A 72089-nucleotide genomic window follows, 5' to 3' on the forward strand; every position below is an offset into this window, starting at 1 on the left:
TGCTTCGGTGGCAATGGGCTGTTTATCGGGCACACTGTCTGCAAGCTGGGTGCTGCCCGGTGCAGGGGATGGAGTACTCCTCTCAGCTTTCTCCGGTTTAGGCTGAGGTTTATGTGGTTGCTGCCTGATGACTTGAATTGGGATATACGCTGGAGGACGCTCTGATCCAGAGGAGACCGCCTTGCTCTCTTGTTGCATTCTGGGTGGCTCTTGATGCTGTACCCGTTGCTGGGCAACCTGCGATGGGGGAAATGGGAAGGAGAGGAGGGCAATGTAATATGTACAGGTAATTAGCTCAACAATGTAAACAATCTTACATACTTATTCTTCTATTCAATTGTTTTCATTTAAGATAGGGCTGGACCCTTTTTGAGGGGACACTGATTAAATGAATGTATATATCAGGGGTTCCCAACCTGGGATCCATGGACCCCTCAGTTAATTGTAGAGGTCCATGGCATAAAAAAGGTTAGGTCCCCTGCTATACATTATTACGGCCTTGTGTGCCTTAAGTTTTGAATTTCTGTACTTGCTATTTATATGAATACACTCTGTTTAAGTGCATTGGGTAAAATATCTTGGTGATTCTTAATGCTTTTATTGGAGTATCTGCAGGTAAGAAGTGATTATCCATACTCAGTCCATCTCTGGAATAATTTCAATTTGCTTCAGTTGACTAGCCTGCTAAATTTTACAAATCCATTACATCCTACCTGAAACACTTTTGACTGTCTCTGTCGTTGTTTCTAACTTGGAACCGAATACCATCGCTGGCACAAGCAGAGCAGACAATCTTAAGAATGGCAAGACTCATTCTCGGAGCCCTTCCACTTTAAGAAACTTTACAAGCTTCGCCTTGATGTGACACAAATTTATATTTGTACTTTACTATTCTTGTCTTAATGGTGTAAACTTGCGGTTTTACCTGCCTCTCTATATATCACCGGCAGAACAAGGTGCAGCCAGTACAGTGTGTCCGTGCTCAAAAAGTTCATTCCAAAATGGCTTCATTGACTGTTCTAGTGAGTCTGCAGTTACACTTTCCTAATCAAATTGATTCAGTAACGCTTTCCAGCTTACTCTGAAGTCTATGCTTGTAAGTAGCATGTTCATCATTTTCCAGTTGGATAATCTCCCATTTAAAAGGTAAATTATGCTCAAAATACTTTGATATTTGTCTGAAACATGCTGGTGTACCTGTGGTCTCTCCATAGGTGATTGTGATCGACCCTGTGTCGACATCCGAGCTGGAGAACTCTCACGACTTGATGGTTCCTTTCGAGTCATTCTTAATGGTGACTGTGCCCTAGCTCTGGTTGTCCCCCAGTCATCAGGGGAAATCTTGTAGGCGGCTGGGTGTGGTTGCTGGACTGTGTACTGTGTTGGCTGGGAAGGGTACTGTGCAGCCTGGCTGGGATGATACACCTGCTGGGTGGGGTACTGCACTTGCTGCACAGGCTGAGGCACTTGTTGGATTGGGTACTCGGCCTGGTGTGGAGGGTGCTGTGCCTGTTGCGCTGGGTGCTGTGCCTGTTGCGCTGGGTACTGACCCTGTTGTGCTGGGTACTGAGCCTGTTGCGCTGGGTACTGACCCTGTTGTGCTGGGTACTGAGCCTGTTGTGCTGGGTACTGAGCCTGTTGCGCTGGGTACTGAGCCTGTTGCGCTGGGTACTGAGCCTGATGAGAAGGGGGATACATTTGCTGAGTTAGCTTTGCTCCAACACCTTCATGAATCACGGGTATAGAAATATAACCTGAAGACCGCGGGGAATTTCCTAATTTTGATCGATTTTGCTGCGGTGATGAAAATGTCTGGGGGCTAGTTTGGAACAGTGAACTCTGAAATAAATGAAAATAGACAATATTATTAAAGGTACCAGCGTACAAGAGATCACAGATGCTGGAATGTGGAGCAACACACAAAACACTAGATCCAAATCTGTGGAGGGAAATGGAAAGTTGATGTTTCAGGTCAAGACCTCCAGGGGTTCCCAACCTGGGGTCCATGGTCCATATAGATCCATGGTGTGAAAAAAGGTCGGGAACACCTGACTGGAAGATAGGGAGGGGATAACATGCATAAAAGGGGAGGGCTGGAGCAAAACAACAAAAATTGATTCTGGGAAATAAAGGCTTATCATATGGGGAGTGTTTGATGGCTCTGGGCCTGTACTTACCTGAACTTAGAAGAATTGAGGGGGGGGGGGGGGGAAGTCTCATTGAAATCTATCGATTGTTTAAAGACCTTGATGGAGTGGATGTGGAGAAGGTGTTTCCTATGGTGGGGGAGTCTCAGAATAGAAGGATGACCATTTAGAACAGAGATGAGGAGGAATTTCTTCAGCTGGAGGGTGGTGAATCTGTGAAATTCATTGCCCCAGCCGGTTCTGGAGGCCAGGTCAATGAGTGTCTTTAAAGTGGAGGTTAATAGATTCTTGGTAAGTCAGGGCGTGAAAGGTTACAGGGAGAAAGCAGTAGATTGGGGCTGAAAGGAAAATGAATCAGCCGTGATGAAATGGTGGAGCAGACTCAATGAGCCAAACGACCTAATTCTGCTCTGTTGTCTTACGGTCTTACAATCTGGCATGTGATAGGGGGATTCAGGTGAACAGGTTGATGTGGATAGGGGAGGGGGGAGTTGGTAGATGGAGACAACAAAGGGCTGAAGAAGACCACCTTCAATCCCTTTGTCAGCTCCAACTATCAACACCCAGCTTCTGACACCATTGCCACTCCCCCGTATCTGCCAATCCCCCCCTCCACCTAATCCACCTCACACCTTCTCTTTACCTTTTTATACTGACTATATCCCTCTCTCTTTCAGTCCAGATGAAGCATGTCAACCCAAAACATCTACTATCTATCTCCCTCCATAATGCTGCCTGAGCTGCTGAGATCTTCCAGGATTTTGTGCTTTGCTCCAAGGGTTTTTAGTTCATTAAATACTACAGTCATAATGTGAATGGAACTGATAAGAGAAATTATCAAAATCATACTATCATTACAAAGACTTCTGATGCTTATAATTCAAAATATAATTTCCAAAGTTCAAAAGGCAAATGTAAAACTTTTAATGGAACATGATGTGCCACTGAGAAGTAGGAGATAGACAAGAATATCCCATCATGAGTTAGTTATTTTTAGAGCCTCAAACATGACAGTCTAAAAATAGATCTACAATTAGATTTCTGGAAGGAACAGGTGACGTCTTTATAATTTGCCTTGTATTGGTGTCAGAGGGAACCTTAGTTCAGAGTTTAAAGTAAAATATTATTGGAAATTAGTAGCATGTATTTGTATCAATTTGCAAACAGTGGTTTTGAGAAACTGACAACTTAATTTAACTTTAATTTCTGATAGAACGTTACTTGGCCCTTTCTGGTATGTGAACACAACCCAAATATCATGGGTGCCACGGTAGCGTAGCGATTAGCGCGACACCATTACACGTCATGGCATTGGAGTTCGGAATTCAATTCTAACGTAATCTGTATGTCCTCTTTGCGAAATGCACAGGTTTTCTCAGGGCCCTCCAGTTTCCTCTCACAGTCCAATGATGTACCAGTTAGTAGGCTAATTGGGCATTGTAAATTGTCCTGTAATTAGGCTAGGGTTAAATCAGGGGTTGCTGGGCAGTGCAACTTGAAGGGCCAGAAGGGCCTATTCTCTGCTATTTCTCTAAATAAAAAAACTCTTAAGACATATAAGACAAATTACCTCCAGCCCTTGAGGCTGAGTAGAGGCAGCTGCTGTTGTTTGTCCACTCTGTTTATCTGCTTGTGTAGCTTCTAATGGAGACCCAGCAGGTGACTCAGCTCTTGCAGACAGCCTGGATGGAGACTGTGCCCGTAATAGGGAGGGTGCTCTTCCTTCACTTTTAAGTCTCTGCAGGTCAGGCTGCTGGGGCGAGTAGTGTACTTTCTGTAAATAATGTTCAGGAACTCCTTCGTGGATCACTGGGATGGGAATGTAGCCTGGACGAAGTTGAGGCCTAGAAGACCCAGATTCCTTGCCATGCCACAGTTTCGAGTGATCCTGTGAGGGTTGTGGATATCCTGATGGATGAGGGCCATTGTGAACACCTTGTCTTTCCTAGAAGAAGAATATACGCAACACAAGGCTAATAATTAATCATTAATCTTTGGATTAAATTTACAGGAATGCAATAGTATTTTGAAAGTGGAAGTAAGCAACCGCCCAACCAACTATGAAAAAATACAAATAACCCAAGTACTGAGACTCTAATAAAATCTATACAAAAATATATGAGAATCACTTTGCAAAACCAATTAATATTAATTATGCTTTCTTTACTGATGAAACCTTACCAGCAGGCTTGCTGGCCTATTTTAAAAACAATTTACCATTATGAAGTGCATAGGTAAATGCAGCAGTTGGGAACCCTTAAATGAAAACAGAAAATTATGCCTGTTATCAATAGCAAATGAGCTGAAAAGTTAGCTGTGTTTCTCTGTCATAGATGACAGTTCGCCTGCTGAATCCTCCCACGCCTTTCTGTTCCAAATTAAAATAGTGGTAGCTTTCATCAGAAATAACTTGTTGACAGAACTACATCCAAAGCTTATGGGTAAAAGATGGTTCAATGGTTCACTGATTTCATTTAGTATCAGAAAATGCATACAATATACAACCTGAAATTCTTATGCTCCCCAGACACCCACAAAACAGATTATAAATCCCCAGAGAATTAATGACAGAAGAAAATGTCAGAACCCCAAAGCCTCCCTCCACACACAAGCAGCAGCAAAAACATTAACCCTCCCCCTTCCCCAACTTATTCCAGCAAAGAGTATCAACTCCCGCCACTCAGTGAGCAAGCAAACAGCAAAGCCCCCAAAGGGACCATGATCTACAGTTCAACAACAACTATTGTTCACCTGACAATTCGACATGCCACAGGGTCTCTCTCTCAGCACTTCCTATGAAACTATGAAACTTACAGTATTTTAAGGTGTACAGTTTAGGTTAATAAGCTTAATAGATGATTACCTCTGTCCATTATTCTTTAAAACAAATTTATATGTCTTGATAAATAGTAATAACTCTTTGTATTTTAATCTGCTTTGTTTAGACGATGTCCACTGAGAAGTTTACTTGTCTTTTCATTGTAAGTTAGCAAAATGAGTGTTGTTAGACAGCCCACAGCTAAGACTTTGCATTAGAATATGAAGGCATGCTACTGGAAACTGGCAAAGCAAGTCAACATTTCTGAAGCATCACATCATGCACCTCTAAAGATTCTCATTGCTGCTCCGATGTTGAATGTTAATGACAAGAGCATGGATGTCCTAAATGAAATTCTTTCTTTAAGATTCAGTCATTCCTCAGAAGTGATGTCAATGTTTAGTTCAATTTTAAGAATTATCTCAAAGTGTGGCTCAGTGTACAAATAGTTGTAAGATGGGTGGGAATTGCAGCTGCAGAACTCCTTGGGTAGATCAATCTGTGGTGCTCCACCTTGTTTTGGATGGGTTACAGATATTCCAATAAATCAAAACCAAATCAAATTCAAGTTTAATTATCATTCAACCATACATGAATACAACCAAATGAAACAGTGGATTGGGGGGGGGGGGGGGGAAGAATCTAATCTATGAACTCAAAAAAGTAGATAAAGGCGATGATATTTCTTCATATGTGAGAATCTATGATGAGAGAAACAATCTAATAATTAAATATAGGAGATTTAGGAAAGAATCAGGTAGTGTTCTGGGAGTTTACACATAGGGGGTGGAACATCTGCAGTTATTACCTACAAAATCTTCACTCCTACTGTGCAAATGTCTTAGGCACCACAGATTTTTTTTATATGTTTTCAGATGGTACGGCCTCCACAGAGCCCTGATATCAACATCACCAGGGCTGTCCGGGATTACCTGGAGAGACAGAAGCAAGTGAGACAGCCAAGGTCTGCAGGAGAACTGTGGTAAGTTCTCCAAGATGCTGGGAACAACCTACCAGCTGATCTTCTTATAAGACTGCACAACAGTATACCTAAGAGAATTGATTCAGTTTTAAAGGCAAAGGGTGGTCACACTGAATATTAACTTGGTTTAGTTTTATTATGCTTACTGCTCTTTATAGTATTTCTGATAATTAAAACTTTTCAATTCATTATTTTTGAAAGCGCCTTTGCTTTACTAATTCTGTTTACATGTGCCCAAGACTTTTGCACATTACTGTATGTCAAATGAAATTTGCCTTGGAAAGGGAGTTAAACGAGACCAATCATGCAATTAGACATGATGTGCAGTTCAGGCAAAACCAAATGGCAGAATGCACCAGCGTGTCAGAATGGTCTACTCTCATTCCTGCTGCTTTCATCCAATCTCATTGTTACAATCTCTGCAAGTTCAAACATCTCTTCTACAACTCTCTGGTCCTCAAATTAAAAGCTAGTGATACCCCTCTCCCAGATCTCACCAATACGTTACAAAGAGTGGTGGAGATCAAAAGGTTCAAAGATCAAGGATCAAAATTATTCGCCACATACATTTATTAGGAATTTGCCATGGGGTATGGCACTATATGCAACAAAAAACAACATTCAACAATTATAAAGAATAAAGAATTATATAAAAATGAAGTTTCCTTCTGAAGCATTTATATGTTACACCGGCAGTATACACAGAACCAAAGTTTGTTTTCTCCAAGAGGACCACAGCTTTGTCATGGTTCAGAGGCTTGCGTGCCTCAGTGACCGAGAGAGCTATGTTGGCTGGAGTCAGGGCCTTATGCTTTGGCTCTTGGTAGGGTCACCCATGCCAAACAGGTCAAAGGGTAGAGGCCAGACTGAGAGTGGTCCACTGGTCCTCCAGGTTTTGGGAGCGCTAAAATCCTCGACTGGTAAAACAAAATTGTTATGGAAACAGCAATGGAGAATCCTACATCTGAGTGTGGTGGTATTATCTCCACCTGGGACTTGCATGATTAAGAGTAGCGAAAACAGTGGAAGCTACTGACATGATGAAGGAAGCCATGAACACCACCAGAGATGGAGGACCTTCACTGCTGCTCTAAATGCCAAAGGTGTAATGGGCAGTAAGTGCCAAAGATTTATGGCCCAACCTCTCCAACTTATGCATTTATAGTTCATGATCTCCTTTGATCTACTGGATGAAACCCAATGAAACACTTTTATATGTTCAAGGAGCCATATGATTGTATTTTGTTGTGAGCAATTTTAATTGCACACATTCCTGTGCATTATATAAGTCAAAAATTAATATTGCAAATACATATTGCAAAACAGGAAAAGTGAGGTAGTGTTTATGGGTTCAAGGACTGGATGTGATTATGACATAGCTATTATAATTTCATGGGTAACAGGGTGGAGGTACTTCTCTACCAAAGGAAGTGTAAGGCAGTCCTTCCCTTTGCTAGCCAGCAGGTCACCCTTGGGCAAGGTGTAGCACCTGCTTAGCCCTATATCCCCAATCAGGGTCATGTGAAACCATGGGAGCAGGTGGTGGATGGTCATATGAGCAATTGGTGTATATCACAAGTCCTGACGCCAGGCGGGCAATCTCTGTAAAAGTATTGACAATGCCTGGGGTCACCCGTCTTGTAAAGGCACTGTCCAGAAGAAGGCAATGGCAAACTACTTCTGTAGAAAAATTTGTCAAGAACATTTATGGTTATGGATAAGACCGTAATCGCCCTTGTCAATACGTCATGGCACATAATGATGATCATTATAATTTTAGAGGCCTCTATTAAGTTACTAGGTTTGCATTTTTAATGGGTTCATTAAAATTCCCTTTGAATTTCTCATTAATTTAAAGAGCAGTGACTCAGACTTTTTGGAACATGGTGAGATTTTCTCCTCCAACATTTTGTAAGGGGTCAAGTTGCTGTCCCAGCACAGGCATTCACATAGTTGTCTAACAGATTTTCATATCCTTGAATCTCCAAATCCATGAAATTACTGGAAGCAAAAAAGAATTTGTCATGTTTTCACCCAATTAGTTGTCAAGAGTATGAACTTCCATCACTACCACAAGAGACAATTGAATCCAAGTCAATGAGAATGTTTAGAAGTGATTAGATTTGAAAAAAAATATTTAAGGGTGGGGTTTTAAAGAAAATATGATTCAAGCAGATTGCTTCTAAGCAGAAAATAACAACTTCAGTGGATTTGGAAGCTAAGGGAAATTTAACCAATATAAAATTTCCAGTAAACACAAAGTACACTGCAGATGCTGTGGTCAAATCAAGATGTACAAAAAAGTTGGATGAACTCAGCAGGTCGGGCAGCATCCATTGAAAGAAGCAGTCATCGTTTTGGGTCAAGACGAAGTCCTGACGAAGGGTCGCGACCCGAAACGTTGACTGCTTCTTTCAACGGATGCTGCCCGACCTGCTGAGTTCATCCAGCTTTTTTGTACGTCTTGATAAAATTTCCAGTGTGGTTTTCAGATAAGTTTAATACCTGAAAGTCTATCAAAGTTTAATAATTGTTTTCTCATGAAGCATAATTTTCCAAAAACCCAAGTTAAATGTTTTAGTGCATGCAGGTCAAAGTTGAAATCTCAGGCACACGCAACCATTGTTCCTTCGAATCTGCACAGGTGCATGGCCACACAGTAACTGAACTGCTCTCACGCACATAGCCCTCAGTGCCTTGCAGCTGGAATTTCCTTTATATAACGTGCTGCGCTGTTTTCGGGCGATGTAAAAATTTCCTGATCAGAGCAATGGTTGGTCCATGTAGCTGTAAAAAATAATTAGAGGGAACATTGCACCCAACACTAAAACTTGCTAGTCTTCAATTCACTCAGGGCCAATAGTGTGTTGCATTGAAACAATTTCTTCCACGTTGAAAGTAGCTGGCTTGCTAAGTGTTTGAATATTGCCTCCCACCTGCTGAACTCAATAAAGTATTTAGGGCCCAGAGTTTCCCAGCCTTCTGGTCGTCACAGGGTATAGAATCACTGAGTGATACAGCAAAAAGAAGTCCTTTCCACAAATCAAGGCTGTCAGTATTTCCAGAGAGGATTTAGTCATCCCCTTTCCCCTACTCTTTCCAGACATTGTCAAGTTTTAGGAATCAACTTATAATCTGCTTTCTGAAATCCCAACAGAATTTTGTAATCTGCATTGTGTTTGCGTGTAAACCACTCTTCAATGGGAAAAAAGAACAACTGCCTCTCAAAAGATTATTCACAATTAATTAGTTTTAGAATGTTATGAAAGGTCATGCAGAATAAAATGAGAAACTATTTTCTACAAACTATTTGTGTCATTTCCCATGTATTTTCATTTTAAACAGTAATATAAAAATCGAGAAAAATTTACATAAATGGCATAAAAGAATTCATAAGTAACAATTAATCAACAATATCTACCTCCAGGCTATTCAGGCACTACGGCAGTATGTCCTAATATTATCTATAATCTGCAAACTCTTTATTTTCCCCAATTTGGTTTTATCTCCCACTGAATCTCTCTGGACGTGTTTCTTTCATTCAGCACGTGGGTTCAAAAGCTGGGGCACTCGCCTCGTCTGTTTGAAACACTTGAGATTTATGAGCGCGCCTCTGGAAAAAAACAATCAGTTTCTGGTGGCTGACTTCACACGGCAGAAACTTCACTACATGCCTCTGAGCTGTGCCGGATGCCACCGCCAGCATAGCACTACTTTTAACATCTGACAGCTGTGAAGCTCTACAAGATCCTCAATGTCTCTAAACTTTCTCCTGACAACTGGCTCGGTCAGTTAAACAAGGTGTCAGCTGCCAGACTCCATTGAGTCTACCGGATTCCTGGCGAATCCAACCTAATCTCCAATGTCCCCGCTTAATCTCATTTTTAAGGGGTTTTTTTATTTCGACATTGGAATTCTATTTTGTGATTATATATATTAACGGGGTCAACTTCCCTCAAAACACATGCTGCCTATTTAACAACGTAACAGTAATAGCTTTAAATAACCCTCTCTAAAGGGTGAAAGTAAAAGGTTACTCAGTTGACGCTTCATCAGATTGGACTGCAGTGCGTCATCTGAAGCACAGTCTTAATCTCTGAAACTATAGCGATGCCATCTTATTTCTGAGTAACTTTAAAAGACTTGTTAATGCTATGTCATTTTCATTCCCGCGCAGTGGAGGGAGGGTCGGGAAAGACGATGCCTGGCCATCGTTATCCCCAGATGGAAACTGGATTATTGTTACAGTGATTGAGAATGTGCAATAACAGTCAGGAGCGAACCCCCTCCCTTGTGCGGTGCTCTGCCGAAGGCTGCACAGAGGTAGGTTACTGTTAATAACAGGCCACTGCAGTCTCTGCGCACCGAGGGTCCAACCGCGCAGTACACACCACACGCGCTTAAATAGAACATCACATCACCCAATAAAAACACTTTTAAAATGCGCCAAGAAACAGAGCTGTGGCAGATTAAAAGGTGGAAACTCTTTTTGCCTGCCGCTTGGACTGTGAAGCTGTAGGACACGGCACTGACCTTCTGTGACTCTAGTCGCGGGTCGCTCCATGTTGTCGTCCTGGTGTTGTGGTCGACGAAGAAAGGCCAGCCGGTCTGGGGGTCAATCTTAACCTCCCAGCCTGGTGGAAGAGCGTCGGCGTCCGCCTTCGTATTGGGAGAAACCTTCATCGCAAAGCTCGGGACGGTGAACTGAGCCATTCTGCGCTCTTGCTTCCCTCTCGGTAATTTATAGACTGACGAGGGAGGCTACGGCTGGGTTGGAAAGGGACTGGAATACGATCTGAGAACAGTGAGCAATAAGAGTCTCCAAGAGCTGGAATATTCTGGCTGTTTCTCCGCTCTTCTGAAAATGTCTGGGTTAGATGATTAACCAACGCGCATAAACTATTACAGTGCGTCCGCCAGTAACCCTGGAATAGGTGCTGAGAAAGTGGCTCGTATTTACTGTACTGGCTTTCGGTACAAACAGGGAGGAGCTTTACCGTCAGAATCTATTGACAGAGAGCAGTCTTTCTGCCCCCACCCCCACCCAGCTCCAAGTCATTATTCTTCATCCCTTTAAATTTACCAAGTAAATATTTATTTGTAATATTGAAGAAGCCATCTATAAATGTCGCCGTATGGCCAAATATGGTAAAAGTTTCACCAAGGGATTTAAGGATAAGCAATGATAAAAGGGCTTGACTAGATGTCATTTTATTTGAATGGTATTCCATATAAGGTGGATTTCCAAAAACATGTCTTGGACCCATTTTCATAAATACCAATCACAGTGCAACCGAACTTCAAGTGATTTCTGTTTAAAATGTCTGTGGAGGGGCAATTAAAGATAAATATGCAATGCTGATTTGAAGTTTGCAATGAGAACTGTGATTTATAACAATCAAAAATCACTGGTACAGTGGAGGCCATCTAACTGGAGTACACAATTAACTACTGAAATCCAGAGCTACTTCTAGTGTTACTCTTCGCGCTCAGGGAAGTGCTGTTGCAAACTTTGCCAGGGCAATCAACATGGAAGTAGTTATTTAAGGTAATCGTCAATCCTTCCCTTAAAATAAAAAGAACAATTAAAACCTTGCAGATTGTGTAACTGAGCTTTTAATTTTCATCGGAAGTGTAATGAGTGCTGATCAATTTTTCCAGTCCATAAAGAAAATTCATTAAAATATTTAAATATTTTAAACAAAATTTAAAATATTTCTGTTTGTAAGTTAGTTCAAAGAAGTTCAAAGTAAATGTGTTATTAAACTACATATATGCCACTATAAACTACTCTAAGCTTCATTTTTTGCAGGGATTCACAGTAAATATAAAAAATACAATAGAATCAATGAAAGATTACACACAAATACAGATAAACAAATCAATGTGCAAAAGACGACAAATCAAAGTTCAAACTAAATATATATCACCATATACAACACTGATTCATTTTATTGCAGGCATACCCAGTAAGTCCAATAACCACAATAGAAAGAGATAATGAGAGGCATTGATCATGTGGATAGTCAGAGGCTTTTTCCCAGGGATGAAATGGCTAACGTGAGAGGGCACTGGTTTAAGGTGCTTGGAAGCAGGTACAGAGGAGATGTCAGGGGTAGGTTTTTTACGCAGAGAGTGTTGAGTGTGCGGAATGGGCTGCCGGCGGCGGCGGTGGAGGAGGATACGATAGGGTCTTTTAAGAGACTCCTGGATGGCTACATGGAGCTTAGAAAAATAGGGACTATGGGTAAGCCTAGGTAGTTCTAAGGTAAGGACACGTTCGGCACAGCTTTGTGGGCCGAAGGGCCTGTATTGTGCTGTAGGTTTTTTTCTGGAATCAATGAAACACAACACCTGACAGGGCAGACGAACAGCCAATGTGCAAAAGAAAACAAACTGTGCAAATGCAAAAAGAAAAAACCCCAAGTTAATTAATTAATTAATTAATGGATACAGTAGATTATTTCATTGAGAACATGAGTTGCAGAGTTCTTGAATGTGAGTCCATAGGTTGTGGAATAGGTTTTGATAAACAAAACAGAAATCCTGTTTTTATTGGACTTAATGCAGGATAGTTACGAAATTATTTATGATAAAGATAAAGGATTTTTTAACAAGACTGCTTTCAATGACAAGTATTTATCCGAGTTGGCAGCTCAGTTAGCCCTGTGACATCACTGTTGCTGGACAAATAAAAGAACTTCCTTTAAAAAGTGTCAGGCTATTTGTTGCTGGGAAAAGAAGAACTATACTTCAGTTGACTGTTTTTGTTAAGGTCACCAAAGCTATTGACACTGCACCACATTGGGTCTGTTAATACGCTGTAATAATAATAATAACTGCAGGAGAATATACTTTATTCTGTGTGTGCTTACCTCATAAATATAAATTCAGTCAATAACATCCACAGCTTTATCACCTTTGTCACTTCCTCAAAAAACTCAATCACATTAGTAAGTCACAACTTGCCCCACACAAACTCATGCTGACTACTCATGATTAGGCCATGGCTTTCCAATAGCTCATTAACTCTAGAAACATAGAAAACCTACAACACAATACAGGCATAATGCTGTGTCGAACATGTACTTGCTTTAGAAATTACCTAGGGTTACCCATAACCCTCTATTTCTCTCAGCTCCATGTACCTATCCAGGAGCCCCTTAAAAGACCATATTGTATCCACCTCCACCACTGTCGCTGCAGCCCATTCCACACACTCACCACTCTCTGTGTAAAAAACTTACCCCAACATCTCCTCTGTACCTGCTTCCAAGCACCTTAAAACTGTGCCCTCTCATGTAGCCATTTCAGCCTTGGGAAAAAGCCTCTAACTATCCACACGATCAATCCTTCTCACCATCTTATACAAGTCTATCAATTCACCTCTCATCTTCCGTCGCTCCAAGGAGAAAAGGCTAAATTCACTCAACCTGTTCTTGTAAGGAATTCTCTCCAATCCAGGCAACATCCTTGTAAATCTCCTCTGCAGCCTTTCTATGGTTTCCACATCCTTCCTGTAGTGAGGTAACCAGAACTGAGCACAGTACTCCAAGTGTGGTCTGACCAGGGTTCTATACAGCTGTAACATTACCTCTTGACTCTTGAAATACAACATATGCCTTCTTAACCTCAAAATCAACCTGTGCAGCTGCTTTAAGCATCCTATGCACTTGGACCGCAAGATCCCTCTGATCCTCCACACTGCCAAGAGTCTTACCATTAATACTATATTCTGCCATCATATTTGATCTCCCAAAATGAACCACCTCACACTTATCTGGGTTGAACTCCATCTGCCACTTCTCAGCCCTGTTTTGCATCCTATCAATGTCCCGCTGTAACCTCTGATAGTCCTCCACACTATCCACAACACCCCCAACCATTGTGCATCAGCAAATTTACTAACCCATCCCTCCACTTCCTCATCCAGGTCATTTATAAAAATCACAAAGAGGAGAAGTCCCAGAACAGATCCCTGAGGCACATCACTGGTCACCAAACTCCATGCAGAATATGACCTGTATACAACCACACTTGCCTTCTGTGGGCAAGCCAGTTCTGGATCCACAAAGCAATGTCCCCTTGGATCCCATGCCTCCTTACTTTCTCAAGAAGCCTTGCATGGGGTACCTTATCAGATGTCTTGCTGAAATCCATATATACTACATCTACTGTCTACCTTCATCAATGTGCTTAGTCACATCCTCAAAAAAATTCAGTCAGGCTTGTAAGGCACAACCTGCCTTTGACAAAGCTATGATGACTATTCCTAATCATATTACGCCTCTCCAAATGTTCATAAATCTTGCCTCTCAGGATCTTCTCCATCAACTTACCAACCACTGAAGTAAGACACACTGATCCTGGGCTATAATTGTTCCCTTTCTTGAATAAGGGAACAACATCTGCTACCCTCCAATCCTCCAGAACCTCTCCCATCTGCATTGCTGATGTAAAGATCTTTGCCAGAGGCTCAGAAATCTCCACCCTCACCTCCCACAGTAGCTTGGGGTACATTGTCCAGTCCTGGTGACTTATCCAACTGATGCTTTCCAAAAACTCCAGCACATCCTCTTTCTTAATGTCTATATGCTCAAGCTTTTCAGTCTGCTATAAGTCATCCCCACAATTGCCAAAGTCCTTTTTCCATAGTGAATACTGAAGCAAAGAATTCATTAAGTACATCTGCTATCTCCTCCAGCTCCATTCACACTTTTCCACTGTCACACTTGATTGGTCTTATTCTCTGATGTCTTATCCTCTTGTTCTTCACATACTTGAATGCCGTGGGGTTTTCCTTAATGCTGCTCACCAAGGCCTTCTCATGGCCCTTTCGGGCTCTACTAATTTCATTCTTTAGCTCCTTTCTGCTAGCCTTATAATTTTCTAGATAGTGGTTCCTATACCCTACCATCCTTTCCCTGTCTCATTGGAATGTACCTATGCAAAACACCATGCAAATATCCCCTGAACATTTGCCACATTTCTGCCATACATTTCCCTGAGAACATCTGTTCCCAATTTATGTTTCCAAGTTCCTGCCTGATAGCTTCATATTTCCCCTTACTCCAGTTAAACACTTTCCTAACCTGTCTGTTCCTATCCCTCTCCAATGCTATGGTAAAGGAGATAGAATTGAGATCACCGTATGCCTAAGAATCCTCAACAGAAACTTTCTTAACACTGATGTGAAACTCACTGGTCTACAGTTTCCAGGATTATAGTTATTTCCCTTCTTGAAGACTCGAGCTACTTGCCAGTTTTCCAGGACTTTGTCTGTATCTAGATAGGACACCAAGATATTGATCAAGCCCCCGCAAGCTTGTCCTTTGCCTTTATCAATAATCTAGGGTATATCCCATTAAGCTCTGAGGAGTTATAAACCTTAATGTTCTTTAAGAGACCCAACATTGCCTCCTCCTTTATGCAAAATGCCTCAGTATATTATCATGCTGGGTGGTAATACAGCTCTACCAAAGGAGGTGTAAGTCACTCCTTCCCTCTGCTAGCCTGCAGTCAACTTTGGGCATAGCCCCCCCCCCCCCGGATTAGGGTCATATGAAGCCATGGGAGCAGGTGCTGGTTGATCATATGAGCAGCTGGTGCATATCACAAGACTTGGTTATGCAACCACTGACTCCAGACAGACAATCTCTGAGGAGTATTGGAAATGGCTGGGATCACCCATCTTGTAAAGACCATGATCAGCCACATCACAAAACATAGCACATAATAATGATGATGATATCAGCAAGCACCACCCTTCTCCTTGATAAGTACTAATGTGCAATTTCATCCACCTCCTCTGCTTCCAAGCATATATTCCCTTCTTCGCCCTTGGTGGTTATAAACCTGCTCCCTAGTTATGCTCTTGCTTCTGATGTACAGTGTACATAGAATGCCTTGGATTTTTCTGAATACTACTTGCCAAGATCTACTGGCTCTTCTAATCCCCTACTTGAATTCTTTTCTGGCTTCTTTATTATCCTCGAGAGCTCTGTTTGATTTTAGCTTCTCAAACATTACTTACACTTCCTTTTTCTTCTTGACTAAATTCCCTTTCCTCGCCATTCTTGACTTTCCTTTATACTGGAATATACCTGTCCTGTACTCAGTACTGTTGGACTTTAAGTACCCTGCATATGTCACACATGGACTTAACCAAAAATAGTTGCTGCCAACTAACTCTCCCTAGTTCCTGCCTAATATTCTCATAATTTGCCCTGTTCCGATTTAGTACTCACATGCAAGGACCATACTGTACTTATCCTTATTTATAGCTATCTTAGATCTCAGTTACATAACTGTTCTCCTATTTAAGATAAGTCACTTGAGCAAATTCATCACCCTACAACAGGTACATTATGGCCATTCCTCTTGCTGGATGATCTGCTGTCACCATCATCATCATCATGTGCTGAGTCGTGATCTACTGCACATATTGATTTTAAAAACCCTCCAGGGTGCAGCTAACAAATTCTGCCCTATCTAAACCTCTTGGGTGAAGGAGGTCCCAGTCTGTATAAAGGAATTTGAAATCACCCACAACATCAGCCCTGTTGTAATACACTCTTCTCCAATCTGTCTACATATCTATTCGTTAATGTCCCATTGGCTATTGAGTGGTCTGTAATATTGTCTCATCAGAGTGATTGTATCTTTCTTGTTTTTGAGTTCTAACCATACCATCTCAGTGGATGGGCCCTCCCTTATATCTCCTCTGAGCATAACTGTGATATTGCCCTTGGTTAATAGCACAACTCCCCTCACCACCCACACAACACTCTCCCAATTTACCTCCTTCTCTATCTTTTCTAAAACATTGAAACCATGGAACATTAAGCATCCATTCCTTCCTGCTCTCAACCAAGTCTCTGTTTAGCCCATAATATCATAGTTCCATATATTGATCCATGCTCCAATGTCCATATAATACTCCTAGCTTTAAAATAGACACATTTTTATCTGTTGGCCCTACTGTATTTTTTATCTTCCTTCTGCTTTCCTCTCAATCTCCCCACTTTCCAGTCTGGCGCTCTGGTTCCCATCTCTCCTAGTTTAAACACTTGTCAGCAACACTAGTAAACATTCTAGCCTGGATAGCCAGCATTGGTAACACATACAAAAACACTGGAGGAACTCAGCAGGTCAGGCAGCATCCATGGAAATGAATAAACAGTCAATATTTTGGACCGAGACCCTTCTTCAGGACTGGAATGGAAGGGGGGAGATGCTAGAATAAGAAAGGGGGGAGGGGAAGGAAGATAGCTGGAAGGTGTTAGGTGAAGCTTGGTGGGTGGGAAAGGTGAAGGGCTGGAGAAGAAGGAATCAGATAGGAGGGGAGAGTGGACCAGAGGAGAAAGGGAAGGAGGAGGGAACCCAGGTAGTGAGAGGAAGTGAGAGACCAGAGTGGGAAATAGAAGAAGAGGGGAGGGGGAGGGAACTCTTTACTGGAAGGAGAAAGCAATATTCATGCCATCAAGTTGGAGGCCACCCGGGTGGAATATAAAGTGTTGCTCCTCCACCCTGAGGGGTATTGGTACATTACAGTGTGATGCAGTTTATAATAGTGCCTTCTCCAGTGACATGGCCTCCTCTGATTTAACTCCATCTACAGTCTGAAGAACCTGTTGAGATAAGTAGCAAGTAATATCCATACCCCATGCTCTGATAAATCACCAGCCACCTCTCATGCAATACACAGTTCATTTGCTGGATTGCCAATATCCAGGGATTTCTGCTAATTTTTATTCCTACCCACTTCATGTGCACCTTTCCATCAAGTCATAAGAAAGGGAAAACCCTAATAAACAGCACACAGAAAATGCTGGAGGAACTCAGCAGGTCAAACAGCATCAATGGAAGGGAATAAACTGTCAACATTTTGGGCCAGGACCTTGTTTATTTCTCTCCATTACTGCTGCCTAACCTGCAGAGTTCCTCCAGCTTGTGGTGTGTCTGTTACTCCAGATTTCCAGCTTCTGCAGAAGCACCCAACAGGCCAGGCAGGGCTTGGAAGGTCAGCTCACACTGGGTAATAGAATTCCTGCAGCCATCGGAGTCACCGGAGTATCTGCCTGGTGGAGGAGTGCTTGGTTCTGATCCAAACACGGTTGAGGGAATCGGGGCCAACTCCTGTAAGAATGTCGAGGTTGCTGAGGCTGTTGAAGAGGAGGATGTGGGAATAGAACTGATGTGGCTAAAGGCTGCTGGTTTGTGGGAGTAATGGCTGTCACCTGATTCTGGCCGTTGGTAGTAAGCTGCTAGATGGCAGCCGTGAGATCAGTAATCACTGCCACCTGATTCCGGCAGTCTGCGGTGAGTTGCCAAACCATTGCTGAGAGAGCTGACACCTGTTCTTCCAATTGGGACTGGGCTAGTTGTTCTGAGAGTATCTGTCGCACTGCTGCAGACACTTCTCCCAACACAGCTTCAACTGACTGTAACTTCTCTCCTATCTGGTCAATGAATGTCAGGGCGGAGGTCAGCTGTTCTTTTTCTGCTGGGTCCATTTTCTGTGGATGAGATTTGCTGACAAGAATGTGCAGTATGGCTCAAGTGCCGAGAGAGAGAGAGAGAGAGAGAGAGAGAGATGCTAAAGCTGATCAACAGTTCACTGATTTTAATATGAACTGTGCTGAAATAAAGGGAGAAGAAAACGCTTGGCCAACAGGGTCATTAACTAGAACTTGCTAACTAAAGTTACCACTGAGATAGCGGCTTGGCAGTAATAGCTTAATACTAAATAAATACTGCTCCTTGGCAGTGTCAGCCTAAACAGTGGTCTCCTTTCCTGGAACAAGGATCACAGTAAGTAGGGAGCATTGATAGTTCTCTGCTTTTGGTCAAGTCTCAACAAGACTAAAACAAATGAGAGGGAGTTAAATACCACTACAATCTGTGGGTATATTTAAGGCAGAAGTTGATCATTTTCTGATTGCTCGGGCATCAAAGGATATGGTGAGAGGGCAGATGCATGGGGTTTGGTGGGATCTGGGATCAGCGGAGCAGACTCTGCTCCTGTGTCTTATGGTTTTATGGTCTAACGAAACACTGATTGACTGGAACATACACTCTGATGAGTGTGATTGCTGAACCTGTTCTGCAGCCACCCGCATGGAGGACAGACATCGCGGCAGGATCTGTGGTTGTGACATGAGAAATAAAAGTCCCCTTTGTATTTCTGATTACTGAATTTGTTTCCCTTTTAGAAAATAGTCTATGTTTCTATTCCTTCTAGCTAATTAATCTGGAATTGTAATGTAAACTCAATTAATGTAAAATCATAAGTGAATTAATGAGAATGTGGGAAGAGAGAGAGAAAAAAACACAAGATTAATGTAAGATTTGTGTAAAATGAACTGTTGATGGTTGCACCGACTTGATGGGCTGAAAGGAATATTTCCATGTTGTACCTCTGTATAAAGCTATGATTCAAAATTACATCGGAGACTGTTGTGTATTTAGTATTTCAATAAAATTGAGTAATCTTGTGTGTGTGTGTGTCTGTGTGTGTCTGTGTGTGTATACACACGCGCACACACACACACACACACACACACACATATATTGTTTAAGCATTCTTGTTTGCTTAAGTATTTAATTATGCGTTATATGTAAAATTGTATTAATTGCATATGTCATCATGCTACTACACACCTTGCTTAAAGTAAAAGACAAAGTTACACCCATACTTTCTGACTCCCATCTTCATTTGAATTAATTTAATGATTCGAAGTTACAAAACATAACAGAGACATTATTGTTGTGTTCTGGTTTTTTTAAATAGGGTCATTTCTGAGTAAATAAACTTAACATCTGTTAAATGGACTTTCTTACTCTCCTTGTCATGTTGATAATTATTGAGTCTGTTCATATGTTCACATTTATTTAAGTTTGATTATTGACATTTGCAAATGTGACCATTCTGCTAATTGTTGATTGCTCTTGGTTCTCTAATGACCAATTAGCCTACCAGTCGGTACATATTTGGATTGTGGGAGGAAACTGGAGCACCTGGAGGAAACCCACGCAGTCACGAGGAGAACATACAAACTCCTTACAGGCAGCAGCGGGAATTGAACCCAGGTTGCCTGTACTGTAAGGCATTGTGCTAACCACTACGCTGCCATGCTGCCCTCAATGAACCCACATACTGCTTCTGATGGTGAAGTAAGACTATACATTAAACCTTGAATGCTTTTACTCTGTCAACTATTTTATGAAGTCCCAATGTAGCATACAAACATTTGGAAAACAGTGTAATAAACTGTGCAAAAGCATACCAATTGTATGCTGAGGGGCTTCATATTTCCACGTTGTGGAATTTGGAAGTTGTCTATGTAGTCGCAGATCGTTGTACTCACTGATCCCTTTAAGCTGCACAGGTGCATGGCCGCACAGTATCTGAAATGCCCCCACACACATAGCCTTTGTTATCGTGCAGCTGAAATTTTCTTTTATATGGTATTAATATAAAGTGCCATGCTGTTTTCAAGCCACGTAAAAATTTCCCACTCAGAACAATGGTTGGTCTGTGCAGCTGTAAAAAAAATAGAGGGAACTACAGCTGAAATACTCCTATCTTCTTCTAGCATTTTGTGTTTGTTGCTCAAGAATTCCAGCATCTAAAAATTCTCTTGCGTTGAGACATCATCCAGGTTTCTGAATATGGCTGGCTGTAAGGAAGTGAAAATAGAAAGTAAAGGATGGCACTATGGGACATGATTGGAGAAAGGGCATTTCTAGACAGATAAATCTGCTGCATGAGTAACCAGCACATTGAAAGAAACTGCAGTGATGAGAAGATATTGAGAAACGGCCGCGTAAAAGGTAGAACGAAGCACAGGTGACAGCAAAAATCACCTGGACAAGAAACAAAATGAAAATAATGTTATGTTGTTTCTCTCCAACGGGCAGAGTTCCTCAGTGAATCACAAGCTCTGTGAGCTTTTTGCATCGTGAACTGCCATTCACTGTCTGGGGGCTGACGGCACATTCTGCCATTCCAATCTGTTTGCGCTTGCTAGACTGAGCTCATTTACAGTGTGTTATCTGAGGCTGACAACTCCAGCTCAGGTTTGATTGGTCTAATTTCCTGCTTGCCAATGTTGCTAACTTTGCTTTTAATGCTGTGGGAAGTGGAGTTGTCAGGGAAGAGAGGAAGGCTATCCAGCCTGAACAAAACAGAGCTGGAAGCATGCTTCATTTTAAAATCATATCAACCTAATTTGTGACAGTAGTGAAAGTGACTTCTTCTGCCGTTCTTGAGCAGTTTGATCGGGGTGATCGATGAAGTTTGGGGCACTTCAGTGAAGAATAGCTTGCTCAGTGACCTGCAGTGGGCCAACGGCGCGATGCTAAACTCTACGAAACTAAATACCATTGGACTCCTGGCTTGCTGTTTGAGATATATGTTCTGCGTGTTGTCCGTTTGCATTATGCTGTTTGTGCAATTTGTTCTTTTATCCCAAATTGGGTGTTTGGCATTTTCCTGAATGGGTTTCATGGTATTTCTTTGGCTACTGGCAGCCTGTGGGAGGATGAATCTCAGAGTTGTATTCTGTATATGTACTTTGATAATCATAAATGTACTTTGAAACTTGAATCTTTGAAATAACTTTGAATAGTGCCAAAGAGACTACTGACCTTCACAATGGAAGCTTCGGACTACATGTGAAACTGAGTGGCATAATAAAAACGTATTTGTTGACACTGTATGTCCTGCAATTAGCTGGGAATAAAAAAAGAGTCGAGACATCCTTTCACTTTTTAAGAAGTTGAGGTTAGGATTGAAGGTCTGCAATTAAACCGCCACTGAGAAGAGAAGGCTCTAACAACAATCCAATTCTCAATGATAAGACCCTAACCATGTGTTGGTTGTCCATTGTTTCCAATGATGATGATAAACCTGAGTGGGGGGAGTTTTATAGTGATAAAACTATTGAGCTGGAGCAGTTCCACTCTCTCAGCCTCAAAAATCTTGGTCCAATGGTATGAAAAATTGTCACCACTGGAGACTTCTTCAACTGCAGCGGCTTGTCATGCCTTCGCTCTCCACGATGCATTGCAGTACCACCTTCTTGGCCTTTGGATCTTGTCGTTGATCTCATCCATTCAATCCGCCGGAAATGGCTTCTTATGACGGGGCAGGCATATCATTATCTCACCGGGGTTGGAGATTCCCAGCTGCCCTCACCTGGTTTAGCCCTCCAGTCAAAGCAGTGTATGGGAGTGTGGCCGCTGTCAATGCAAACAGTTACTCGGAGCCTCAGGTGAGAGCTGGGCGGCAGGTGGGGACCAAAGGTGGACGACACCCCATACACCCCTAAGTGTGAATGCTAAAGAAAATACAGAGACATCCACATTCACATTCATCCAGGAATGCTGAGGATAATCTAATCATTTGCAGATTCTTAACAAGCGAAGCCAGTACGCAGCGAGGCTTGCTCAATATTCATCCATGGGCTGATAGTGTAAGTGTAATAAGAAAGATCTCTTACTTTTTACAAAGACCATCTCCAACAAGAGGGAATCTAAACACCTGACAGTCAGTAGCATTGTCATAGATGAGAATGCCTAACACCCCCCATCAACATGTGTGCATTTGCTATTGATCAAAGCTAAACTACACTCGTCGTATAAGTACTGTAGCCAGAGGAGAAACTGAGCGTCCTGAGTGAAATTACTCACCTCCTAGCAACGCACACAAAACGCTGGAGAAACTCAGCAGGCCAGGCAGCACCTAGGAAAAAGAGTAAACAGTTGACATTTCAGGCTGAGTCGCTCTATCAGGACTGGAGGGTCTCAGCCCGAAATGTCGACTGTACTCTTTTCCACAGACGCTGCCTGGCCTGCTGAGTTCCTCCAGCATTTTGTGTGCGTTGCTTGGATTTCCGGCATCTGCAGATTTTCTCTCATCATGACTCACCTCCTGATATCCACAAGGAATAAGTCAGGAGGATACTGGAGTATTCTGCACTGGTCTAAATGAGTGCAGCTCCAAGAACTCTCAACGTTCAGCATCATGCAGGATTGGCATCCCATCAATCTCTCCTCCCTCTGGTGCGGCACCACTGACTGCCATGAACCTCAGTTTCTCTTCTCTGCTGCTCACTGACAACGCCGCACAAACCTGTGACTTTCAAGAAGCTCAAGGCATGGATGAAGAGAGGATATTCCAAGTCACACTTTATTCTGATTGGCTCCACATCCTGGAACTCTCCTACAATCCTACAACATTGTGGGAGCACTTTCACTTGAAGAATACAGTAGCTCAAGATAGTGCTCACAACCGCTTGTTCAAGAATTAGAGATGTCCCCGCCACTGTCTGTAAAGAGTTCGTACGTTCTCCCCGTGACTGCGTGGGTTTTCTTCAAGTGCTGAGGTTTCGCCTCACAGTCAAAAGACATACTGGTTAGTAATATTAATCAGAATCAGTTTTAATATCACTAGCATAAGTCGTGAAATTTGTTGTCTTTGCAGGGCAGTACATTGCAATATATAATAATAGAGAAGAAAGTGAATTACGTTAAATATATTTTATAAATAATAAGTAGTTAAATTAAATAAGTAATGCAAAAACAGAATTTAAAAAAGCAGTGAGGTAGTGTTCATGGGTTCAATGTGCATTCAGAAATCGGACGGTAGAACAAAGAAGCTGTTCCTGAATTGTTGAGTGTGTGACTTCAGACTCCAATACCTCCTTCCTGATGTTAGCAATGAGGAGAAGGCATGTCCTGGGTGGTGGGGGTCCTTAGTGATGGATGCTGCCTTTCTGGGGCATCACTCCTGGAGGACTGGTCATCGTAATTTGTTCTGTGATTAGGCTGGGGTTAAATAGGTGTGTTGCTGGGCGGCACGAATTGCTGGACCAGAAGGGCCCGTTCCGTGCTGTATCTCTAAGTGATGAAAGAATGCCAGCATTGTTGTGATCTCAAAAACTGAATAACTTGGAATACTCTTTGGTAACCACAGTCTTAAGTAGCAAATTAAACTGGATGAAATAATCAATGAAAAGAATACGATAATAAATTACCAGTGAAAGAATTTGTCTGCAGGGATGAATGTAAAAAAATTCAAGAGCTGGAATTGTCCTGCTCCTATTAACCTTAAAGCTGAACAATGGGGAGGTACTGACAATGTTTACAGTATGTAACCCTCTCCCAGGCTCGTATTCAAATTTGGCTTGTTAGCTAACTCTGCTAATAGACATGTGATTCAGCAGTGAGAAGGCCACCTTTCATAAATGATATACGTCTAGGGACAGTATGACTTAGGGTTTAACAAAACAGGACAATGCAATGTTCCAGTGAAGGAACATTGATCGTTGCAAATGCTTTATAAATATTGCTCCATGCAAAATTCTTATTCGCCAGAAAATTAACAGATTTTACACAGGTATAAAATTGTAAAGAAATAAATTTACCAAATTTACAGCTACAGGAAAAGAAGGTAAAAGGACGATTACAGTTAAACCAGTCCAATGTGCACATAAACATTGGAGCTTGTCGCTGGAGTAATCAAGGGTATTGCTTTACTCATGTGTTGAATCCATATTCTATGTGAAGGACACCAGCCACAGTCCAACCTTCCTCGAAGGGCATCTTGAATGAACTGGCTCTCTCAGGAGTATTGTCACTTTCTTCTTGGAGACATCATAAGAAAGTTCCTACCATCGCAGTGATACCTGATTTGATTTATTTTAAACAATTTTTTTTGCCAAACTTCTGAATTATAGAGTCCAGATTACAAAAATGATTGATGATGGGAGTCATCATTTGCTAATTAGTTTTAACAGAGAGTCAGTGTTATCCACACTTTCCAGTTGGTTGCTGCTTGATAAAGCCAACCTTGAGCTGACTTTAAGAACTTTGAGGGCTGGGCCATTGAAGTCATTTCTGGCAGGTAATTTTCAGCTCTCCCTTTGTAATACCAACCCAAAGAGTGTCATCTCATAAACACCAGAAATTCTGCAGATGCTGGAAATTCAAAGCAACACACACAAAATGCTGGAGCAGCTTGGAAGCTCGGGAAGCATCTATGGAAGTAAATATACAGTTGGGGTGAGACCCTTCACCAGGACTGGAAAGAAAGGAGGAAGATGGCAGAATAAAAAGGCGGGGGGAGGGGAAGGTGATAGGAAAAGCAATGTGGGTAAGAAAGGTAAAGGGCTGGAGAAGAAGGAATCTGTAGAACAAGATAAGAGCCATACAACAATTCCTGCCAAAGAATCAGAAATGGAAACTGATTAAAGCAAAATCTCACAGTCACCTTGGTAATGCCTCCTATATACCGATCTGCCTTACTGAACGTCGAGAAGCTCTTCTGCATTCCAACTTTTGCCTGAGTCGGAGCTATGCCATCTCAGTGTAACCTGATCTGATTTAATTTAAACAATGATCAGTTTTTGCCAAATTTCTGAGCTTTTGAGTCCATAGCACAAAAATGATTAATGATGAGAGTCATCATTCCTAATTAATTTTAACAGAGTCACAGATTGTCCACATAAGCTAACACTTAGTATTTGTTGGACAGCAGATCATGGTCTCTCTTTGGAGGCTTTGCTGTTTGCTTGCTCTGTGGGTGGTGGGAGTTCATCTTTTAAAAGAGTTGATCTGTTAAAAGGTAACAGTGAACCATTGAACCATCTTTTACCCATAAACTTTGGATATAGTTCCGTCAACAAGTTATTTCTGATGAAGCTCCCCACTATTTTAATTCAGAACAGAAAGAGGTGGGGAGATTCAGCAGGTGAAGTATCATCTATGGACAGTTTCTCTGTTTTTATTTGAGTTCCTAACTGCTGCATTTACCTGTGCACTTCATAATGTTAACTTGTTTTTAAAGTAGGCCAACAAGCCTGCTGGTAAGGTTTCAGTACTAAAGGAAGCATAATTAATATTAATGGTTTTGCAATGTGATTCCCATATTTTTATTTAGATTTTATTAGAGACTCAGTATTCATGCTAAATGTGACATTATGCTGATTTTCCAATATTTGCTCTATTTCCCATTCTGTTTTCTGCCAATATTTGTTCCTCTATTTTCAAACATTGACTTTTTTTCCCCCTGTAATAATTTGTCGTTTAAACCCTCTCGCATTCACCACCCTTTCACAGAACCCTTTGTTTCTCTAACACTGAGAACATAATGGCAATTGTCATTGGAATCGAGTAGAGCCCGCAGAAGGGGGCACAGAGTCACCTCCCAGGCATATGAACACTTGTAAGAGCCGGACCTGATGAATTCCAAAACTGTTGAAAAGTCTGAGGTAAAACATGAACTCTGTTCCTTCTTTTACAGACTGCGAGATCCTCTGAGTGCTTTCTCTTTCACTCCATTTCAAGGGTGCTCTTCGAAAAATAATTCGCCGTGGCAATATTTCTCGGGATTTCTTTTTTAAAAAAAGGGGGGGTGTAGGGTTCATTTATTTATTTCGTTTCAGTTTCCTGGTTTTATTTGAGGGAGATGAGGGACGTCTCAATCTCGGGCATGATGCCTGGGAGATGTAGTTTATTAGGATAAAATGAAGGCATGAAACTGATAGGCTTGCGCAAGTGAGGTTTTGCGGAAGACTCGTCTGGAATTGGGTGGTGGGAAATAGGAGTGAGGAGGAGATTCCCTCAGGCGCGAGTGGAGGAGTGGGCTGGAGTTGGGACACTCAACCAACAGGTTGCGAGGCTCGGAGGCGGCGGCGCATGCGCAGCGACCGGGCTGACTCACCGCTCACTCGCCGCCATTTTGAGCTCACTCGGCGCGTAGCGGGACGGCGGTCGCCGGTTTGTGAGACATGGACGACGACTCGTACCCGCGGACCCTGTAAGTCCCCACTCCCCTTTAAATATAAACAAAACGGCGGCTGTCCTCCCTTCGCTGGACGGTTGGAAGGGTATCTTGAACGTAATTTAGAGGAGGGTGCGTGGGGCTTGAAGATGGCGAGGAGCCGGGTTTTCCCTCTCGTTTTCGCTCCTCCCTCCCTCCCTTCCTTCCCCCTGAGGAAGCCGGACGATCCGGGGCCTTTGGGTGCGGGCATGCCAGCCACCTGTTTGGAGTGGATTAGTGGAGGTGGGAGAGTCGGCGGCTGGCCCAGACCGCGATCGGGAGGTGCCGGATATCAGCCTCCTGGGGAGGCCGAGGGGAGCGTGTGGGTGGTGGGGGGGGGGGGGGGGGTGAGGGAAAACTTTCCTTCCCTCTCCTTGAGGGCAACAGTGCAGCAAGTGGGGACACTTTCCCTCAGTCTTAACTTGTGGCATGTCATTGTTTTCAGTAAAACTGGAAATTAACCGCTCACTGGTATTTTGCCACGTCTTTTTTTCCCCTGACTTTAAGTGTAGAAATGTACCCATCTCTTAATGGCCTAAGAGTCCATCCCTTCTCTACCTGTAAAACTTGCTTTATTTTATTTTATTTCATATTCGCTTAGTAAAAGTACTTGAGTTTGATAATTTACTATTTCTTTGTTGGGATGGAAATCTGGCCACGCTGCTATTGCGGACATGTATCTGATTTCTCTGGAAATATGAGTATATGCGCTTACATAATGCTTTTGTTAGCTAAGTTTGTTTTGCTCACTTTCCAGACTGCTATCCTTGGTTCTATTATATTAGTTGTGAAGCTGCATTTGAAATATGAAAATTTAGTTTAGTGTAAATGTATTTTTAATATTTTTTTAATTTTTCTTTGATTTTCAGCATTTTATTAGATAAAGATCCATTATCCTGTTGCCCAGCTCAGGTTATTTTGGGGTCTTCCTGCCCCCCCTTACCAAAATAAGGTTTTTTACTGTACTTTTACAGTACAGTATCTGGTGATGCACACAACAGTGGAAAAGAAGATTAAAATATAACACATTTCAGTTGGGAACGTTGTAAAATGCCAAAATGATTCTTGTGGATTAAGTAAATTCTGAAGCTACGGGAAGGTATACCATCATGAAAGTTGCAGGTAGTTGTAACATTAAGATGTCATTGTTTTCCAGCTACGTGGGTAACCTCTCCAGAGATGTGACAGAAGCCCTCATACTTCAACTTTTTAGTCAGATTGGTCCATGCAAAAGTTGCAAAATGATTACAGAGGTAAGATGACAGCATTGTTACATGCCCGGTCCCAAGAACTATGTAATCCTTTCTGTTTTACAGCATGGGTTTGTTTTCATCCCTGAAATTCTTTCACCAATGAAGAAGCCCAGACAGAGCTCATTACTATTGCACATGGGATCAATATTCTACCTTGTAGAAGACAAAATATTAAATTGACTATGATTTTATTTTAGGTTTCATATCTGACTTCAAGATCAATAATCTTGGAGAGGTCTTCATGTACTAACTGGCAATGCTAGTAATATTGCCTGGCAGCATGACTCGTTGGGTTGGAAGAGTCTGTTCCACACTGTATCTCCAAATAAAAGATAAATATGTACTTTTTCTGAATTCTTAATTTGTGAACTAGAAATGCATGATTGTGTTAGTAATATTATAGATGTTATCAGTGGATGATAAAGTGATGGTGGCAGGTGAGAGTGGATACAGGTTGAGTACCCTTATCTGAAATGTTTGGGGCTGGAAATATTTTGGATTTTTTTTTCAGAATTTGGTATATTTAATGAGACAGTTTGGGATCACCATAATTTCTGAATCTGAATTTATGTACCTCCAGTAAGCAGTCTGTCTTACATTTGTTCATCATACATATGTACTTAACAGTAAAAAATATTATATATCTTTAATATAATGAAAATATAATGTGTGCAGGGTAACAGAGGCAGCACTGCAGCAAGAGAGTACCTGAGTCAGTTGTTGATCAACAACAACAAGGTGTTCAGTCTCCACCTACAATTGTGTTTTGATTAAAAGGTTACAGTACACTGTATTTGTATTTTACCTTTTTTAAAAGTTTTTATGTAAGGTATAAAAACAATCGGCATCATTGACTTGTTTTTGTGTGAGATTTTAGTGCTCAGCAGACACTTCAGAAATGTAATGACATGCCTTTTCTTAAATTTCTGCAACCAGCCTATTGAATATTCTCAATTGACTTCAATCTTCAGTTTACCATGATAGATCTTTGCTTGTTTTATGATCTGCTTTATGTGGTGTTTTTCTATTTTTCATTAACTTCTATTCATTACATATGTGAGGTCACTTCTCAGAACTGTCTTACTGAACTGCGCATCACCCTAGAACCTTCCTAGCCATCTTGTGGAATTTTCTATTTGTGATATCATGCCTGCAATTATATTAAAAAATTAGTTGGGATTTCTAAGGTTTTTGGATTTTGGAATGTAGGATAAGAGGTGTTCAACCTGTACTATATTTACTTGAATGTGACATACAAATTGCTTGTCCACACAACAGTTACCACTTTGTGCAGTAATAAAAAAATACACAAAAAGATAGTGCTGAGTATTTCCAGCATTTTTTCCTATTTAAGAACTCAGACAGCAACTTAAAAGAGAAATAGTTAATATGTCAGGTCAGTAATCTTCCACCAGAAATTGTGATGAAAAGTCATCCTGAATATTAACTCATTCTCTCCACAGCTTGTTTCATTTAGTTTTTTCATTTTCAGCTTGCTTCACTTCGTTTTTGCTGGAAGAGTGTATATTGAATGAAGATTCCTTGAACTGCCCACATTTCCCCCAGTATTCCTCACATTTAAGAAATCACTGTACTCTCATGTTAATGTAGTTGTTTGATGGAGCAGGTCAAATTGAGTCAGTTTTAATATTCTATATCAGGCCTTTTTGATACCTCTGATGCTCTAATTAAAAACATTGCAGTTTGTGCTACATATAATATACCTACAGTTTTTCAGTAAAATATTTTATTTGTAAATAATTTGAGTGCATTAGCTCATTATAACTGGTGCCGTTTCCATAAAGACAATATAAAGAACTGACTGCATTTTATCAAATACAAGGTAGTTACTGTTGGTACACAAATGCTTCATTATTAACAGAAAAATTACACAGAAAGCTTTATGAATATTCTTGCTGTTGAGATGTAGACCAATGTGGATAACACCTAAAATTATTTCTGAAGTGCTTGTAACTATCTGACATGAACCCCCCCCCCCCATATTGATGCTGGTAATTAGTTAGCAGGTGGGGCTGATAGTGAGAAAGTGGAGATTTTGTATTTCGTCAGAACTACATTGGTGCATTTAACTTTAAAATATTATGTAGCCACCCAGTCTGTTTGAAGTATTTTCTCCAATTTGGTCCTTCAGTATAGTATTAGCAAAAACATCTGTAGTGAAGATAACACAAAGATAGGCAAGAATTTTTTTAGAATGGCATTATCATTATGAAATGAAGTGATTATGTTAGGCCTTTTAAATTTGCAATCCAACAACCATCTGTTTTGCTTTTACACTCTCATTCCTCCCTGGCTTTTAGGAGGGTAGGATAAGTACATGCAGAAATTGAGCTGCATCTTTGTAGTGGATTAATTTTAAACACATTCCATCTTTTTTTGTAATCAAGCAGAAGTGCATTTTTGCAGAAGGAATATTTCCATGTGCTAAAGAACAAATACACTTGTATGAATTTTTTCTTGGTCATCCCTTAGCCAGTGAAGAGGTACTTGAGGCATAATCAGTATTGTACTGTAGGGAAACACTGCAAATACTTTGTGGAAAACCAAATCCCAATGAAATAACTAATCAAAGCAGTTATTTTAGATGTTTGTTGAGCAATAAATGCCCAAGTACTGGGGAGCTTTTTTGCAATTCCACCTGCGCATTGAACCTTTATGAGAGACTGTTGAGGATTTAGTTTATCACCCTAGCCTGAATAAAGCTATTTCACTGCAGAACTCAGTACCACATGGGAATTCAAGCTTGGGTTAACTGAATTGAATTTATAACTACAGTCAAAGGATGAGTTTATCTTAAGTGTTGGTTATTTAGCTTATTCTGCATCAACAAAGGTGTCTGCTATAATGTACTTTAGCAGAATCGGTTATAATTTGTGATGGAGTGAGGTGAGTGCTTCTGTCAGTCATGAGTTGGCCATGGATATTGCATCCCAGCTGTCTAGATATGCAAGCCTGGGCAGTATTACACCAGTTATATTTAGAAAAGATAATAATGAATTCAGGGAAATTATCACCAGTTATAATGAGTGGCACTGAGTTTTATTTTGTAATTTGCTTTTTTGAAAGCCTTAAGAAATATAAAATAAATATTAGGAACATTTCCGACAAAGCATTGGCCTGAAGCAGAAGTTTTTATATTTTTAGGTCATGTTCATGGTGATGCACTTCCTCTGGTCTCATTATGAAAAAAGTTAGAAATTTCATTGTGTTCAAGTTACTTTGTCAAGGATTTTTTTTAAGCAGAGGCAGTTATCTAACTCAAGGACAAAACGTGAAGATATGATGCAGTGGGATTATCTGGATTGCTCTTTTAAATAACTGGGACAAACAAACTGTTTCCTTTCACTGCTGTTTAATTTCTTCTGTCTTGGTGTGGGATGGCTGGTGGGCCATACCAAAGATTGAGAACTACATTGCCCAGAGCAGGGGTGGCAAACGTTTTAGAGAGTGTATGCTGAAATTGGTGATGTAAAAAAAATTCTCTCTTATGCCGTGGTAATTTTGAGCAGAGATTATCTTTGATTAATTAGTAATAAATCTGGATTTTTCAAGGAAAAATATTAGACCTGCTCCTTATTTACATGTATTTGTTGTTTTACGATTAATAAAAGTATAACAGATTGAATCCCCATGGGATGTTTGGGTTTTCTCCAGGTCCTCTGGTTTCCTCCAACGGTCCAAAGACGTGCCAGTTAGGTTAATTGGTTATTGTAAGTTATCCCATGATTAGGTTAGGGTTAATTGGGCTTATTGAGGTTTGATAGGGCAGCTCAAATGGCTGGAAGACCCTATTCCATGCTGCATTGCTAAATGAAACATTTTGTAAAACCCATTTGAAATTATCAATATTAATCTTTTAAAAATTGAAAAATTCTTTCTAAATAGTATTGTTGTAACTATTTACTGTGCAGATGCATACACCAAATCTGCGAGGATTTCAAAATGTGCCAGCCACTATCACGTTCTCACAACTGTTAGCTGGCCCCAACTGCGAGATGTTTCCCTTGAAAACATGTCACTGATCTCAAGTTGTAAAAAAAAGTATTCACTGCTTTATTTGGCAGATAACTTAATCCTTGTGTATCTTTTTATTATGGGTAAGGTTTAAAGAATTTGAGAGGTAGTACTGGATGACTTGTGCCAGCAAAATTTTTGCACCTGCTACAGGTTCACCATCACTGGCCTAGTGTGATACATGAGAGTTACAGCATTATTGCCATGCTGATTTAGATCCTAAATATCCTCTGTCAGCATTTAATTCTAAGCATTATTAAAAGCAATTGTTGATTAATAATACAAAGTTTATGAAGACATATGTTAACTAAAGCAAATTACTGCAAAATCTCTGGGTGAAGTCTGTAAAGTGAGTGATTTGCCATCAATTCTCATTTACCCTAGAACATTTTTCAGTTTATAGAATTTGCAAGGCTACCATAGCTTGCTATTTTTGCTTCCTGTACTGTGGATACTTGAGCAATGTCACATTGTGTGCCAGCTATATCACAGTATCTCCAGGAATATTTATTTGTAAGGGGCTTATAAACTGCGGAATATGCACATTGAGCATTGGTATAAACTGGTGTCTGTTAAACTCTTTATTCCCACCTTTCTCAAGTGTAAATGCACAAAGTATTTGAGGCTATTCCATAATTTACTGGTGGTGTAGATCTTTGTAGCTTATGCATTTTCTTCATTGTTTTCCAACCATGTGGTCAGATTTATTATGATCTTGAAGGATTTTTTTTAATGCATCCCTCTATATTTGGGTTTAGAATTGAAATAAAATTATAAAGCAAATAGCCAAGTGTTGATCCTTGTGGGGTCTCTTAAATGCCCATCTGGTCATAATAAGATATGTGGACTAATTCACTTTGCTTGTCACTGGTCTTGTAACTTCTGATGCAGCTTGTCATCTCTTTTATTTCCCATATTTTTAATTGCATTAAGGTGAGCTAGATTTTTTCTTCCAAAAATATTGTTACATCAAGGACATTCAGTGACATCTGTTAGATCTTATCTACTTGAGTATAAATAGGTAATGATATGCAACATGTAAATCAACATCCCTGAGTTTTCAATAATTACACCAATTTAAAAACTATTTGACCCTTGGAGCTGATATCACCATTGAATTTGCTGCCAGTTTAATTAGAAAACCTAAAAGTAATTGTTCCTAATTTAACAATTGAAATGCCTCATAAAGTTCCATTTTGAAAAATAAAATCATACAAGAGATTGCAAAAAGGTGAGAAGTCTCATTATCTCATCAGATGTTGACATTGCAAATTAGATGGGGCCAAGTGTCTCTTTCTGTGCTTCACTTTTCAATGACTGATATTTTTTGTGATTTTTTGCCTTTTACTGTTGGAGGCTTCATTAATTTGTAGATGAAGTATGCACATACCCTTAACTTAGTGGGCATACTAATTCTTGTAACCAACAATGTTAGACCATTTATTCCTTTGCTGAACTTAATTTTCTAATGAGTAATGTAGCTAATCACTTAATTTATTTAATCTTCCTGCAGATTGCCTAATTTTTTAAACTTAGTTTTCAAAAATAGCATGTAACTGAGGTTTAATTTCCAATATATTAATATTTCCTTCATATTAATAAAGCCACAGTTCAGGATTGATCCTTAGTGGCCAGTCATAGTTACTGCCGTGCATTCCCTGTCTTAAGCAAGAAAACTCTTGCCTAGAAAAATTTATTCACTTAACACATTTCATCTTTCTGTTGACTCTCTCTACTCAACTGAAATCCAATTTACAGTTAAATGGCTTTGAAGAAGAATTGATGTTCATGTAGTAGTTATACATATCTTTTTTCCCCAATCAAAACAAAGCCCCTCATTGATGAAATGTTGGCACCTTCATTCCTTACTGTAGGCAAAAGCAATCAGTGCTCCAGTAATCGGAAAAGTTAAACCCTCGCAATGTTTATATTCTTCCAAAGTCAAAGCATTGACTTTGGATGTTACCCATCAGGATAGGATTTTTTTAAATTAATGATTCTTAGGGCCGAATAAAATTTCATATACACAAAGCCAGGGGAAGCCCTGTATTACATTTTTTTTATGTTAAGTTTAGTAATTTCCTTTTAAATTGTTTTTGTTTATAGACAGATTGGCTAAAAAAAAAGTTAAAGGCTTTAATATAGATCTGTAAGTATTTCGTTTGCTTTCTTTTGTACTAAGTTTTCATGAATTTTTCTTCTCAGCAAACCGCAAGCAGAAGGGTGAACTCTTCTGTTGGATTTTCTGTTTTGCAGCATTCAAGCAATGATCCATATTGCTTTGTGGAATTCTTTGAGCATAGAGATGCAGCAGCTGCATTGGCTGCAATGAATGGGCGTAAAATAATGGGTAAGGTAAGCTATCGTATATAAAGGGTGAGTGAAGAAACCTGTATATGTGAATAATGCAGTACCACACGGAACAGGTTCCTATTTGTGGTTAGAAGAAACTGGCTTCCTTTGCAAGGTTTGTCTATTAGAAAATTCAACAAGGAACATCTAAAGTTGTACTTAGCATGTCCGTCTGAAAAATGTTCCTCTGTTGATATCTAATATCTAGTTTCAGCAAAGTTTTTAAAATTAAATAAATAATCGGGTAGACCAAAAAAACACAGAAAATGCTCAGCAAGGCAGCCAACATCTGCAAAGAGAAACAGTTTTTATGAAGGCCCTTGATCAGTATTATGAGAGAGGGAGCTAGTTAGTTTCCAGTTGCAAAGAAGGTGAGAAAGGGTGGATAGGACAAAGGGAATGTTAAGTTTTTTTTCCAATTTGTTGCTAGAGTTTAATGGTAACCAAATAGCATTAAAACATGTAAGGAAAGGAAAAGTACATGCATGCCTGAGGTAAATAAAAGAATATGAAGATGCCTTAAATGATCCATCTTAATTCTTGTGTTAGTTTGCTTCTGCACAGTACATTCCATTAATATAGATATTGAGAACATCTCAATGTGCTATTAATCTGGATTTGTAGTCAGCTCTGAAGCATCAGCATTCATCAGGTATTTCAGGCAGTCCACCAGAATCTTGTGATCTCTGACATGCAATACCCTGATCCTAGTGTGTCTTATTGAAGCTCAGCAACAGTGAACAGCAATAAGTGGCAAAGCAGCTTGTTGTGCTGAAAGGATGGGGATGCAGCAAGTAAGGAGGAAAATGCATAACTAAAACATTTTGCGGAGGTAAAATAAATATTTTACTGTGCATATAAAATTGTAATGTAAAACCTATTGTATAGTTCAAGCATGGCATTGTATTTGCAGTATTGAGAGAATTACAATTGAGGCATGTACAATTAAGTGCTTAGGGCCAGTGAATTTGCTATTTAATACTTTTATATTTTTACAACAGCATTATAAAACATCTCATGGGGCAAAATCAAGTTTGTCAAATGCACAAATACAGTGAAAAACTTAGTCATTACTGAATGATTTTTATCTGATGTTATATACTTATGATTACAGCATCACAGGCACATAGCATCAAAGAAGCCAAAAAAGGTCCATTGTTGTTCAAAGTTGTCTTGTTACTATGCTGAGGTAATGATAGGCTGTGTGAGTTGGTTTAAAAACCATATGGTCGAAGGGACATAGCTGTTCTTGAACCTGGTGGTGCAGGATTTCAGGCTTCTGTTTCTCTTGCAGCTGCAAGAAAATGACATGGCCTGGGTGGTGACCTTTTATAGATGGTGCCTTCTTGAGGCAACATCAAACAGCAATATTTCTAGTGTATTTTATAACAAAACTAATTGGTCAATATCAGAAACTTTCATCAATTTGCAAATTTTTTTCTCATAGAGAAAATTGGGAAGATAGCATATCTTATGTATAGCTGCTGAATTCAAATTAACCTCCTGGTTTCAGTGCAATGATGACAAAAGCATATGAAAGCTTTTGGACCCCTTGAGTAAACTCAGTGTAATATTACGTTTTGGACTTTTCTATCTTTTATCATGTAGACAAAGCCATATTGTTCAGGTTTTCATATACATTTTTGTTTAAATTACTGATATTAATGAATTACAATTTTTACATTACTTTAGGAAGTCAAAGTAAATTGGGCAACAACACCAAGTAGCCAGAAGAAAGACACAACTAGTAAGTGCTATGTTCTTACATTTTTTCTAGAGGCTAATGTAAATAGTTAATAACCTTTCAGCAAATAGCATGACGTTCATGGATCGTAGAGTTCTACATTCGCAAAGAGATGTTCAAGCATTGCTCACTTTGATTAGATTGGATAATTGAAATGTTTTGGTCTGCTCTGATGCATCATTTAAATTTTACATTGCTACTGTTGAATTGTATAATGTTAAGGTCATGTGACACTTGTTCGTGCAAGAAGTGTTAGAATTTGGGTTGTGTAAATGATCATTTAAAGTTTGAGCCATGTGCGTCATTTGCACTTTTTTCATTTTTTAAAAAAAAATTTGATGTTTTAGAAGAATATGGACTTGGTTAGCCAGATCAAATCTTTGTTCAGCTTGCCATTTCTCTGTTGGGGTTGGGGAGGTGAAGACTTTCAGTTTCTTGAAAGTATGATGTTTAATTACAAATGTTTGTGAATATATTTTTAATTCGGTTTCTGTTCATCAGCAAAAAAATACACTTCAATTTTGAGAAGGACAAATTCCCCATGATATGTTGCTGGCTGTGCAAATATTTCTAAGGTGCTTCATTCGAATAGTTGGCCTAGTTCTTTGTTCATTGATACTTGCTTTTATTAAAGTGTCTTGAGTTCCAATTAGTCAAGCTAACTGCTAAAGGACAGCTACTAAATAACTAGGAGAGAAATTCTGATTTACATTTTATATAGATGTAAGTTTATACATCATTAGATTGTTGGCCTGAGTTGAATTAAAGATGTGCATTCATTGCTTGAAATTGTCTTCTCAGATCATTTTCATGTGTTTGTGGGTGACTTAAGTCCAGAAATAAGCACAGAGGATCTAAAATCTGCTTTTGCCCCCTTTGGTCGAATATCGTAAGTATTTTTTCAGTTCCTTCAAAATTCAGATTGTATTTTGAGCATTTCATTCATCAAAATTTTTACAAGTAATCAAATCAACACTGAAATTGAATGCTTGGACTTTGTGCTGTCACTTGACAGTTGAAGAGGATGTATTCCTTGTGCTTCAGGAAAATAGTGATGTATTTTACTCAAAACTAAAAAGTATAATTTACAAGTGCAGGATCTGTCTTGTAAGATCTGCCATGTACTTGACAATAACTACACTATTGCAATAAGTTTAAAAAGATACTGATTTTTAAGAGGGCTACTTACTGGGTGTTAGTTTGAGTTGGTTAGAGAAATTAACTGCAGAATTTGGCCATTAAAATTTTATTAGTTAATTGTATAGTGATGAAAGATCTCGCTCTCTTGCTCCCCGTGTTTCCCTCTCAGTGATAAGACTGAAGGCACAGGTGGCATTGATGAGGTGAAGCATTGGTTAGAGATAACATGCATTTGGAACATACGAGAAATTGTTGAAGCAGGGCAAGGGGCAGATCAGTGAGAAGAGGATGTTGAGTGTGCATGACAATAGAATGAGTTTGAACCACTTTGGATCAGGTTCTGAAAGGAATGAAAGCTTCAGGCCTTCAGAAGAGTTTGGAATTGTTCACTTTGAAAGTTGCAATAACATGAAAGAGCTAAACCAGAAAATTGGCTGAGTGAGGGCAGGAAGTTTTAATAGAAGATGCTGATTTCTCTTTCTCTTAGTCTTCCTCTCTTGCCACTGCTGCTTTCTCTGCTCCTCCTCCCCACTCCATATGACTATAGTGCTCAGTGGAGAAGATATTGCTGAATGTTGTATTTTTTTTTTGTAAATTTTGAAGAATAGCTTCAAGAGTTCACTTAAATTTTTTGGTGAATAAGAATCCTATATTGAACTGTTAGATTTGCTCTAGAGTTTTCTTTGATCCCTTGGCTGGTGTCAAATGCCATCAGCAGCTGTATGTTCTGGTACCTTTGTGCACCATTATTGTAGATAAACTTCCCAGTTCCACTTCAGAAAGACTTCCTTTGACACATTATGGATTTGATTATTTTTATTTTGAGTTATTTTGGAAAATAATAGAATTTTAGTATACAGTGGATTCCAGTTAATTGGGACCAGTACATTTTGGCCCAGTTAAGTGGCTGCCCCACTTAGCTAAGGTTACATGGATATAGTTTAAAGTGTATAAAAAAGATAAATTGAGTAAGAAATTATGTATTTAAAAGAAATTCATGCATATTTGAACACTAAGATGGGTCAAAGAGCCTGTTTCTGTGCTGTAGTTTTCTATGACTATCAATACTACTACAGTACTATGAAACTCTGTTAAGTCTTGTGCATCAAATGAACGTCGTGGGTACGACGTAGCTACATAACCTACGCTGTACCCTACACCGTAGCCTAACACGCACCTCTCCAAAAATGTAACTGCGTCGCAGCGACGTAGACAGCAATAACTGTGATCGGTCCGCTTGGTAGCATTGCATTTCCTCCTGTCTATAGGCATACTGTGTGTACACTGACGCGAAATAAATGGTTGGAGACGATGAACCAAATCGTCAAATCTACCTCCTGACATCCAAAAATATTTGAAATGCATCTCCTCGTCCATGTTTCTCAGTGGCCGGACAAGCACAGAAAATTCACCATCCTTCTGCCTCAATGGTCGTACATACCATCTCCTACGACGTCTTCTCTCTTTTCTGCGTTGCAGTAATCTCAATAAAACTCTTGTTCAATATTTATTAGCTCCAACTCCAACATGATGCGCTCAGTGGCCATTGTTTGAAGTACACGAAGAAACACTACACAGTGGCATAGAAACCCCACCGCCAACTAGCGTTTTTGCGGTGAATTATAGAGTGACGCAGACCCACCAATGCACAGGTATAAATGCTCACAACGGCGCAGGCCACTTACGAAGGCTTCAGTGTAGGTTACTATGCAGAAGTATAAATCAGCCGTTAGTTCTTAATAGTTATCAACAGAGGAATGCATCCAGTGTATGCTGTCGTGTACTTTCAATTGCAAATGGACAAAATCAGCTCAGGCACCTAGTGCAGATAATTGATCTACTTCATACAATACTTTTGGCAAATGCATTCTTGATTGTCGATTCTTTCAAAAAAAAATTTGTAGTTTCTGAAGTAGTGAGATGGTTTCCTTTTCATTCCCGGCTATTTCTGTCATCTCTTAGCCTGAATGTTTGAAACTGCAGTGATCGAACCAGTTTTGAATTGTCTTGCTGCTTATTTCAGAATTACTTTATTGCCAGTATGTGAAACGTACCAGAATTGATTGTGATTTGGGGCTAAGCATAAAGCACAGGACAATACCATAACACAATAGCAATCAACAGTCATGTGCACAACTACCAGTGACAAAAATCACTGCTTTTTGAACACAAGCACACGCAGCTGACGCTATTTGAAACCTGTTTGAATTAAGTCTCTAACCATCACACAACTGCATGCGACTGACACTAGTTAGAAGCTGTTTAGCAACAGTCTCCTGCCACAATTAAGTAACAGTATCCCAAATAAACAAAGGGAATCCTGGCTATTTTCTTCATTAGTTTTTATTCTTTACAAGCTGTCCTAAATAAACAGCTGCCCCGATTAACTGGTGGTCCAAATAATCGGAATCCACTGTATATGATGGGTAATTTTTGCCCATAGCTGTAGTTTCAGTTAAGTATGTGCCAGCTGTGCTAATAAAAATTACATTGCAACTACATAATGAAATCATGAGGCAAGACTGGGCCTCTACTTATGCAATAAAAAAGAACACTATAACGTAATTAATTCTGAAGTCCGTGTCATTGTCCAACTCATGGCAGATCTGTGAATGAGGTTACATGTATGTAATGGCCAAGAATGTGAAATAGTGTTTGCAGAATAAAGTCAAGATGTGTAGGTACTGCAGTTTAATTGATATATTGTGTTGGAAAAGTAAATTAGTCTCTTAAAGAGTGTGTCCTAAAGTGCACGGTTGTTTGTTTTGCTTTTGTTTGAATTTTGTTGAATCTACTGATAAGTATCCATTGCTGGAGGTAAATGACTTGCACAGTATTTGATGATCTTTTGTAGGATTTTTTAAGCTACTATCTGTAGTTCTTGAATAATAAAGATTACGTATGCTGTTAAATTAAAATTTTACATTTGTGCTTGCATAAGGAATAATTAAGTATTCAAGTTAATGGGTTGATGTGAAAGTGTTGGTTTGAGTTACAGAGGGATGTAAATACAAGGTATTGTACAGTAACAACAATTGGTGTTGAAACGTGAGCAGTTAGCACAATGTACTTCACACCTCTGTCAAAAATGATTCTAGTTTAGTACTATGTGTAACAAAACCGAAAGGGCTCATTATTCGAGGCAAAATCAGCTGATGTAATTTTAGGTCTATCTTAATGTTTGTTTACTATGTGGACAGCTTGAATTTTATTCATATTTGCCATGACATTCCATTTGTTCTATCTGTTGTTGGACAGTGTTGTGGAATATTTGCAGCCTAATAATGTAACTTCATTGGAAGTTAATTCAAATTGGTTAAATACTTTTTTCTGCTGGATGGGTTATTTATTCACTGTTCTTACTGTGAAGGTACAGGTGGTTGTGGGCTATCTTGGTTATGTCTGTGTTGATTTTATTTGTTGAAAGTAGGTATTGAGTTTGTAGAGCTCTGGTTTTAACTGATGAATGAAGATTTGATTAGGAACCATGTCTCAGTGGACATCATTGTTTGTAGTTTGAATTTTCCAGGGGTGGTTTGTGTAGATTGTGGTGAGACCTGGTTGAAAGTTAGCACTGTTAGTTTCCATACTTACAGTAAGATCGGGTAATGCAGCCAAAATGTTATCTAAAAGACATAAATGAGACTTTGATGCTATGGTTAAATATATTTTGATTCAATATCTTAAGTTTGAATTTCACACCAAAATAGTTTCTAATGTTTTATGTTTGTGGGTAATCTGTCAGTTGCCAACATTTTAAAATGAATACTTAACTTTAAACTTACTTACTGGGATAGTGAAAGTGGATCAGAATTTCCTCATCTCTTGACAAGTGCAGTGTTTGATTTGTTTTTTTGGTACCACATTGTATTGCAATGCAAGTTGGTGGAAGTGCTAGATGATAATGTGGGCTTGGTGTAAACAGGAGAGTAGGGAGCAAAAAATAAACATCAGAAAATGATGTAGAAGGAAGAGTGTAAAGGTAATTAGCTTTGATAAGATTAACGAGATGAGAAGAATGAAGAAATTAGCTAACTTGTAAGATTGAGCCAGTGGGTTTGATTGTTACCTTTCTGTTAAAAGTTGAGTAGTGTTAGTTGCTGCTTTACAGAGTCCTTGCTCTTTAAATGATAGCCTAACTTCTGGGGAATAAATCCAGCAATTTGCTTTATATGCATGGGGAGATTGACGGCGAGATCTCATCTTTGAGGCTAATTGAGCACTGTTGGTTATCCAGCAATTTGTGCTGATTTGCTATTAATTTATTGCTGTCATAACAAATACCCTATTCAAAATAAAAAATTTTACTCAGTTGTGTTGTGAACTCGCCATTTTCCCATCATTTTAATAATTAAATCAGTGGGCATTTATTTGTACTTGGGCAATATGTTAATGTGCAGTACTAGTTTTCTACCAATAGATGTTGCTGGAAGACTTTAGAACTATTTCAAAGCGCATGCCAGGGCCATTGCATCATATGCTTGCTTTTTTATTAAAAATATGAGGTTCAGTACATGTTACATTGTATTCAAAGCCATCAATTAACACTGAAAATACTCAAGCTTGTTAGCACTTAAAGCCTGCATTCTTTGAGTACCCTTTGTATTATTACCAGCTATCTGCATTGTAATGGCTTTGGTCCAGCATGTATTGCTTTTGTACTTCTCATCTACTTCATTTATCTAAATACTAGTAAATAAGTTAGTTTAAATTTCAACAGATGAACACTTGTAAGACTGCTTGTACACCGGCTACAGAAAATAATGGACAAATGTGCAGCTTTTTTGTAGTTAAAGTCATAATTAAAAGTAATAGCATTCTGGTTATTTTACAGAATTGCTGTTAAGAATGGACAGGATCCCCATGGCTAACTGCAAGGAACTGTGCACACTGGAAGTTCATTAACTCAGTTGTAGTTTTTTTTCTCATTTCTATTTATTCTCTTTTTTATAAATTTATTAGACTTGATTGTTAACATTTTAATGTGCTCTATATAGTGCGAATTTCGTATTCCCAATCCTATTGACGTGCTTACGAATCCTATGTAAATGTTGTTCGTACTGGTGTGCTTAGTATTGTTTTAGTTTCATATTCATTTTCAAAATTTCTGAAAGTCTCAATTTTTCAAAATTACAGCTCCCCACAGTCCAAAAAGAGGGTAGAGAATTGACCATACCACGAAAAATAAAGAATTCAGTTAACAGGCGATGTATGCCTTTTAATTCCTATTTTTTTTCTCTTTTCTGAATTTTTATATTTCAATATCTGTGTGGCTAGGTAGAACACATTTTAAAGGCTCTATATAGAAATGCATGGTTAAGGAAAATTGGAATTGGAAATTTGTATTTGTATTGCAGACTTTCGCAGTTTAGTGGTAGTGAGGGGCTAGTGTTTAAAAACTATTGAGCTCTTGGTTTCCAGTTCAATATAATCAGTGAAACTAAGCTGATACCAGACTTTGCATGTTTGCTATTTATTACTACACTGAAGGTTAAACTATAACAGAAGGATAGAACAATTAGTTATGGTGGGATTATAAAAATCCCTTTTTTTTTGTTTCAAAAATGACTTGTGCTGACAATACAGTGTGTGTGGTTCCTTTTTAAATTTGTTCAAAGTTGTTTTGTCTTTTTCACTCATTCATTTGTATCTGTTCACACAGGGATGCTCGTGTTGTAAAAGACCTGGCAACAGGAAAATCCAAAGGATATGGATTTGTGTCATTCTACAGTAAACTGGTATGTTGCAAAAAACAGTGGCCGAAATTTTAAAACTGCTACTTAGAAATTTTTTTTTAGCATGCAGTCAGTGATGTCAAAAATTCAGTGGTTGGTTTTCTTAAATCTTGATTAGAATGCAATGAGGAACAGAAGAAATGGAATGTGTTTCATGCAGGAATTGTGCAATTTTAAATGTGCAGTGTGGAACAAATTTGTGTAGTCTCCCTTGGAAAACTCTTCTAAGGCTTGATCATCTTATTTTTTTTGTATTCTGGATGTATTTTCCTTTTTTACTTTGCATTAATAGGATTCACCAATTCATTGATATTTTATGTCTTACTAATTGGATAATATATATGCCTCTATGGCATTCTACTTCAGAAAAATGTAGATATAATGTTCGTTCTAAGGAATTTTATATTCCATAGGACAAAATTTTACATGTTGCAAAAACTTCCAAATAAGTTTTTTCTTCCTTCTCTCACTGATTGATAGTTTAAAAATAATGTCTCAAGATTCTCAATTAAACCATGTGCTCTCAAACCCTTCATAATTATTTATAACAAAAGTAGTTCATTCCTCTTGCACAGACTAATGCTCGTTTTGTTTGCTTCATTGCAGCAGTTGCTTTGGACAACCAATTTTGAATGAAGTTTAGATCTTTTTTACAAATTTGCTGACTTGAAATTTTCTCCATTACTTCTGTATTCCCTCTGGCTTTTTAATATCTTAAACTGAGATGCTAGTTTTGGTTCATGTCAGTCTCCTTATGTTGCACCTGTAATTGCACTGTCCAGGAAAGTACGGAGTATTCCATCAATCAGCTGTTCTGTGGCTTGTAAATGCAGAAAGTCAGATAGATGCTGTGATGAGTAATTCACTAATTTGCTGAAATTCAAAGTTCAAAGTAAATACGTTTTCAAACTACATATATTGATGTTACCATATACATCCCTGAGAATCATTCCACGATACAACCAATAAAAGAATGCTCCCAACAAACGTGCAAACGACTACAAACTGCAAATACAAAAAGGAAATAAGCAGATAAATAAATAAACAAACAAACAAGCAAGCAAGCAGTAACTATCAAGAACATGAGATAGAGTCCGTGAAAGTGAGTCCATAGGTTGTGGGAACAGTTCAGTGATGGGATGAATGAAGTTGTTTGCTCTTGTTCAAGAGTTTGTTAGTTGGGGTGTTAATTGTTCTTGAAACTAGTAGTGTGGGTCTTGAGGCTCCTGTACCTTTTACCTGTTGCCAACAGTGAGGAGAGTATGGCTTGGGTGGTGGTGGGGTCTTTCATGATGCTGCTTTCCTGTGACAGTGCTTCATGTAGATGTGGTTTATGGTGGTGAAGGCTTTACCCCTGGTGGACTAACCCATAATTACTACCTTTTGTAGCTTTTTCCATTCAAGGGCATTGGTGCTTCCATACCAGGCAGTGATGCAGCATACAATATACTCTCCTTCACACATCTATAGAAGTTTGTTAGAGTTTTAGATGACATGCTGAATTGTTGCAAATGTCTAAGAAAGTAGAGGTACTGCCATGCTTTCTTTGCATTGGTATTTGCGTGCTGGACACATCTCTGAAATGATAACACCAGGGAACTTAAAGTTGCTGACCCTATCCACCTCTGATTCCCTGATGAGGACTGGCTCATGGATCTCTCAGTATCCTGAAGTCAATAATAATCTCCTTAGTCTTGCTGGTATAGAGTGAGAAGTTGTTGAGGCACCACTCAGTCAAATTTTCAGTCTCCCTCCTATATACTGATTGGACACCACTTTTGATTTGGCTAATATGTTGTCAGCCTCAAGGTCAAAAGTATAGTGTGAGTAGAACAATGGGCTGAGCACACAGCCTTCTGGTGCACCTGTTTTGATATCCCTTTTGCCAATCACCTTTCCGGCTCTCAGCTTCACCCCACGCCCTCCGGTCTTCTCCTATCATTTCGCATTCTCCCCTCCCCACTTTCAAATCTCTTAGTATCTTTCCTTTCAGTTAGTCCTGACGAAGGGTCTCGGCCCAAAATGTCGACAGTGCTTCTCCCTATAGATGCTGCCTGGCCTGCTGCGTTCCACCAGCATTTTGTCTGTGTTGCTTGAATTTCCAGCATCTGCAGATTTCCTCGTGTTTGTTGTTCATCAGGTTGGACAGTGTCTAGAGAGGATCGGAGTTAATGTGATCAAATCAGAATTAGAATGATCTCTAGGATGCTTGTTGGAAGACTTGATTATGCCTGAATGAGTGTAGTTTGAAAAATTGGAAGGTTAACGCCATATTGGACATAGCAGCCTGCTTGATGGCATCCCATTCACAACAATTCATTCACTCCACCACCGGAGCACAATTGTAGCACTTTTACAATCTACATGATACACTACAGCAACTTGCCAAGACCCCTTGGACTTTATCTTCCAAACCAATAATCTCTACCAGATGGAAGGATAGCAGTAGCACAGACATGGTAATACCATCACCTGGAAATTGCCCTCCAAGCTGCACACTTTCCTGATTAGGAAGTCTTGCCGTTCCTTCACTGTCACTGCGTCAGAATCCTGGAACTTTCTCCTCACAGCATGAGGGTTTACCTACACCTCAAGAATTACAGTGGTTCAGGAAAGCACCATGTTCTTCTCAAGGGCAGCCATGGATGGTAATGGATGAAGCTGCCTGGCCTGCTGAGTTCTCCAGCATTTTGTGGGTGTTGCTTAGATTTCCAGCATCTGCAGATTTTCTCATCTTTATGGTAATGAAGTGCTGGGTTAGTCTCTGAGGTTGGTTAAAGGTGGTTAAGTTCTCTGAGATGCTGTTTGCCTGCCACTTGGGTAACACAGATATAATTGCCACTCAGTTCTTGTTAGTTTGTTACCTAGTTTTTACTGTATGAAAGTATAGGCTGTTTAATTCAATGGGAGGTTGAAAATAAAAATGAACATAGTGGATTTATCAATAACAGCATCACCAATGAGCATAGCCACCTTGACACAAGGCTGACTTCTCGGTTGTTAAGAACTTCCAGAAACCAAGTTGGTTAGGCCAGAGTTCTTTAGGACTGAATGTTGTTCAGGTTGAGGATCTTGTTTAACTGCCTCCTATTCACCCTTATCTGTTGTGATTTATGATTAAATGTGGCAGAACTATAAAGCTCAGTGGGTTGGGGGACGTTTAGGTTTTATTGTGTTTCTGTTTTGTTGTATCACTAGGTTTGGTAATACATCTTTTAAGGTTATCTAATTCTACTTCAGGAATGCTCTTCTATACTTGTTACAGAACCTGGTTGTTTTTCTGGTATAATTACAGTATAATGAGGTATACTGCCTCATGCCTAGTGTTTATAGATTCTGGCTTGCTTTACTGCTGCTGATTTGAAGTGCCAGTTTAGTTTTCAGTGCAGTTGTTGTGTCAGACTGAGTATGTTCAGATGATCCTTTTGAAGACGTGCACTTTCCACAGGGGAGATGGTTAAGGATGACTGGAGTAGTTTTAACAAAATGAAAATTGAAAATCTACAAAGAAAAACTAACTCCGAAGTTAGCTGAAAAGATTGCAGGAAGCACTTTGAAGATCAGTATTTGTAGAAAGAATGAGTGAACAATTGAAGTTGACCATTCTTCATCAAAACTGGGGAAACAGAAACCAAGTTTGTGGAGACCCTGAGGGATGGGTGAAATGTATAGGACAAGAAAATACTGAAGCCAAGTTTGATGTGGAAATAAGCAGTTGATGAAGTCATGTGGTTGATTGGTTAATGAGATTATTTAGAGAGAGAGCATACAAAGAGATGCGCAAAAGTTATAAAATGTGAATCATAACTGTTGGAAAGCCCAGCAGATTACTACTACTTCCTTGAGATTTTATGGCAGTTGGCATCCACACTGTTGCATTACTGCCAGCAGCAGATTAGACACTATTAGTGAAGAGAAGAAAAAGACTTAATATCACAGATAGATTGCCAACAGTGGAATTGGCCAGTTCTGGTAGAACACAGGCAGGTTAGTTGAAATTATTGAATTTGGGGCTGCAGTTTACCAGCTGGACGATGAGTTGGTGTTCCTGAGTCTTGCCTTGGGCCTTGTTATAACACTATAGTAGTGGTCACCAACCTTTTTAAACCCAAATTCCCCTACCTCGGCCTTAGTGAAAGGCAAGATCAACCCCAGATCGATTAGTTACACGCATGTGCACTGGGGCACAAAAGACCAGAAGTAAAATCCCACAACCCGGAAGTAGAAATAATGTATAAACACCAGGGGTACCCACCCTTTTCTGCACCATGGACCAGTTTAATATTGATAATATTCTTGCGGACTGACCGATTGTGGGGGGTGGGGTTGTTAAACACGACCAGAATACAAGGATACTCGAAGCAGGTTCCTTATGTCCAGTCTGTTCCGCAATTTAGTTTTCGCAGCTCTCAGCACTTAGCTTCTGTCCCGCTTGCTCACGTTTTTTCTGCTCACAAAACTCAATGGGTTTGTCTTTAAGTGCAGGGTGCTTGGACTCAAGGTGCGGAAGCAGTTTTGAGTGCTTCGTTGCCTCATTAGACAACCTCCCGCCTGCCAGACGCCTTGGCCAGGTGCGGCTGTTCCCATACCAGGGCCGCAGCGGTTGCAGTCCGGAGAGAGCAACCGACCGAGCAAAGAGTGCATTAGGGCACACGCCCGCCCCCCTTGTAGGATCTATTGGCCGACAAAAGTTTGTTTCAGTAGATCGCAGTGCGGTAGCTGCTCGGCTACTTACAAAACCCCGAGCCCAAATTAGGTCATCTGTGAACATTTTAGCACCGGGTTCCCCACGAACATCTGGTGTGCTAAGCAGGTTTAGAGGCAGCGCCCATCCGTCCGTGCTCCAGGCCAGTAGCATTGGCACTTCTTGCCGGCTGCGCGAGGCCAACCAGTGATCCCTGGCACGAGGGTATCAATGCGTTTAGGTGACTGATGACCTCACGTGTGTTCAAGTTCAACAGTGGGTGTGACAAGGAATGAGGGAGGGTGCAGCTGACTCATAACATTTCCTCATGGCCCGGTGTTTGGGGACCACTGAATTACACTGTGTAGTGCGGGAGAGCTACTCGCATGCGTACTGGGCAGAAAGAATAGAACTAAAACCCAGCAACCTGGAAACAATCTCTCAATAGTACTTGTGTATTAGTCTCAAAGGTCGACCAGTCGTTCGCAATCGACGGGTTGGCTACCACTACACTATAGGATGCCGTAGATAGATCGGAGTTGAGTAGGATGGAGAATTAATAGGCAATTGGAAGCTCAGGTTCACACTTGCAGATTTGAACATGTGCTCCTAAGTCACTAAGCCAATGGTTTCTCCATTGCAATACCCTGAATTATGAGTGAGTAGCTGCTTCACCTAGTAGGACTGTTTGGTGAGCTGATGGTGGAAGGGAAAAAGTGAGAGAAGAGGTTTTTCATCTTCTCCATTTCTATGAGAAAAGAACCATAAAAATTGGTGAGTGTTGAGTATGGAAGAATAGACTCAGCACTTGCAAAGGGAGTGGTTGCTTCAAAATGTTGAAGGGAGAGGTAATGATGTATCTGGTAGTGGACTCTTGTTGAAGCTGGCAGAAATTATATGTGAAAATCTTGCCATAGAGCAGATGCAGTAGAGATGAAGAGCTGAGATTAGAATGGAGAATTTTACATTGGACAATGTAGGAACAATATAGTCAGCATAGAAGTTCCTGATTAGTATTTGGGTTTTTTTTTTTAGCTAGTTCAGCACAACATTATGGGCCGAAGGGATTTTTCCTCTGCTGTACTTTTGTATGTGTTACCCTCAGGTTCAGCCAGCATGCGTTTGTCTAGGGGAAGACAGCCCCTGGCCCAGCCAAACTGAGAAATTTCGTTTGTGTGGCTGTTGTGTGATGTGTTGTCTGGTTACAAATCTGTACCGCAAAATATCAGACAGTACACTGTATGCAATTACGATTGAACTTTATAAATCTTAATCTGACTATAGGATTAGTAAAGAAAATAAAAAGGGCCCATTTTAATGAAACAGTCTAATAGGCACATTGGAGCTCACAGTTCTGTCCATTCGTTCCTCATTGACCTCCTCCGAGTGTCGCTGACCCCCGGACCTTTGCTCCAAATTCACTCCGGATGTCTACCGACTCTCTCCACTCGCGTCTTCTCTCTTGTCTCTCACCGACAAAAAACCGCAAAATCCCTTCTCTCAGGTCCACAAGAAAGAACAACATGCCTCTCATTGGATGGCTCACATTCCAAAGTCCCTGTTATCACTAGTCATAATCCAAACATTGCTGCTACAAAGAAACCATTACATTAGCAGTGAAACCTTAGCACGTTACACTCTTCTCCCCATCAGACTTAGTCACGTCCTCATGACTTTGAGATAATTCACTAACCCTTCCTGCAAAACACATAAGTACACCCCAGGTGTAAAAAGCAGTGACATAGCTCCCTAAAATGGTAGGGGTCACACTCTGTTCCCCTGGTTCTATGTAGGCCAGCCTATCCGGTGGTCTCCTTATTCTCTGAGACCTTCGTTCCCTCTCACCTAATTCTTCAGGTTCAGACACTACTGGGGATACTTCTGGTCTACCTGGCAAGGCTTCCCCCGGTTTATCGGTTTATCACTCCGACCCCTCTGTCCCATGGACAGGCCCACTTCACCCCTTGCAGGGTCCTGCTGCAACCCAGGCTGTCCACAGATAGTGCCCCCCCCCCACTTCACCTGATTGAGCAGGAGAAGGACTGGAAGTCTCTTTCTCAATCAGTGGGGAGTTAGCAAGAGGCAGCATATACCACACATCCAGGTCTTCATCCTCCAAATCATTTTCCCTCTCAGGTGGAAGCCAGCTTAACCTGTTCTGCTGTTGGCCCTGCTGTCGCCCCGCATTTCCGCAGAGTCCTCTTACTAGGTGTAAGCTCCAGATCAGGCTCTGGATCTACCCGCATATGTTCTAATGGAAAATTGTTGTGAAATGGAAACTGCGAGCTTCATGTGAACAGAGAATTTCATTGCACCCTGATGTATATGACAATAAACTGAATCAGAAATCCAGAAAGGAGTCAGAGATGAATGATGTTTATCACTGCAAAGACAACTTAACATCTCATACCTTCAGAACAATGGATTGATCTGTGATGCTACCAAACCATTCTTGATGGACATCGAATTACTCATCTTGAGTACATTTACTGTTATCATTGTTTCGTCATAAACAAAGAGCACTGACTATCACCTGAGATGGACATCAAGGTATAATGGGAAAGTTAGACCTAGTGTCAGGAGATTTTTGGGGGGGGGGGTTAAAGAGTAACTATTGAGGACCTCCAGGGTTGGAATGTCCTGTGTAAATACTACTGTGTTGATGCCTATCTCCAATGTGAGTAAGACTGTAATCAAGCTGTTACTTGACTGGTCTGTGTAACCCTCCCAGTTTGGACACCAGTCCTCAAAATGTTTGGAGAAGACTTTGCATGATAGAGAGGACTGTCAGTGACTACTATATCAGAATTCAGCTCCTAGGGCAAAATGCTGTATGGTCAACTGAGATTCCTTCCCTCCTCATATCCCCACCCCACTTTAAGGTAGGGAAGATGATCCAGCAAACACCCAATTTGCACCGTTTCCAATGGTATTTTTCTTTCCAGGGTTAACCATATTGCTGTGGGCCTGGAATCACATGTGCCTAACTCTGTAATGATGCCATGTTTTGTCCTTTGAGTTAATAACCCTTAGTAATGCCCTGTACCTTATTGTCTACTTATAACTGTTACACTTGATTCTGCACACTGTTACTGATTTACCTAATGCTGCCTCAATGCACGTGTAACAACTAGATCTTTATGAACGGTACACAACACAAGCTTTATACTGTACCTCGGTACATGTGACAGTAATATTCCGTTTTCAATATTCTTGGCACAGGACCTTCGTGGGTGGGCTGGGGTGGAAAGTGTGCACTTCTTCCCTCCTTCCAAGCTATTTTGGCTTCTTAGCCCAATTCTCTTGGGTCACTACTCTCTTCCATCCTTTACAATGGGCTAGATTAGTCATCCTGATTCTTAAAAACCAATTTTTGAACTAACATTTGTGAATGCAACCAAGCAGTTTTATGGAGGCCCATCTAGTAAGTTGTGATAAGATCAAACTAGTTTTTAAATTACAGCAATCGTTGTACCAGTTGAAATTTAAGGTTTAACATTGAGTGTTGCATCATTGGAAAATCATTAGTATTCTGTTATTGTTTAATAATTGTGTTCCGATTACTCAAACTGGTGATTAATTTTAATCATGCAGTACTATAATTGTGAGATACCTTTTGCCTAATCAGTTGTAAATTGTAATGCTAAAGTTGTCAATTCTAAATATAAACCTGTTCAAATTTCAGTGTGAATTTCTTGTAGTTGTACAAAACTTGAATTCTCACTTTAGCCTTACTTGAAGATTACATGTTATTTTGAAATAATTGTATGCCTTCTTGAATTAATGTTGTTAAGGCAGAAAGAAATTGGGAAGTGATGATTGTGGTAACTTGGAGGCTAGAGAGCTAATGTCTTGGTAAATCTGAAGTCATCACATTTGATCTTGTAAGCATCAACTCGAATATAAATACTATTTTCACAGTGTTATGTTGTTATGCCGATACTGTTGGGATGGTATAGCAGTGGTAATCTGGTGTAAGCATACCTAATTATGTGTATTAGTCATTTTACGAGACTTGGGTGAATTTATGGGCTCTTGGCACTGACACTTTATCTCTGGCATAATTTGGGGGAGGGGGCTATTGACCCTGAAAATTCATGCTATTAATTTATTTATCAGTAGTTACATTTTCTTTTGTATTTTGTTTATAGGATGCTGAAAATGCAATTGTGCACATGGGTGGACAGTGGCTTGGAGGCCGGCAAATTCGAACCAACTGGGCAACACGTAAACCACCAGCTCCAAAGAGTGCACCAGAGAGTAGGTTTCTCAATCCATTTATGTGAATAGTTTTAAGAGGAGAATTTTATTTATTCTCAATCCACTTGTTATTAGGAACTCACTCTGGTGTTATTGAAATTTTTGACCATCTATTTTCTAAGACACAAGTTAGGTGTTATTGGTGTTGAAGGTAGAGGAAATGATGAAATGATCTAAATGTTTGAGATAAGCAACATGGACTTAAGAAAGCAAATATATGGTCAGGAAGTGGTCACCTTCTTTCAAGGATGTCAAACTGTGGTTTGCTCTGACCACCTTGGCACAATGCCATAGGTAGTGATGACAAATTGTGTTTGAAATTTAATATGAGCCAAAATGCTGGCGTATTCTCACCTTTTAATTCTGATAGCATTTTGATACCATTTCATCAATTATTTGATTATCACTGATGTTGTGAAATTTGTTTTGTGGCAGCAGTACAGTGTAATACAGAAAAAATAGCTATGGGTTACAATAGGAAATATTTTTAAAAAGTAAGTAGTGCAAAATGAGAGCAAGAAGGTAGTAATGTTCATTGTCCTTTCAGAAATCTAATGGCAGAGGGGAAGAGGTTGTTCTAAGATGTTGAGTGTGTGTCTTCAGGCTCCTGTACCTCCTCTCTGACAATAGCAATGAGAAGTGGGCATGTCCTGGATGGGGGGAGTCCATAAAGAAGGATGTACCACCTTTTGAAGATACCCACAATGGTGGGGAGGGCTGTGTTCATGATGGAGCTCACCGAGTTTGCAGTACTCTACAGCTTTTTTCTGATCCAGTGCATTGGCTTCATGATTAATGATTTCCAGTTTAAAAATAAAGGTGCAGCACTGATTCATGGGATGCTGTTATCATGAAACAAGCTGTCACACATAGAAGAAACTAGATAGTTTCTTTTAAACACCAGTGATTGTACATGAAGATGCTTTCTAATGAAGTGGCTGAAAACAACCACCCAAGGAAAGCAACTTGTAAACAAAATTCAGCAATTTGGGGAAAAGCAGAAGAAAGCTGCAAGGCTGGAGTTTATCACTGACATGGACGTTATTTTACACTGATTTAAGTGATTGCCGTCACCTACATGGGGAATACTGGTGATAGGAAATTACCATTACAGCTCATAAAGCAGGCAACACTACTGTGGACTACTACATTATCTGAATTTCCCCTTTCATTGTACGTTTGGCTTGCTTAGGGTTACTGTTTAATAGTCAAACAGTGCAATACTCTCATACCTTTGTAACATTTTTTAAAAACATTTTTTATTTGGGGAGGGCGAGGGGGAATCTGGAAGTTGCTGACAAGGCTAGCTTTAGTGATTCATCTTTAACTGCCCTTTATTAGGTGCTTGTGTGCAACCATTTTGATCCATCTGGTAACTGTTCGGGAAAAGGAAGTCCTATTATTGCTGATGTGTAGGGAGTTACAAGATTTAAACACAGCAACAACAAAAATATGCTGGCAGTATTTTTCCAAAGCAGTGACTTGGAGGAAAGTAGTAATGGAGTTCCCAAGTGCCCGTGTCCTTGCTAGTCAACTTCATGGATTAGGAATTAGTTTATTATTATGATGTGTATACAGTGAAAAGTTTGTCATGCATACTGTTCCTACAAATTAAATCATTACACAGTGCTTTGAGGTGCAGCAAGGTAAAACAATACAGAACAAAGCTACAGAGAAATTGCAGTGCACATAAAAAAAAGACAGATCATAATGAGGTATACTGTGAAGTCAAGAGGTCATCATTTCATACAAGGGAACCATAATAGTCTTATAACAGTGAGGTCAAGGCTGTGCTTTTTGGGCTGATCTGGCCTCTGCTTCATTGAAGAGAACTTGTCCAGGGTGAGTGGGGTCTTTGGTTATGTTCACGGCTTTACTGAGGAAGTGAGAAGTATAGACAGTCCATGGAGGGGGAAGCTGATTTCCATGATATTAAGGAGGTTTACTCAGAGGAGCCTTTCTAACCAGACTACATCTTGTAGATAGTACATGCTGCAGACATTTTGTGTGGGTGGTGAATGGAATGAATGTTTTGATTGCTGATGGATGCCATTTGGGTGAACTACTATATCTTTGTGTCAGCTGCTGGTGTTTTTGGAGTTGCATTCACACAGGCAAGTTGAAAATATTTCCTTGCACTCCTAATTTGTGCCTTGTAGCTGCTGGGAACACTGGGGTATCAGGAGATGAGTCACTTGCTCCAGGATGCCCTGCCTCTGGCCTGATGTTCTATCTGCAGTGTTACCTGGCTAGATCAGATAAGCTTCTGATCAGTGGTGCACCCCAGAAGGCGGAGCAATTTGTAAATGAGCCATATTTATTATGACTTATATTTATTCCTTACTCTTTGAATATGTGCAAAAGTAACCTGATTTTTTTCCTCTCCCAATTTTTTAGATAGTTCTAAGCAGCTAAGATTCGAAGAAGTAGTTGCTCAATCCAGTCCTTCAAATTGTACGGTGTACTGTGGAGGTATATCATCAGGACTTACAGGTATGGATAATGTTCATTTGGTATGTGTCCAACAGGAGCAATGTGTATTAAGTATTCTGGTATTAACATCTCTTGAATTTTGCAATCCTTTAACATTTAGAACAACTTATGCGTCAGACTTTCTCGCCATTTGGACAAATTATGGAAATCAGAGTTTTTCCTGAGAAAGGGTACTCCTTTGTCAGGTAAGCTTTGATTGTACCACAATTATTTGTGTTATTTAAAAAATAGAAGATGTTAATTGAAATATAAAATATTTATTTAAGCAGACGTTTGTGTATCTTGCATTTTTGCATTGCCACTTGTTGATCTTATTATTTTCTATTCATAACTGCAATTCTCAACAGTACACCCAGTTTTACCTATTTGGTTGCACTTTGTATAAAGCTGTTAGTTTAAATCTTTACTCTTGTCTTTTCTTTCAAAAGTTCCTGTCTCAGGTTAGATAATTAGTAATGCCCATGACTGTTAGATGAAAGTATATCAGTTGAAATTCTTGACGTGTCTCTTTTTACCCACTGATGAGTGGCTTTTCGAACAATGCTTGAGTTTCTGAATCATCAAGTAAATATGATCTTCCAGAAAAGGAAAAAATTGAAAGAAAATAAGCTTGTGGTCAAGTATACATTAGGGAAATTTAAGTGTTTTGATTTGAGCAAAATATCCCTTTCCAGTATGGGTTCTGTATTCCTGCCAGCAAAAACAAACCTTTGTGATTTTCCAAATTTTAGTAACATACTACAAAATTCAGGTGTATTTTATAAACATTCTCATCTTTATTGTAGATTTGCCACACATGATAGTGCTGCTCATGCTATAGTGTCGGTCAATGGAACTACTATTGAAGGTCATGTTGTTAAATGCTATTGGGGCAAAGAAACAACTGATACCACCAACAAGTATCAACAGGTAACTTGATGTGCTCTTTTAAAACATCTTTTACAAGAAAGCGGAACTTTTACTAGTGAATGTTAGAATCTAATTTCCATCAATATTATTGTTTTTATTCAGGTGGAATTTGCTCAGCCCTGGGGTCAGTGGGGCCAGTGGTACGGCAATGCCCAACAATATGGTCAATATGTAGCCAATGGTTGGCAGGTGCCCCCGTATGGAATGTATGGCCAAACATGGAATCAGCAAGGATTTGGAGTAGAGTAAGTAATGTATTGAATAAAGATTAAACTTGTTAATGTCAAAGAAAATTCTAGCATTTGTGAAAAAGGGGGCATGCAAAACTGTGTCCTTGTGATTTCCTTGTAGTGAATGAGTTTGTCTACATTGTCCTGATCACCTTGAGCAATCTTGTAATTTGGATGTTGATTGAGAAACTTGTATCGTGTAACTCAGATATTTTCCACTTAAAGTGCATAAATAACAAACTTATTTCCTCTTCCTTTACAGTCAATCTCCGTCTACAACAGCCTGGGTGGGTGGATTTGGTGCTCAGCCACCCCAAGGACAGGGTACAGCTGTTATACCTAATCAGGCTGGCTTTGGAATGGCAGGCTACCAGACACAATGAGCAGGGACTCATTCTGTTTACCTCATAGAGGAGCCAAGATTTTTCTAATGACATCAATATTCACTGACACCATGAAGAAAATATAGACTATTTATTTTAGAGCTGAATATTTTGAAAATTATATCGCAGCTGAGCTCATGGTGGAGGATGTGAAGTATTTCCCAGTTTCTTTTTCTCTGGAATGGGGAGGGGCTGGGGGAGGTGTGAATATATAATCTGTTAATTGGTTTTGAAGAGCGAAGTAATCGAGAATGATGAATTTTATTTTGAAAATGAAGTGCTATTGTCTGAATTTAAAAATAAATACAGTGTTAGTGGGAAAATGTCTACCAGACTTCTGACAATCTTCTTTAATTTGAACATTCCTCTATATTAATTACATACATACTGTTATAAAGGGATTTTTAATGCCTTGTCTCCTAAAACCAGGCTTAAGATTAAAGTGGGTTTCTCAATGCCACAGACCAGCTACTTGCTGTTTTATCGGAAGTTCTAAATCACCCTTCAATTTAATGTTTGACCTTCAGCTTTTGAGTTGGTTTAGTTTCAGCATCTAATACCTGAAAAAGCCAGCAGAGGAGGCAGCATTTTTTTTAATAGTGGGTTGCACTACACTCTAAAAATCAGGAAAATATAAAAGAAGCACTAGCTATATTTGGATTGCTGGCATCCCTTGCACTGTTGTGGTTCTATTAAAAATGTACTCTACATATGTGCATACATCTACAGAAAGGGGATTTGGGTGCAGGTTACATATGTAAATATATAAAGAACATTTAATACTGATATGATTTTCAAAGCATGTCCTCTTGTATAGGTATCACAATTAATGACACTTGTGTCAATTAGTTATTAAAAGAAAAAAGCTATTCATTTGTACAGAACCGATATAGCCAGTTGCCCAGGATATGCAGTATATGGCTGTGTTTCATAAAATTATGTTAATATATCTTCCCTTCTACCGTAACGTGGTATGTAAAATTATACAAAGTAAACTTCAAACTGAAGCCTTAAATTTTATTTCTTTAGGCAACTTTAGGTTTAGTAACATTAGTTTCAGTGCTTTTTTTAAGTTTTAATTCTGTTGCTGTGCTTTGAAACCTTTAAGATATTTGGAACAATATAAAATTAATGCAAGGTTGAATGTTTTCAGGATGTCTGCACAGGAGTGTTTTAAGTCTAAAATTAAAATTGTAATATGTAAAATCATGTCAAAACCACCTGTTTAATTTTACCAGTAAAACGTGCCATTTATTAATTGCCAGTGCAGACCAAAAATCTGTACCATTTATTAAACTTCATTTTAAAAATAGTTTTGAGTGGTTGCATGTTGGTGCAGTTCACACTGTAAAAAAAAAAAGCGCGTTAATTTGAGTGTTAGGTGTGGTATGGGTGGATTATGAATACATGCAGAAAATGACATTGTTGTGTCTAGAATACTTTGTTCTGTATTTAAAAAAAAATAAAATGATTTTAAACGGATTTTACATGTCCATTTGTTAGATTGTCTTGCATATACAGTATAGGGTTACCCACTTTTAATGATTGCATGCTCTAACAGGTATTAATCATTGAAGTTACCCAAAAAGATGATCTGAAACTTTATGGGTTTAATTTCTATTTCACCTGATCATTTATTTTTAAATAGTGGTTAAATTACCAGATTAAACAAATTAAACCCATAAAGTTTGTCACTATTATTTTAAACATAGGGACCGTGTGGGCACAAAATTACCCCCTCATTGTATGATACCGCATCAAGAATGAGAAATATTTATTCCTGGTGAAATAGCTGGTGTGTTTGGGGTGAGGTATCCCTCTTTACCCTGCACCCAATTCATGCTGTTGCTGCTCCTGAATTCTTATTGTAAATTATTTTAACTAGTTTCTTTTGCATTGTGTAATCTTTAAATTCCTTGATATTTAAGGTAAGACAAATAAATGGAAATGGTAAATTTAGTATCTATAGAATTTGGGAAATGTGTTGTTTTTGTTGAGCATCCTATATTTGTATATTTAGAATTGTGCAACACAGGAATAAACTACTCAGTCGGAATCAAAGTATTCTTTTGCACTAATTCTATTTTAATTACCTCCACATTTCTCTTCCTAATTCTACCACTCATCCACACAGATGCTTTTTATAAGGGGAAATCATCTACCAACTTACATATATTTGGGATTTTGGAAGAAACCATTGTACTTGAGAAACAGAGACCATGCAAATTTCACACAGGCAGCAGCTCTAGTTGCATGACAGTGCAAGGTTGAGACTTAAAACATTTAAAAAGTTGGGCTTTATTTTATTTAAAAACTAACACATTCTTTAATATGGGTGTCTCCAAAACACTTAAGTTTTAGAGGTGTAAACTGGAAACAGATGTTCTCAGGGAAACGTACCGAAGGAATGTGGCAAATGCATGGGGTTCTGAGTAGGAATGTTCCAATGAGACATGGAAATGATGGTAGGGTACAAGATGTGTGGTGCACAAAGACTTGTAAATCTAGTCAAGAAGAAAAGAAGAGCTTACGAAAGGTTCAAAAAAACTAGGTAATGATGTGACTAGAAGATAAGGCTAGCAGGAAGGAGCTTAATAAAGAAATTAGGAGAGCCAGAAGGGGGCACGAGAAGGCCTTGGTGGGCAGGATTAAGGAAAACCCCAAGGTATTCTACAAGCATGTGAAGAGCAAGCGGATAAGACTTGAGAATAGGACCGATCAAGTGTGACAATGGAAAAGGATCTGGGCAGTTGTAAAGATGACTTGCAGTGGACTGAAAAGCTTGAGAATATAGATATTAAGACAGAGGATGTGCTGGAGCTTTTGGAAAGCATCAAGTTGGATAAGTCACTGGGACCAGATGGAATGTACCCCAGGCTACTGTGGGAAGTGAGGGAGGAGACTGCTGAGCCTCTGGCAATGATCTTTGCATCATCAATGAGGACGGGAGAGGTTCCGGAGGATTGGAGGTTGCAGATGTTGATCCCTTATTCAAGAAAGGGAGTGGGATAGCCCAGGAAATTATAGACCAGTGAATCTTACTTAAGTGGTTGGTAAGTTGATAGAGAAGATCCTGAAAGGCAGGATTTATGAACATTTGGAGAGGTATAATATGATTAGGAATAGTCAGCATGGCTTTGTCAAAGGCAGCTCATGCCTTATGAGCCTGATTGAATTTTTTGAGGATGTGACCAAGCACATTGATGAAGGTAGAGCCATAGGTGTGTATATGGATTTTAGCAAGACATTTGATCTTGGGATCCAAGGGGACATTGTGGATCCAGAACTGGCTTGCCCACAGAAGGCAAAGAGTGGTTTTCGATGGGTTATATTCTGCATGGAGGCCGGTGACCAGTGGTGTGCCTCAGGGATGTGTTCTGGGACCCCTACTCTTTGTGATTTTTATAAATGACCTTGATGAAGTGGAAGGATGGGTTAGTAAAGATGCTGATGACACAAAGGTTAGGGGTGTTGTGGATAGTGTGGAGGGCTGTCAGAGGTTACAACGGGACATCGGTAAGATGCAAAACTGGGCTGATAAGTGGCAGATGGAATTTAACCCAGATAAGTGTGAGGTGGTTCATTTTGGTAGGTCAAATATGGCAGAATATAGTATTAATAGTAAGTCTCTTGGCTGTGCAGAAGATCAGAGGGATCTTGGTGTCAGAGTCCATAGGAACTCAAAGCAGGTACGCAGGTTGACTGGTTAAGAAGGCATACGGTGCGTTGGCCTTCATCAAGCATGGGATTGAGTTTACGAACTGAGAGATAATGTTGCAGCTATATTGAACACTCAGACCCCACTTGGAGTACTGTGCTCAATTCTGGTTGCCTCACGTTGGGGAGGATATGGAAACCATAGAAAAGGTGCAGAGGAGATTTACAAGGATGTCATCTGGATTGGGGAGCATGCTTTATGAGAATCGTTGTCGTTAAGTTGCATCTGGAATTTCCAGTTGGACGATTTCCCTCCAAGCCGCTCTGAAGTATTGGGAAATCATTTTCTTGGCAGGTTACAGCAGTAGTTTGCCATTGTCTTCTGCCACGTGAGTTTAAAGAGATCATCACCTCTTGCAGTGGATGACCAGGACGTCTGAGTGTCTTGTGCTCTTAGCACTCCACAAACACCTGCTGGCCTGCCTTCTTGACTGTTGGATGATTATTCGGTCTCCTCCGCTCAATCCACCAGGGCCAGACTTCACACGTTGGGAAAGACAAATCCCAACGCCAGCTACCCTCACCTGCTTTGGCCCGTCTGCCGGGGTGTGGCTGCTGTGTGTGCTACAGTTACTTGGAGCCCCAGGTGAGAGCTGAGCGCCCGGTGGGGACCAAAGGTGGATGAGCTGCCCTGCAAAAGGCCACAGCAGGCCCCTCCACCAGAGGTGCTACCCCTCCCTAGATGGAGCGACAGAGGATAAGAGGTGACTTGACAGAAGTGTATAAAATAATGAGAGGCATTGATCGCGTGGATAGTCAGAGGCTTTTCCCCAGGGCTGAAATAGCTAGCACAGGAGGGCGTAGTTTTAAGGTGCTTGGAAGGAGGCACAGAGGAGATGTTGGGTAAGTTTTTTATGCAGAGAGTGGTGAGTGCGTGTATTGGGCTGGTAGTGGAGGTGGAAACGATAGGGTCTTTTAAGAGACTCATGGATGACTACATGGAGCTTAGAAACAGAGAGCTATGGGTAAAGCCTAGATTGTTCTAAGGTAGGGACATATTCGGCACAGCTTGTTCGCAGGGCCTGTATTGTGCTGTATGTTTTCTATTTTCATATGTTAAAGCATTGCAGTTAAGACTGTAAGACATGGGAGATGAATTAGGCTATTTAGCCCATTGAGTTTTGAGCAAATTTGTGCTGTTTCTTTCAGATAAGAGTTTAATCTCTTCTGTTTTACTTAATGTATTAAAATAGAGCAATATTTAAATATTCTAAGGTACTTGTAACATAGGTTTTGTGTTTCACCTAGTAATACAACAGTGAGTAGCCCTTCTGGCCTTTTGAGCCATGTGATCCCAGTAACCTCACAAGCCCGATGAATCCTAACCTAAACACAGGACAATTTACAATGACCAATTAACCTTTGGACTGTGGGAAGAAATCAGAGTACCTGCGGAAAACCCACACATTCCACAGGGAGGACATACAGAGACTCCTTTCAGTACGGCACTGGATCTGAACTCCAAACTCTGGAATGACCTGAGCTGTAATAGTGGCGTGTTAATGGATATGCTACTGTGCTCAGATAATACAAGGAAAGCAGTTTTAACTCTGCTTCTGTTTCTGTGGAGAGTGTTCCCTTTCTACGTTGTATTCACCGTCCACATGTTTTTATAACAAGTTGGGTTCTAAAAGCAAGTAGACTATTCATTAAGCCTCCTTAATCTTTCAATTAAATCATAGTTAATGCATGTCTCAAATTTTTAATTTTACATCCCTATTTTAACCACATTAAAACAGTCATCAAAATATTGCAATTTTTCAGTTATTTGATCTTTTTTATTATATAAGCGTAAGTTGTTTTAAATACATTTATGGGATGTGGGTGTCGCCAGCTCAGCCAGCATGTATTGGCCATCTCTGGTGATACTCTTAATACTTGCATTATGTTTACTTGCTTTTTTTGTTTACATCTGGATTTTTCCATCAGGAAATATTTTCTGTTCATCCAACCTATGATTTTTAATGCCTCACATTATTTTTAACCTCTAATAATTTGGGGAATACTAATAAAACAACACAGCATATGCCAGAGAAATTAAACCTGATTGATCAATCTCTCTTCATAATTTAGCATTTACAAAACCATGTACGTAATGTTCAGGTGAATTAGGGTTATACTTTGTCTTTGAACATTTATACCTTAAGGTGTGCTTTATCAGAGTGAGTGTTGGTGGTCCATTTAGGGTCCATCAATGAAACACAAATTCCAAATGTGTTTGTTATATCAATTGAAATTCAAAATAAACCATACCACCAAATAGAAATAATTTTTAAAAAATCTTCATGCTCTCTAGCCTTGATGGTGGCTATTGTGGCAATGTTCCTATTAAAGCTGGATGTGGATTTAACATCCTTCAAGATGTTGTACCAAATGGAAGTTTAAAAAAAAAACAGCATTTGTGTTACTTCCATTTGGTGCATCTTAAAGGTCTAAATGGCTAATGGATAACTACTTTGTTGTGGTCAGTAGTTGGTGCTTTCTGCTGCCCACAAAGACCTAACAAACTGATGTCAATCTTTTCCAATATGCTCAGTTGTCAGTAGAACATCTTTGTTGTTACCAATAGGGTAGTATCAAGCAAGATGAGTAGGTTTAATTTGATTTCCGGCATGATTTTAGTCTGTAATGAGTGACAGAGTAGGTGGTGTGTATTTATGTGATGTGCAAGACAAGTCTGTATTCAGTGTACCTGGTGATGGTACTCAAGGACTGATTGTCATATATTGTTTCATTGATGATAGGTGCTTGGACTTTTAGAAGGCCTTTGACAAGGTGCCACACTTAAGGCTGCTTAACAAGCTACGGGCCCATTGTATTACAGGACAGATTCTAGCATGGATAAAGCAGTGGCTGATAGGCAAAGAGTAGGAATAAAGGGAGACATTTCTGGCTGGCTGCTGGTGACTAGTGGTCTGTATTGGGACCCATTCTTTTTACGTTATGTCAATGATTTGAATGATGGAATTGATGGTTTTGTTGAAAAGTTTGCAGACGATATGAAGATAGGTGGGGGGGGGGTAGGTAGTTTGAGGAAGTAGAGAAGCTCTAGAAGGACTTGGACAGATGAGGAGAATTGGCAGATGGAATAGTGTCAGGAAGTGTATGGCCATACACTTTGGTAGAAGAAATGAAAGGGTTGATTATTTTTTAAATGGAGAGAAAATACAAAAATACTTGGGAGTCCTTGTGCAGGATTCCCTAAAGGTTCATTTGCAGATTTAGTCTGTGGTGAGGAAGGCAAATATAATGTTAGTATTCATTTCAAGAGGACTAGAATATAAAAGCAGGGATGTAATGTTGAAACTATAAAGCACTGGTGAGGCCTCACTTGGAGTATTGTGAGTAGGTGTGGGCTCCTTTTTATTTTAGAAAGGATGAGCTGAAACCGGAGAGGGTTCAAAGGAGATTCATAAAAGTGATTCCAGGATTGGATGGCTTGTCATATGAAGAGCGTTAGATGGCTCTGGGCCTGTACTCACTGGAATTCAGAAGAATGAGGGATGACCTCATTGAAATCTATCAAATGGTGACATCTCTTGATAGAATGGATGTGGAGAGGATGTTTCCTATGGTGGGACAGTCTTAGACCAGAGGAGAGAGCCTCAGAATAGAAGGGTATTCTTTTATAATGGAGATGAGGAGGAATTTCTTTAGCCAGAGAGTGGTGAATCTGGAATTTATTGCCAAAGGCAGCTGTCGAGGCCAAGTCTATGTATATTTAAGGTAAAGGTTGATAGATTCTTGATCAGTCAGGGCATCAACGAGTATGGGGTGAAAGCAGGAGAGTGGGAATGACTGGAAGAATTGAATCAGCCCATGATAAAATGGTGAAACAGACTTGATGGGCCAAATGGCTTAATTCTACTCTTATATCTTATGGTCTTAACCACATTGCAGGTGGTGGTAATCCAACTGTAAAGACGATTTGGAGGAGAAAGTGCAGAAATGAAGAAATATGAGCAGCAGCAATATAAATTCATCAGAAACATCCCCAATTGTTAAAAGTATTTAAGTACTTGGGTAAGAGAATTGGGAAGGAGGTTATGGTGTAATTTGGGGAGGGGAGGTGATTAAAAGTTTGAATTTCCTCCACCCCAGAAAAAAAGTCATCCCAAATTTGGTGCTCAAATTGTACGTACATTGTTTGAGAAAGCGTAGCAATTCACTGAAAAATGGAGAGAATGAGCTATATGAAAAGCAAAGGCCCTCTACCTGTTCCCAGTGTACAATATTACCCTCTTCTTCTGATGGTCAACAGCAAGACATTGAAAAATATGGATGATCTTCCATCTCAAGCCATTGCAACTGGAAAATCCTGTAAATACACTTGTAGAATAAGCAAACAGATGTTTGTGTTCACTCCCAGGCCATTGTCCTAGACTTGATTTCACCAATCTATTGGGTAGACAATGTACTTGTGTGCCCAACACCAGAACAAGCACATTAATCTCAGTAAGAGTTTACTGGGTGACAGACGAGGATCCAAGATGTTCAGAATAGCTCCTTGTTTAAAAATATAATATCCTCATCGACTCAGGGATTCCTAAACTATGGCTGTTCAACATGGACAAAGACTGTTTTGGATGGCATTGGCTAGCTTGAGCCAATTAGATTAGATTAGATTCAACTTTATTGTCATCGTGCCCAGTACAGATACAAAGCCAATGAAATGCAGATAGCATCTAACCAGAACTGCAAAGAATAGTGTTATTTACAAAATAACTGTGAATAAAAATAAGTGCTACAGCACACAAATATAAAAGTACTGAGACAGTACAATATGGGTGCAATACTAATGTGATGTGAGGTTCAGCAGGGTCACAGCCTCTGGGAAGAAGCTCTTCCTGTGCCTGCTGGTGCGGGAGCGGAGGCTCCTGTAGCGCCTACCAGATAGGAAGAGAGTAAAAAGTCCATGGTTAGGGTGAGATGCATTCTTGATAATTAGAAGCACATAGAAGCTTGAAGTAAACTGCGGAAGGAGCAGAACATCTCCCAAACTACACTCCTGTCCCTCCAGTGATGGGGTCTTTGGGTCTGATGTTGGTCTCAGCAGGTAATTCAGAATTCACAGAACAGAAGGAGAAGTGAAATAAAACAGAAAATGCTGTAAGTAGTCACTAGGTTAGGCCACATCAGTCAGAAGAGAAACTGCTAATGTTTCAGTTTCAACAAGGGTTCTTTGAAACATTAGCTCTGTTTCTCTAACCACAGATGTCTTGTCCTGCTGAATAATTCGAGGGCTTTCTGATTTTAGATTTCAACCAGCTGCTTTTTTAAAAAAGAATTATTTACTTGGAGCAGAAGTGAGTCATTCAATTCTTATGAAGAGATATATAGGAAGTAGGTACAATGTGGTAAGTGGGAGGAATAGTTGTATGCAACCAATAAAACTGAAGCCCATGGGCCGGTGCTTTTCTGCCCATTTCAAAGGGCAGCAATCTGCAAGCAACTTCGCTTCCTGCTTTTCTATCTGCACCGTCGTTTGGTTCCCAGAGCTGGCTTCTTGCTGCTGCACTGCTGCCTACAACACCATTGGTTTACAGCAGATGCTGTGAATGACTTAGAATAATCAAAGAAAAAGTGAGCCATTAATCATCATCATTATCACATGCCATGTCCTATGATGAGGGCGATCATGATCTTTCCAATGATCCTGATTGCTCTTGGCAAATTTTTCTACAGAAGTGGTTTGCCATTACCTTCTGGGCAAACTCCTTAGAAAGCAGATAACCTCAGCCATTATCAATATTACTTAGAGAATGTCTGCCTGGGCGTCAGTGGTCACATAACCAGTACAGACCCTCAATGACCTGACCCTGAACTCCAAGCTGAGGTGGTGGGGCCACCAGCCTTTGTCCACGCTGTTTGCCAGCCCGACATCTGTCACAGATTTCTACATCACTGGCCCTTGAATATGGAGAACAGAGCAAAGGCCTAGACTCTTGTCAGACCTCTTAACACCCTGTCCCTAAGCCCTAGCATGACCCCTAGCTCCCCTCTCTGTCCCCAAAATCATCCCTACGAACCTATAAAACAACCATCTCTCAAATCTATGACCTCGATAAGACACAGTACTAAGGAGATCAGCAATGTTTTTTTTCTGTGTTTCTACAAATGTGGTTGAGATTTCCATCCATGCTGCAATATCAGATTGGGCATTAATCAAAGAGAAGACTGATTGAGGACAAGAGTGAAGCACTGGAGATGTAGATGGAGGTATTATACACATCAAGGACCTTTGCTGAATGAGTCATGCAAATTGGATTCTTAGTGAATAGGTGACAGTTTCCTTTACATTCAAGAGTTGACCTTGAACCAACTTCAAGGGTAAACAAAAATAAAAACTGACAAAAAGATAGAACCATCTGCATCTGTGAAGATGAAAATCTGGAGAAGTAGCAGCATAATTAATAACCATTTCCATGCTAAGGATGAAATATCTAGAAACTTATTTACTATTTTTTATGTTCCAAAGGACCATTATTTGTATTTCTCCCTTTAACTTCCATGGGAATGAGATTGCAGCACAATAACTTGCACCTGTCCAGTGTTCATTATTGTCCTTCAAGGATAATTCCAAAACAAAAGGTGTAACTTATTGGGGGTGAACTTATTCTGGAAGGTGTTTACAGCCTGGATAGTCACTGACTCTATGACATTTAATTAAAGCACTGCCCACATTCTCAGATGAAATGTTTTATAAAACTGGCTGATTTTCAGTGATGAATGTTAAAGTAATGGACATGTGATTTGAAAATGTCAGTAGGCATTTTTAGTTTCTGGATATAAAAGTAGTTTTTTATTATATTAACAGTTAGTTACTAGCCTCAACCATCAGGCTCTTGAACCAACTTGCCCCATCATTAAAATGTTCCCAACCAATGAATTGATTTTCAAGGACTCTTCATCTCATGTTCTCAATATTTATTGCTTATTTATTTATTATTATTGTTTCTTCTTTTTGAATTTGCACAGTTTGTTGTCTTCTGCACTCTGGTTGAATGCCTGAGTTGGGTGATCTTTCATTGATTCTGTTATAGTTATTATTTTATAGATTTATTGAGTATGCCCACAAGGAAATTAATATCAGTGTTGTATATGGTGACATATATGTACTTTGATCATAGAATTTACTTGGAACTTTAAAATAAATGCTTAAATCCTGCCATTAAATCACAGCTTAGACTAGAGGATATTATCTTAGTGACTATAATTTTCCGTTAAAATTAAAAGTATTTGTATTTGTATTGTATTTAAGTCTATGAAGGTTCTCAGTCATCCAGGTCATTGTGTATCAAGCAGTAGTAAATCAAGGCAGCTGGACTTGCTGTGTTGTCTGGATGTTTTGCCACTCATCCCAGAGCCTTCTTCAGTTCTGATCCATGTTGGGTAGTTTTCTGTCTTAAACTCTTACAATGCAGTCCTAACATCCCTACCCCAACGCCTCCACAGCAGTTCACACCTCCTTTCATGCAAAGATAAGACTAATGACCCTCTCATTACCTCTACAACTCTCAATGACCCTTGTATAACTGCTATAGCTTTAAACAACTCACAGAGTTTATAAGCCAGAAAACTACTCACCATGGATCAGAACTGCAGAAACCTCTGGGATGAGTGGTGGAACATCTTCTAGACAACACAGCAAGTCCAGTTGCCTTGATTTGCTACTGCTTGATATTTTCCATTACACACCCCTGGGTCAACTGCAATATTGAATGGAATATATAAACCTGTCTTGGATTTACTGTAATTGGTCCTTTGTAAATAAATCAGAGGCCACATTTTTCTACTTCATTTCTCTTTGTGGATTTTCCTTCCTTGGTGTATGTCTGCTTCATTTCATCATAACTGCAAAGTCATTTTGGACTCAATCTAATAACTTGTAAGTAGGAAATTGTCTAAAAAGAACGATACTCTTGTGACACATTTAAGGAAGTTCTTGTAGAAAATCCATCTGAATATTTATCAGCAGTGTTTAGACATAGCAAAATTTTTAATCATATAGCTGCTTCCTGCTACTCAGCTAAATAGATACAATAGTTCAGCTTTATTCCAGCTTCATCAAAAAGTTTTCAAGTAATGTTATTTTTTATCATCCCATCACAGCAGAGCACATAATCTCAACTGAAAATACTTAGACATAGCATGACACTAAGCGATACAATCAGGGGAACACAAGTCATTGATGAAGTCCTGTAGGATTATGTATGAATTTATTTTCCTCAGAGAACACATGCCTGGTATTAAGTCAACAGTTAATAGATATGGGGTAACTTTTAGTGATCTGTGCAACTTAGAGTTCTACTGTACAAAGCCTAAAATACTGCAACCACTGTGAGGAAGAGGAACCACGTCTGAAGTTAAGTTTTCTAAACAGATTGTAGTTGTTGATTTCTTATTCTGTACTAATGATTGTGGCTTTGTATCTTAACTAAATGTTTCATTAACTACAATACAAAAAAACTGTATTGGAAGAACAAAATGCTACTGCATACTGATCGAATATGTTACTCAAAGTATCAAAGTTATGTTCAAAGTAAATTTTATTATCAAAGTACCTCTATGTCGCCATATACAACCCTGTGATTCATTTTTCTGTGGGCATACTGAATAAATCCATAGAATAGTAACTATAACAGGATGAATGAAAGATCAACCACAGCGTAGAAGATAACAAACAGTGCAAATGCAAATATAAATAAATAATGATAAATAATGAGAACATGAGATAAAGAGTCCTAAAAATGAGATCATTTATTGTGGGAACATCTCAATCGATGGGCGAGTGAGCATAGTTATCTCCTTTTGTTCAAGAGCCTGATGGTTGAAGGGTAGTAACTCAATCAGAATCAGAATCAAATTCAATATCACCAGCCTGTCGTGAAATTCGTTAACTTTCCGGCAGAGTACAATGCAATACATGATAAATAAATATAGAGAAAAGATACTGAGTTACATTAAGCTTATATATGTCTATTGAATAGTTATGTTAAAATAAGTAGTGCAAAATAACAGAAATAAAAATGTAGTGAGGTAGTTCCCATGGGTTCACTGTCCATTTACAAATCAGATGGCAGAGGGGAAGAAGCTGAATCACTGAGTGTGTGCCTTCAGGCCTCTGTACCTCCTTCCCAACAATGACAGTGTGAAGAGGGCATGTTCTGGTTTTAATGCTGGACCTTGCCTTTCCTGAGGCACCGCTCCTTGATGATACCTTGGATACTATGGAGGATGGTATCCATGATAGAGCTGACTAATTTTACAAATTTCTGCATCTTCTTTTGATCTTGAGCAGAAGATTCCCCCCCCCGCCCCACACACACACACACACCATACCAGCTCTTGAACATGGTGGTGGAAGTCCCGAGGCTTCTATTTGATTGCAGCGGCAACAAAAGAGCACGGCCTAGGTGGTGGATGCTCCTGATGCTGATGTAACCTTTGAGGTAGCTTCCATTGCTTCACTGGGCAGAGAATTCCACAGATTCACCATTCTTTGAGAAAAGCAATTCCTCCTCATCTCTGACCTAAATTTACTCCCCTGAACCTTGAGCCTACATCCCCTAGTCCTAATCTCACCTACCAATGGAAACAACTTTCCTGCCTCTATCTTATCAATCCTTTTCATAATTTTATACATTAGTAATGAGATAGATTAGATAGTTTAGCTAATATAAGTGATTATCAGGGGAGGAGAGTCAGGAAAGGAAGTTATGTCAAAGAATCGAAAAATATTTATTTATTGAGATACAGCATGAAATAAGCTCTTTGAGCCACACCGGCTAGCAACCCTTAACTCACCCCTAGCCTATTTACAGGACAATTTACAAAGACCTATTAACCTACTAACTGGTAGGTCTTTGGATTGTGGGAGGAACCTGGAGCACCCGGAGGAAACCCACGCACCTCATGGGGAAATTCCATCCACACAGCAGTGGGAGTCAGTTTGATGCTGTTTCATAGAATAAGCACAAACCATCTGTGCTAAAAGTTTATCGGTGTCCTGGCAAGCATGGCTCAAAGAACTGGAAGGGCCTGACCTGCGCTGTATCTCTAAATAAATAAATACAAGTATATGGGCCCAGTCTGTGGGCTGTGTTAGACAAGTCATCCACAAGCCTAATGCCAGACTCCCAGAGCAGATGGCCGGTTCCAAATTCTATCATGGGAGGAGATTAACAGGCAGACAGAATAAAGCTTCCTGGGTTGTTCTCAAAGCCTCCTTGAAAAAGCAACATCCACTTGACTACTGGGAATCAAATTCTTAGGTAGAGGAACAAATAAAGTGGCCACAGGGTGTATGTTCGTCTGCTGCTGTAACCCATCCACTTCAAGGGTGAATGTGTTTTGCATTCAGAGATGTCCTTCTGCACATCATTGTAATGTGTAGCTATCTGAGTTACTGTCGCCTTCCTGTCAGGTTGAACCAGTCTGGCCATTCTCCTCTGACCTCTCTGTGTACAAGATGGTGACTGGCATTGATTGTATGGATAGCCAGAGGCTTTTTCCCAGGGGTGAAATAGCTAACACGGCGGGGCATAGCTTTCAGGTGCTTGGAATTAGGTACAAGGGGGATGTCAGAGGTAAGTTTTTCCACAGAGAGTGGTGGGTGTGTGGAATGCACTGCCAGTGATGGTGGTAGAGGCAGATACAATAGGGTCTTTTAAGACACTCTTAGATAGGTACATGGAGCTTAGAAAAATAGAGGGCTATGCAGAAGGGAAATTCTAGGCAGTTTCTAGAGTGGGTTACATGGTCGGCACAGCATTGTGGGCCGAAGGGCCTGTAATGTGCTGCAGACTTTCTGTTTCTGTATTTCTATGTAACATGGCATTTTCACCCACAGAACTACTGCTGACCGAATGATTTTTGTTTTTTGCACCATACTCTGTAAGTCCAGATGCTTGTGCATGAAGATCCCAGTAGATTAGCATTTTCTGGGATACTCCAACCACCCCATCTAGCACCAACAATCAGTCCATGATCAAAGTCACCTAGATCACATTTCTTCCCCGTTCTGGTGTTTGACCTGAATAACAACTGAACCTCTTGACCACGTCTGCGTGCTTTTGTGCATTGAGTTGCTGCCACATGATTGGTGGATTGGATATTAGTATTAACGAGCAGGTGTACAGGTGTGCCTAATAAAGATGCCACTGAATTTATTTTCCTACTTGCTTTTCAGTCTCGAAATTCTCTCCTGAATGATGATATGAAGTAAATCCAAAGCAGTTGGAGGTTAATGTTAAAATCTCCCAAATACTAAGCATTAGATTTTTAACAGTAGTGGAGAACTATCCCCAGAAATAAATATAATTACTGATATGGCTGAGCGGTGTAATAACAACAACCTGTCACTCAGTATCAATAAGACCAAGGAACCGGGAGTGGGAAATCAGATGTCCATGAGCCAGTAATCATCAGAGGATCAGAGGTGGAGAGGGTCAGTAACTTTAAACTCTTGTGTCTACTATCTCAGAGGATCCATCTCGGACCCATCATATAAATACTACTGCAAAGACACCACAACAGCACCTCTTAAACATTCCTTGACTTCTCTAGTGCCTTTAACACCATCCAGCCCAAGATCTTAAGGCACAAACTAACGGAGATGGGAGTAGACTCTCACATGGTGGATTGGATAGTGGACTACTTGACAGATAGACCTCAGTATGTGCGGTTGGGAGACTGTAGGTCTGACACAGTGGTCAGCAGCACAGGAGCGCCACAGGGAACCGTACTCTCTCCGGTCCTGTTCACCCTGTACACATCTGACTTCCAATATAACTCGGAGTCCTGCCATGTGCAGAAGTTCGCTGATGACACGGCCATAGTGGGGTGTGTCAGGAATGGACAGGAGGAGGAGTATAGGAAACTGATACAGGACTTTGTGATATGGTGCAACTCAAACTACCTGCGTCTCAATATCACCAAGACCAAGGAGATGGTGGTGGACTTTAGGAGATCTAGGCCTCATATGGAGCCAGTGATCATTAATGGAGAATGTGTGGAGCAGGTTAAGACCTACAAGTATCTGGGAGTACAGTTAGACGAGAAGCTAGACTGGACTGCCAACACAGATGCCTTGTGCAGGAAGGCACAGAGTCGACTGTACTTCCTAAGAAGGTTGGCGTCATTCAATGTCTGTAGTGAGATGCTGAAGATGTTCTATAGGTCAGTTGTGGAGAGCGCCCTCTTCTTTGTGGTGGCGTGTTGGGGAGGAAGCATTAAGAAGAGGGACGCCTCACGTCTTAATAAGCTGGTAAGGAAGGCGGGCTCTGTCGTGGGCAAAGTACTGGAGAGTTTAACATTGGTAGCTGAGCGAAGGGCGCTGAGTAGGCTACGGTCAATTATGGATAACTCTGAACATCCTC

At 39.9% G+C, this 72089-nt stretch overlaps 2 protein-coding genes across 5 annotated transcripts in view; one reads left to right on the forward strand and one right to left on the reverse strand.

Moving 5' to 3' along the window:
• Positions 1 to 10934, reverse strand: part of bag3 (BCL2 associated athanogene 3) — a 15285-nt gene extending 4351 nt beyond the window's left edge. The window contains exons 1-4 of the mRNA XM_073027708.1: positions 10481 to 10934; positions 3718 to 4092; positions 1198 to 1839; positions 1 to 237 (exon numbers count right to left, since the gene is read on the reverse strand). The exon at positions 1 to 237 is cut by the window's left edge and continues 4351 nt beyond it. Of these exons, the coding sequence (XP_072883809.1) occupies positions 1 to 237; positions 1198 to 1839; positions 3718 to 4092; positions 10481 to 10660 (1434 nt within the window). The 5' untranslated portion in view covers positions 10661 to 10934. The remainder of the gene's footprint in view (positions 238 to 1197; positions 1840 to 3717; positions 4093 to 10480) is intronic.
• Positions 10935 to 26633: 15699 nt separating this feature from the next.
• tial1 (TIA1 cytotoxic granule-associated RNA binding protein-like 1) lies at positions 26634 to 57474 on the forward strand. Of its 4 annotated transcripts, none has more exons than XM_073027709.1 (12): positions 26634 to 26771; positions 27931 to 28027; positions 34268 to 34417; positions 36107 to 36161; positions 36960 to 37047; positions 42961 to 43036; positions 51869 to 51977; positions 54375 to 54470; positions 54571 to 54655; positions 55256 to 55379; positions 55482 to 55624; positions 55872 to 57474. In XM_073027709.1, exons 1-12 carry the CDS (start codon positions 26743 to 26745, stop codon positions 55990 to 55992), a joined length of 1173 nt encoding a protein of 390 aa, XP_072883810.1. In that variant the 5' UTR covers positions 26634 to 26742; the 3' UTR covers positions 55993 to 57474. The 4 variants fall into 4 exon arrangements, with proteins under 4 accessions (XP_072883810.1, XP_072883811.1, XP_072883813.1 ...); XM_073027710.1 differs by having other exon boundaries at positions 34319 to 34417; XM_073027712.1 differs by lacking the exons at positions 26634 to 26771; positions 27931 to 28027 and adding an exon at positions 34193 to 34211 and having other exon boundaries at positions 34319 to 34417.
• Positions 57475 to 72089: the final 14615 nt, after the last annotated feature.

This window comes from Hemitrygon akajei, chromosome 23 (genome assembly GCF_048418815.1).
Source record: "Hemitrygon akajei chromosome 23, sHemAka1.3, whole genome shotgun sequence".
Classification (NCBI taxonomy): domain Eukaryota; kingdom Metazoa; phylum Chordata; class Chondrichthyes; order Myliobatiformes; family Dasyatidae; genus Hemitrygon; species Hemitrygon akajei.

Coding starts and splice junctions, on each gene's coding strand:
- tial1 (XM_073027709.1), top strand. CDS start 26,743: ATGGACGACGACTCGTACCCGCGGACCCT. Junction 28,028..34,267: donor GTTGCAAAATGATTACAGAG/GTAAGATGACAG, acceptor TTTTCTTCTCAG/CAAACCGCAAGCAGAAGGGT. Junction 36,162..36,959: donor CCAGAAGAAAGACACAACTA/GTAAGTGCTATG, acceptor TTGTCTTCTCAG/ATCATTTTCATGTGTTTGTG.